At 38.4% G+C, this 72,089-nt stretch overlaps 1 protein-coding gene and 2 non-coding genes across 3 annotated transcripts; 2 read left to right on the top strand and 1 right to left on the bottom strand.

The window, feature by feature from the left end:
- Window positions 1-4,030: 4,030 nt before the first annotated feature.
- Window positions 4,031-4,137, bottom strand: LOC136207586 (small nucleolar RNA R71). Its single transcript, XR_010676720.1, has one exon. It is a non-coding gene; the product is annotated as a small nucleolar RNA R71 (small nucleolar RNA).
- A 28,867-nt stretch (window positions 4,138-33,004) lies between these two features.
- Window positions 33,005-35,112, top strand: LOC136206372 (pentatricopeptide repeat-containing protein At1g09190). Its single transcript, XM_065997397.1, has one exon. It carries the CDS (start codon window positions 33,031-33,033, stop codon window positions 34,495-34,497), a length of 1,467 nt encoding a protein of 488 aa, XP_065853469.1. The 5' UTR covers window positions 33,005-33,030; the 3' UTR covers window positions 34,498-35,112.
- Window positions 35,113-69,466: 34,354 nt separating this feature from the next.
- On the top strand, window positions 69,467-69,573 carry LOC136207627 (small nucleolar RNA R71). Its single transcript, XR_010676758.1, has one exon. It is a non-coding gene; the product is annotated as a small nucleolar RNA R71 (small nucleolar RNA).
- The last annotated feature ends 2,516 nt before the right edge of the window (window positions 69,574-72,089 follow it).

The raw sequence follows: 72,089 nt of genomic DNA on the forward strand, positions 1-72,089 counted from the left end.
TTAAACAGACACAAACGAATTAATAAATGTATATAAAGTCACGGACGAGACCACCCTTATCACGGGCGTGACTAGCGAATAAATTAACAAAAACCTAAGTTCATATTAATTCATCTTTATATATTTTAGTTTAGGTTTGGGAAAGGAAATTTTGTACTTTGAAATGCATTGAGACGAAAGAATTAAAAACATGCATGCTTACAACTGTCCCTAATGCTTCAATATAAAAATTTAATTACAAGATGGATATATCACTTTTACAGTAGCTAGTTTGATGTTTTGCGTATAAATTTACCTTGTAAGATTTATCTTTCGGTGTAACTAATTTAAAAATGATATGTGAAAATATGTTCTATTTTTTAAAAAGATTGTTTGAAGGATAAATTCAGTGAAATTTTGCTCGGGACTAGCAAAAGCTTAAGTGTATGAGACTTGATAAGCCCAAAATATACCTAAAATAACATCAATAATTACGCCAATTTCGTATTAAAATCATGTTAATTATATTCTGTTAGAATACTTTTACGTCTATATTTGTTCCTATTATGCAAGGTGCTAAATTATTTGGAAAAATCCAAATTGGAGTTAAAACGAGCAAAAACGAGAGAGAAATCACATTTACAAGTTAAAAGACGCGTACCATTCAGAGGCCGCACCGGAAGACTTGGGAATAATATTGGAATAGAGACAAAAGTCTCTGTCATGACCGAGATTCCTAATATCTCGGTCGCGACATGCGTTTTCCAGGCATAGAAACACGAATTCATGTTGTAATCTCCCTTGATCCAAAGGCGCGACCGAGATTTCCATAATCTCGACAGAAACAGCAAGTTTACAGAACACATTTTACATGTTTTCAATTCAAAACAATACGTCTATTCATTCGGATAGAAACGACTCTTCACCAGTGGGCACGACACTTCAACAAGACTCTTCATCAACTATAAATAGAAGATGCATTTCAGCATTCAAGGGAGTTAGATGATTAGAGATTTTTGTTTGCAATTTTGTAAAGCATACTTGTTATACACAAGTTGTTCAATTAGTTAGATACAAACACAAATATTATCGTTTAAAGTTCGAGTATTGTTCTAAGTCAAGTTTACATTTTGTAGAGGCAGACCAGTTTTTATTCCGAGGATTCAGCGAGAAGAACCAGTGTAGGACGCGCCCAGGGTCTGACAAGCCTACGAAGTTGAGGAAAGGATTGACAACCCGGAACTCAATCAGTTAAATGCTATCCAATCTTCTTCTTTTCTGTTAACTTGTGACGATTCATAACGAATTAATAAATTATCTTTTCAATGTAATTCATTTCTACTGTTGTTATTTTAAGTCTGATCTAGCGATATTCTTAATGTAATATATTTGGTGTTTTCATAAAAACCTTTTTACACAAATCTTATTTCCATGAAAACTTTGTTGTACACTTAATCAAATAAGGATTTATATTTGGTTATTTACGAGAACTCGATTGATCAAATATAAAACACCGAACTTGATTAAGGTTTTCAGTCTTAGACCGATCCAGGAAAGATTGTCTGCAATTCAAATTCTAGTAGTTGAATTGATCTATAAGTTGTTACACATTGATAATCTAATCAAAGTTATAAGTTGTTTTCTTGCTTTGTATAAACAAGTCTTGAATTTTACTTGTTCCTAAACATAATTTCTATAATTGTAATCTAAACTATTGACAAAATTGGATTCAGAATCCATAACCATTTAATCCATTTAAACCAATTAACGATTTTTCTATTAACCTCGATAAAATGAATGTAATCAAAATAATAAGTTTTTTATTTATCAAAATGGTCCTTGTGGGATTGATATCTTTTTACTACTATAAGCGAAAGACGTGCACTTACGGAAATCGCTCAACAACGTCGATAACGAGTGTCATTGTACTCCTAGACACTCGACACGTTAATTTTCACATCTGGTTCAGTATATTGCGCTTGATCCGGATGCAGTTGATCATGGATAAGTACTGAAATATTCCACATAAAGGATGGGTCGCCTTTAACCACCTCATCGACTAGAGAGTGAAAGTATCTCTGATCCTTCGTCTGATCATTACACTGTACATTGTCATCAGTGTTAGGCATGAAATTGACTACATTTAAAGGTGTTAATTATAATGAATTAAGGGTGTTTGTAGTGTTTTATTACATGGAAGAAGGCCTTATAGGTGTTTTTATGCAGATAAAGAAAGACTTAGCCGAATAGACTGGAAGCAGCCTGTTTGCACTACCAAGAGGAGATATTGACATTCTTTGATCCAGCGGTCAAACGCTGGAACCCCTGATGATGGACAGCGATTAGACGGGAGGCAGGTACGACAGTAGCTGCTGGAAGAAAGGCGGAGAAGTGCAGGCGAAAAGTAACAAGATGACAAGAAAGCTCGACCCTTGAGTGTTCAAGGGTCAAAATGATCTTCAACCACTTTTAGCAATTTTTAGATTTCTGAACTTTTGACTTTGTTTTGTAATATATTTCGTGCGGATACTTTTTTAGTACGGTTTTTTAGACTCGGACCTTTTCTTTAAATAGAGGTAGTAAGGAAGGAAAGGTATCGGGGATCTTTTGGAAGAAAGAATAAGATAGACTTTTTGGATAGATGGAGTTTGAGAGCTTTGAACTATCTGATTGCTCACTCGCCTGTATGAATGAGTAATCCTTTTGAATGGGCTCGGCCAGTAGGGGCCGGTAATGTAAGTTCTCTATCCTAGTAATGAATGAACGATGTTTATGCATGAAGTGTTTGTAGAGGTTATATATTTGATTGCGTATGCATGTATGCTTGTGTTAGATGAATGATAGGACACTGCTTTCATCTTCACTGAACTCTCTATCGAGCATCCAACCCCGAAGCAGAAATGTTAGGTGGTTTTATCAAGGGTTTTCTCTTTTGAAATGTTGCTTCAGTCTTAATGCAAGAAAGAACAAGCCTTTAGGACGCTATGGGTTTTAGTAAGTCTTAGAATCTTAAGAACACACGAGAGTTGACTTAAGTGAGAGTTAAAGCAGAAAACTTGGCTTCAGTTGCATTGTTCATGATTCAGTAGGGTAGAGCTTACGACAACCTGTTCCGCTGTGCATAACCTGTTCACCTTGTTATCATCTTCAACAACTCATTATTTTAACACGTAAAGTAATCTGTCTAATCCCCAGTTTTCACGACTGCCAACATCTGTCAATATAAAAGAATCACGCACTGCAAGCTCCCTGTTCACAAAGTATTTTTCATAAACTTTGGTCATCAATCCCTGTGGATACGATACTTGACTTATCACTTTATTACTTGTATCCAGTGCACTTGCTAGAGTCCATTCAGGAGACAACAAGTTCTTGGTGCCGTTGCTGGGGATTGAAAGCAACAAATGTTATACGAAATTTTCTGTGAAACAATGTGTTTTTAATCTGTTTGCTAAATAGTGCAGCCAGAAGGGGTCTTTATCGGTTTATGTGTAGAGCTGGAACTCCTGTTTTTCCTATCAATCTCGAGTTAGAGAGAACGTTGAGATGAAACAGAGCGGGAGCTAGACGTGCGAGACAAAGAGAACGACAAAGAGAGAGAAGAATGGTTGGAAGGGTACCACCCGAACAACCAGTCCAACCAAATCAAGAAGAAGAAGGGGAGAATAACAATCCTCCCATCATGAGGATCAGGGACTATTCGAGGCCAACTACTGAAGGGCACTCGTCGTGCATCGTGTTGCCCAACGAAGGGAACAACATGTTTGAGGTGAAAGCATCAATGATACAAATGTTGCAGGCAGCAGTACAGTTCAATGGATACCAGTCACAAGACCCAAATGGGCATATCCTGGAGTTTATCACACTATGCAACACTTTCAGATCAAACCGAGGCGTTTCCGATGATGTGATCAGGCTAAAGCTGTTCCCTTTTTCTCTGAAAGACAAAGCAAAGAACTGGTTGAAAAATTTGCAACAAGGGACGATCACCACTTGGGAAGAAATGGCCAGCGCATTTCTGATGAAATACTTTCCGCCGAGACAGGCCATTAAACTCAGAAATGAGGTATCCCATTTCGTGCAAGAAGAGGATGAATCTTTAGCCGAGGCATGGGAGAGGTACAAGGAATTATTAAGAAGGGTACCCAATCATGGCATACCCATGTGGATGCAGATGCAGAACTTTTACAATGGGGTAATCAACATTTATAAGATCCAGATCGAGTCCATTGCCAATGGAAACCCCGAAGATCTGGAACCATAAGCCTTGTACGACCTTATTGAGAGAGTAGTAAGCACGAGCTATAACTGGCACTCTGCCAGAAGTGAGGGAAAGAGAATGGGAAATGAAGATGTGGTGTCAAAATTGACAAGCTAGGTGGAACAACTTGCCAGGCAACTCGGCAAGATAAATGTATCCTCGATCCACAACGAACCACCGTTCAATGATATATGTGATTTTTGTGGAGGACTTCATTTTAACATCAACTGTCCCGGAGTCAAGCAAGGGAAGGGAGCACAAGCAGAATGCGATTATGCAGGTTATAATCAGAGGAATCCACCTAACCCATACTCTAACACATATAACCCAGCTATAAGAAATCATCTGAATTTCGGATGGACAGGCCAGACCAACCAGCAGGAGCAACCGAGGTATCAGGAACAACCAATATATCAACAACAGCAAGGAGGACACTACTAGAGGCAACCTCCGCAGCATTATAAACAACCTATGCCACCAAAAGAAGATGTAGAGCCAGACATGAAGACAATGATGATGCAGTTCATGAAACAGACACAGGCGTCAATTAAGAATATGGAAACACAAGTCCATCAATTAGTTGTATCTACGTCAAAAAGAAAGGGAATGATGCCAAGCAACACGGAGCCAAACCCGAAGGGCAACGTCATGGCTATCACTCTGAGATCTGGTAAGCAAACTCAACCAACTTTATCAACTGATGAAAATGTTGGGTGTGCAGGAACATCCAAAGAAACTAAAGGAGAGCAGGAACAATCTGTTCATAGTCAAGAAGAAGCCGCAGGAGAAAAATCCACTAGTGAGCAGGATTAGGAGGAACGCGGAAAGGTGTACAAGCCACCTCCGCCGTATGTTCCACCTGTGCCATATCCGACGCGGCTAATAAACAAAAAACTGGAAGAACAAAATTCTAAGGTGCTAGACACCTTGAGGAAGTTGCATATCAACATCCCTTTCGTGGAAGCACTTGCCCAGATGCCAACATACGTGAAATTCTTAAAAGACATCCTGTCAAACAAGAAAAAGCTGGAAAACATATCAATGATCCAACTCAACATGGATTGTTCTTCAATACTCCAAAACAAGCAGCAACTACCGAAAAAGCTAAAAGATCCAGGGAGTTTTTCTATTCCTTGTTCAATTGGAAGCTTAAATATTGAAAATGCACTATGTGACCTAGGAGCTAGCATAAACCTAATGCCATATTCTGTATATGCTAAACTAGGGTTAGAAGAGCCACAACCCACCAGAATGTCTATTCAATTGGCCGATCGATCAGTATGTTACCCTAGGGGAGTTGTGGAAGATGTGTTGGTCAAAGTAGGAAAATTCATATTGCCTGTTGATTTTATCATAATGGACATAGATGAAGACCTGCATGTTCCTATTATCTTAGGTCGACCGTTTTTAGCCACGGGTAAAGCATTGATAGATGTGGGAGAGGGACAACTGTTTTTAAGAATTAATGGGGAGGAGATCATTTTTAAAATGAATGAGGCAATGAGACGAGCTAACACTAGTGATGACACATGTTGTTTCTTAGATGAGTTCCAAAGTCTATCCCCTTTGCAGGAACAGGACACTCTAGAGACTCTATTGGGAGAAGAGGTGAACTTATGTGAAGGGATTGCATAATTGCCTTAAAGATGCATATGAACTACTTGATTAATCTCCCTTTACATGGAAAGATGTTTTGAATGAAGCAACACCACTTGTATCCCTATTTTTGGAAAGACTTTGAGCCTAAATGCAAGAACAAAATACATTACACTTTGTTCTATTTTTCTGAGTGTTGTCCAATTTTAGTTTGAAATTCTAGTACTTGCCATGTTATACATTTCGAGACCACATCTGATGAATTTGAGCATTAAAAATGATAAGGGCAGTAGGTTTTTTTTCTTAGCCATTTCAAATAAATTCGAACCCTTAGTCTTGCTCAAGACTAACAAAAATAATAGTATCCAACCCTTAGTTTAGCCACATTTGAGCCTTTTTCCCATTCTTGACACAGCCCTTGTTTGAGTCCTTTGGTCAGGGACATTTTAGCCATCAGAGTCTATATATTCTTTTACTTTATTCAATGATTAATTGCTGCTTTGAGCAATTTCCGTATTCGAAAACCACAAGTTCATCAAAGTATAAGGATTCAATTGAATAGTCCTTTAGTTATAATTTATGTGGGTGTGCTTCAAAAAAGTGTCTAAATAGACATTAGTCTGCAAAATAGCAGCTTTCTTGTTCTAGTTCAAAGGTTTTCTATATTAAAAAAATCAGAAAAAAAAGCCTCAGAAAAAAAGAAGAAAAAAAGTCAGAGGCATAAAAAAAAAGAAAAATAAAAAGAAAAAGAAACAAAGAAAAATTTGTTGTTAATTTTTCATTTGAGTCTGTTTATAGTTGTTTAAGTTCATCTTGAACATTCATTCTGAAGTTTGAGAATTGTAAGTCGTTTATAAATAATTGAGCCTTGATTTCCATTTGGCCATTTTCAGAGTAGAATGTACATTTTTACTACTCTCGGTTTCCCTTTCTTCCTCCTTTCCTTTCCAAACCTTACCCCTAGCCTATATTACACCCTGTTTTAAGTCCCTTTGATTTATTGACTTGAATTCATACTAAGTGGTGGAGATTTGATATATTGGCAAGCTTATGGTAATTTCATTCTAGATTGTGACTTGAGTGATTTCTTAAAACTAATTATAGCTTAAACACTTGAGTGCAATGAGTGACCTCTGTGAGGGTGCTGCTAATTTTAATTCATCTCTCATGTACATGGTCAAAAGCTTATTTGGTGAGATTTTTCAAGTAGTTACATTGTGTATTTAAACATGAATAAATTCTTGACTTGGAGAGTTAATGGCTGATAATCTTTGCATTATGAGGGGGGATCGGGAAAGGTTAGTAAACACGAAATCATTAGAGCTAAGAAATGTTGACATGATCTGGTATGCTTGAGGACAAGCATTGGGTAAGTGTGAGGTGTTTGATAAGTGTCTATTTTAGCGAATAAAAAAACCCACTTGTTATGCTATTTGTTAGCCGGTTTGATTGTTATCACGGGTTTTATTGCTTGTTTTGTGTATTATGCCTCTACAGGGACTTATTATAAAGAAAGGAGCTGAATTGGGGCTATTTGGAGCTAATTTGGCTAAAGATAAAATCTGGAGCTGTTTTAAAGACCTGAAGTCGAAGCTGGGAGTTAGTCTTGCCCAAGACTAAGAAGCAGGCGGTCAGAAATCTTTCCAAATATATCAAGTGCGAATCTATTTCATTCCATCACATTTTCAGATGTCTATTAAGGAGTTTTGAGCCTACAAATCAGGAAGGAAGAAGTTAATTAGTATTAGGAAGTTAGGATATTTATTTTTCATAATTAGTTAGGATTTATCCTAATTAGGGTTAGAGAACTCCTATAAATATGAGAGGATCTATCTCTAATGGGCATTCCGTTTTATAATCAGAATTCAATTTTCATTCCGTTTTTAGTTTTAGGTTTAGCTTTTATTTTGTTCTCTCTTTCCCAAGAGAGAAAACGTTATTCTTCCATGGCTATTCATAGCTAAATTTCCAATTTCGGTTAAGGGTTAATTCAAGGGTAGGTTTTCTCAAGTATTGTGAGATCGTTTTTCTTCTATAGTTCTTCTCTATTCATGTCATTTATTTATTCGCTGTGTTTAGGGATTTCATCCCAATTGTTAATTTACATTTGAGTAATAACGGCCGATTTTTCTTTGACTAAATTAACATACAACTATTTGATTAAACTAGGGAATCGAAGAGTCATTGTTTAGTTGAATCAAAGCAGGTAGTGATTGATAACATAAAATCGAATCTTGGAATGTATTCGGAGATAAAATCAAACTGACAATCTGAAATTCCTTTCTCCACGTGACATTAATACATCAGGATTCAATTTTATCACATCAAGTGAATAAATAATTAAGTTTCTGAATCGATGTCGCTGAGAATCGGTTGGCTTAGATTAGGTTCTTCTATTTCATAATGCTATTAACAGGTTGAATCTTAGCCGCTGAGGAAAGGTTGTTTGTTAATTAGGGATTGGCTATAGTCTTACTTAACCAATTCAATAATACGGAAGAATAATCCAAACTAATCTGATATTTGATTTAGAAGAATAATCTTTTCCGTTAATGATCAAGACTAATTGAATTCCTTGCCTGAGAATCCCTTAGCTGAAATCTTCTTTATTTATTATATTCAACTTCAATTTTGATTTTGTTATTTCTGTTAACTTAGTTCATCAATCTACTCAAATCCCCCTTTATTTAATTTTGTTATTGTCTTCTTGATTATTAATTTAGTTAAATCAGTACTAATCCTTTGGGTTTGACCTTTGCTTACCCTTGTGCAAGCCTAAGGGCTGTGAAGTTATATTTATCTTTGGTGGTTTCGACACCCATCAATTTAGCAGGCGAAGGGATTCGGCAATTTGCTCGATTGTGCATTGAGAGGTAGAGCCAACTAATTCTCGAGTGGTGGTCAGCTCAGTTTGGACTTGAATAAGTTGAGCTGACTTAGCTACATCAGAGTTTGCGGCAGTTAGAGCGTTGAGTTTACCTTCAAGTGTGTCTATATGTTGCACCATGTGCAAGTGAAGGTTTGCCATTTTGGTAGCGAACTCTTGCTTTGGCTGTTGAGCTACCATTTCAGTCAGCACACATAACAGCTCTTTGAGGCCTTTCAGTTCAGTGAGGAGTTGAGTGAGGGTGCTCAGTTGTGTAGGCTCTGCTGAACTGCACTCAGTGTCAGTTCCATGCGTACTCTGTATTTCTGCGATGAGTTCTTGGGCAGCTTGGAAGATTCATTTCCCAGTCTAGGAAGAAGTTAAGAACTGCAGAGGGTCATTTGTAGAAGTTTCAGGAACTGAGTTTTGGTTGGTGGCAGGAGGTTGTTCATCTGAATGTACCCCAGTAGTAGAGTTGTCTTTTGGATGAGGTGAGGGATGAACAATCTGAGTAGCAGATGGAGTGATTGGGTCAGCTGCAGGACTTGAAACATTTTCTAGCTATTCAAGGTGAGAGTTGAGTGGTGCCGTAGCATTATCTACCTGCTCAGTGTCAGTCAGGAGCTGATCATTGATTTGAGGAGGAGTCAGCTCGAGATTGTCCTGAGCAGGAGATGTCTCCGGTGCATGTTCCTTTTCTTGACCAGCGGGTTCATCGATCACTTGCTTTGAGGAGCTAGTAGCAGCGGCGTTGGTAGGCTCGGCATGTTCCTGACCACGAGGAACAGAGGCTTGTTTTTCCTTGACTGGTGAAGGCTTGGAAATGGGTTTGGAGAAAAAATTGAAGTCCAAGTCAGTCAGGCTTACGATGGGTTCATCGAGAGGTGAGTCATCCAGTATGTCAAACACTTGAGGTTTGTTCGCCTTCTTGTTATATCGTTTATCACTGCCGTCTTTAGAAGGGTTGGAGGATGGAAGTAGATCAGATGACTCAAGCTGAGTTTGTTCAGGTTCTGCAGTTGTGGTGTCAACAATGGACTCAACTCTGAGCTCAGTGGTTTGATTCTTTGAAGTGGATTTGGTTGACTCAGTGTGCTTTGTCTGCTCAGCAGAGACAGTTTGTTGTTGTTGTTTGGTTGCAGTTGGAGTTCTTTCAGCAGATTCCTGAGTTCGCAGAAAGAAGGAATCTTTCGAAATGGATACATCCAGAGGAATTGCATCCAATGGTGTAGCTCCAGAGACCCTCTTCCTCTTTAGGGGTGACTCAGTGTTCTCTTGTTCATTGTCAGCTTCTTGAACAATGGCAGGTCGTTTTTGGGCAGCTTTGCTAGGTTGAGGTTCCTTTTGGATGGACTCAGCAGGAGATTGGCCACCATAACAACTTTGAGGCGTTTGATAGTTTGGAGTTGGGGTGCCGCCTTTCTCTTCTTTCCCTTATCGGTTGGCTCAGCTTCCTCTTCAGTTTCAGTCACTGCATCCTTTCCTTTCTTTGACTTAAAGGGAAGACTATAAGCCAGTTTAGTGAGGTCCTCAATTGTGATTTCCGTACCCAAAATGCTTTCCTCATTCTTAAAGCTGATTCTGTAATCCCTAAGGATTTCGGTAATGAGCAACCCTAATTGAAGTGATCCAGTGTTTCATTGCATGGCCCCGATCAGGAACACAGGCATGTTCAAGGGTTGATAGTTGAGCATATGCCATAAGAGGATGTGGAGTTGACCTTGGGATAGATGTAGTTGGTCAGTAGGTAGTGGGCGTGCCTCTGATGCTGAGTAAGTGAGGTGCAAGAGACTTCCCCTACATGCCCTTCAGGTTTGAAAAAAGTGGAGGTGTACTTAACCTTCTTATAGTCATTTGTTCTTCTCAACTCAGCTCCCTCGTCCTTTAGGTCTAAAAGAATAGATAGATATGAACGGTCAATGATGATTTGCTTCTTGTTGACATAAGTGACCATGAAATCAATATCATCCGTGGCAACCAACAGATTGGAGTAGAACTCAGTGACAAGCCTTGGGTAGGTCAGCCCGTTTAGGGAGAATAGTTTGGTCCATCCGTTCTTCGATATCTAGTCACTGTAAGGTTTCACCATTTCCACGAAGCTCTTTGAGAACCATCGTGAAGCTACGACGTCTAAGCATTCAACATCGGAATATACGAATCGAAAGGTTCGTTCCTCAGTTTCCTCAGTTTCCGCAGTTTTCTTACCCTTGTCCTTCTTCTTTTTCTTAGAAGGAGTTGAGTGCTTAGTGTGAGGATCAACACCCAGAATGTTGACTTCCTCCATGGGTTGGTCATGCTGACCATGTCCAGTATTGGCCTCATCTTCTAGAGTTTCAACATATTATTGCTCAGGTGGGGAGCCTGGGTTGATGTCTGAGCGACGGTCCTCATATTGGTCATCGGAGAGGTTCTGGGAATCAGACAAGGTGTTCTTGAGAGTATCTTTGAGAAGGTTTGAATTCTAAAAGTTTAGAGAGAATGAAGGTTCGAGTGCGAATTTCAAGCGTAAAGAGTGAATGGTTAGAAAACGTTCACTATTTATAGGCGATTGATGATGACTTGATAGGTTGGATAGAACGGTGGGTATTTGAACCATCGAAAGTCGTTATTACTGACATTAATTTCGAGAAACGATGCGTGCTATTACTAATGATGACGCTTACGTCATCCTAGAGTCTATTTAATGCGCGTGCTAGTATTAATTCCACAACGGATCTTTTACTCAGCGCTAAGAATTCTAAGCGTTTATTGTTCTGAGTAATCATTGCTATGCAAGGGAATTATTCGTTTGCTTAGTAACTCAGCTTAAGATAACCACTCAGCGTGTATGTCTACTCAGCATGTAATAGACATTGATTTAGCATAAATCACTCAGCATTGTAATCAACTCAGCATGCATATATTACATATTATACTTGGAATTTATTGAAGAGGATTAAACATACCAATGGCTTCTCTAAGTATGTTGAATTGCTCACGAGCTAGTGGCTTTGTGAAGATATCAGCAAGCTGCTCATCCGTTGGGACATAAGTCAGCTTGATCTCTCCCTTGAGTACATAATCTCTGATGAAGTGATGTCTTATGCTGACGTGCTTCATCCTGCTGTGCTGGATTGGGTTCTTTGATAGGTTAATGGCACTCTTGTTGTCACATTTGACTTCGATTGTCTTAGTCTGAACGCCATAATCTTCTAGCTGTTGCTTAATCCAGAGGACTTCAGCAACACAGCTTCCAGCAGCAATGTACTCAGCTTCAGTGGTTGACAGGGCTACTGACGCCTGCTTCTTACTGAACTAGGACACAAGACATCTTCCTAGGAAGTGACAACCTCCTGATGTGCTTTTTCGTTCAAGTTTGTCTCGTCCGTAGTCAGCGTCAGTGTATCCAATGAGTGTGAAAACATGAGTATTGGGATACCATAAACCTGCATTCACTGAGCCTTGCAAATATCTAAGGATTCCTTTACAACTATGTAATGAGATTACTTAGGGTTAGATTGATATCTAGTACAATAACATACTGAGAACTGAATGTCCGGTCTACTAGGAGTTAAGTAGAGTAGAGAACCGATCATACCTCGGTACAATTTGCTGTCTACTGACTTACCATTCTCGTCAGTGCAGAGGACAGTGTCAGTGCCCATAGGGGTAGATATTGACTTGCAATTCTCAAGTTCATACTTCTTCAATATCTCCTTAGCATACTTAGTTTGACTAATGAAGATGCCATTTTTCCCTTGTTTGATTTGAAGTCCAAGGAAGAAGTTGAGTTCTCCCATCATTGACATTTCTGCATCTGCTTACTAAATTCCTTGCACATTGACTCATTAGTGGCACCAAAAATATTGTCATCAACATATATCTGAGCCAGTAGGGTATCTTTACCCTTCCTCTTAATGAATAAGGTTGTATCAGCTTTACCTCTGACATAATTTCTAGTCAGCAGGAAACTGGTCAGCCTCTCATACCAAGCACGTGGTGCTTGCTTGAGACCATACAGAGCCTTTTTGAGCTTATAAACGTGGTTTGGGAACTTAGGATCCTCAAACCCTGGAGGTTGATTAACATAGACTTCCTCGTTTATAACTCCATTAAGGAATGCACTCTTAACATCCATTTGAAATAATTTAAAGTTCATATAACTTGCATATGCACATAAAATTCTTATAGCCTCTAGCCTTGCCACTGGGGCGAAGGTCTCTCCGTAGTAAATACCTTCTTGCTGACTATAGCCCTGAGCTACAAGTCTTGCTTTGTTCCTGACCACGTTCCCTTATTCATCCAGCTTGTTACGGAAGACCCATCTTGTTCCTATGGTCTTCTGGCTTCTTGGATTTGGCACTAAGTCCCATACTTCATTTCTTCTGAATTGATCAAGTTCTTCTTGCATTGCACTCATCATGCTCAGCTTCAGCGAAGTTCTTTGGTTCCTGAACTGAGACGAATGCTACGTTGCTGAGGTATCTCCTGAGTTGATTTCTTGTCATCAGGGTGTTTTCAGCAGCATCAAGAATGGCACTCTCTGAGTGACCTCTTGGTATTCTGATTTCTTTTGGTAGAGTGATGTCTTGAGCTGGTTGTGTTTCAACAATCTCTGCAGGTATAGATTGGTCAGTGAAAACAATTTGAGTTTTGCTTTTAACTTTGGTCAGCCCTTGAGGTAGTGACTCAGCGGCTGTTTCTTGGTCAGCGGGTGCTGAGTATGGATCATCCTCAGTCAGCTGCTTGTCTTTTCCTGCAGGGTTAGTTTCATCGAACTCAACGTGTACTGACTCTTCTAAGACCTGAGTTCGTTTATTGAAAACTCTATATGCTTTGCTGTTTGTTGAGTAGCCTAAAAAGATAGCTTCATCAGCTTTAGAATCAAACTTAGCAAGGCTGTCTTTGGTATTTAGAATTAAACATTTACAACCGAAGGCACGAAAGTATCCAATGTTGGGCTTTCGTCCTTTCCAAAGTTCGTAGGGAGTCTTCTTTAATATGGGTCTAACTAGAGCCCTATTAAGTATGTAGCAAGCTGTGTTGACAACTTCTCCCCAAAAGTACTTTGGAAGCCTATGCTCACTCAACATTGTCCTGGCTATTTCAACCAAGGTTCTGTTTTTCCTTTCAACAACCCCATTTTGTTGAGGCGTTCTAGGAGCAGAAAAATTATGGTCAATGCCGTTGGCTTCATAGAATTCAACAAACTGTTGGTTTTTGAATTCTCCACCATTATCACTTCGGATGTGAGCTAACTTAAGGTCTTTATCATTTTCAAGTTTTCTTACTAGAGTTGAAAACTTCTCAAAGGTTTCATCCTTGCTACTCAGCAAGATGATCCAAGTGTACCGAGAAAAGTCATCTACAATGACCAAGGAAAATCTCCTACCACCCAAGCTCAGCGGCTGGACTGGTCCGAAGAGATCCAAGTGTAGCAACTCTAACGGACGCTTAGTTGAGACAATGTTTTTACTATGAAAAGATTGTTTGGTTTGTTTTCCAGCTTGACAAGCATTGCATAATTGATCTTTTTCGAACTAAGTTCTGGCAGTCCCTCAACTAATTGCTTTCTTGCTAATTTGGCCAGGAGGTCCATGCTTACATGACCAAGTCTCCTGTGCCATAGCTAGGAATTTTCTTCCTTTGACACTAAGCATACAGTTTTTGAAAATTTCTTTTCCAAATTCAGCATAAAGACATTATCAATACGAGGGGCAGTTAAAATCAACTCATTTGTTTTACCCTCGAATATTTTACATCCAGTGTCATCAAATATAACTTTTCTCCCATTATCACATAGCTGAGCTACGCTGAGTAAGTTATATTTGAGTCCGCTGACTAGGGAGACTGACTCAATAGTAGGATTACCACCAACGGTTCCTGACCCTAATATCTTACCCTTTTTGTTGTCTCCGAAACTTACGCTTCCACCTCGTTTACGCACAAATGTGATGAACTGAGTTTCATCACCAGTCATATATGCCTTGAGCATGCGCTGTCAATGTACCACATTTTTGACTTCTCAGCACACCTCAGGCTTACCTGCAATATAGCTAGTTATCTTTAGGTACCCAAGTCTTTTTGGGTCCTTGTTTGTTAGGCTCAGCAGGTGTGTCCATTTTTCCCAAAGAAGTCACAGCTGACCTTCCGTTTAGGATATCTCACTAACTGGTCAGCACCCAAGTGCTGAGCATGCCAGCACACCTTTGTGGTGTGTCCTTTCTTCCCACAGAAGTCACACTGGACATTCCGCTGAGGATTCCATCTCTGCTGACTAGTACTTCGGTACTGAGTGTTCAGAGGAATATTTCTTTTATTCGGAACCTTGAGTTGGTTTTGAATAGATGTGACGTCCTTTTTCAGTTTCTTAGAATCTGATTGGACCTCAGAGACAAACTTATGCATAGTTTCTACGTTGCTATGCAAAGTTGAGTTGTCTTGGAGAAGATATCGAAGGTCACTCAATTTGACCTCCTCAATCTCGTCACATCGCCTGCTGAGTGCTCTAACCTTCTTGTTACACTTTTTGACAAGTGTGTAGAGGTCACTCAGGGCATTAATCATTTCATTTCTGAGCAAGGGTAGTGATATTACCTTAGTTGAGTGTACCTCATCGTCAGATGCAATAGAGGGGTCAGCATGCTCAGAAATACAAGGCTCAGCAAGCTCATCAGCCATGAAGCAGATCTTTGCTGACTCAGTGGCATCAGCTTCTGATGATGATGACTCATCACTATCACTCCAAGTTGCCACCATAGCCTTCTTGTCGTTCTTCTTTTCCTTCCTCAAGGTAGGACAACTTGATTTGATATGGCCAGTTTGATGACATTCAAAGCATGTGATGAGCTTTGAGTTGTCCTTCTTGTACTTGCTGTCACTGGACTCAGCTTTGTACTTGTCAAACTTCTTGTAAGGCTTCTTGGAATATTTATCATTCTTTCTGAACAGCCTTTTCATCTTTCTAGTGAACATTGCCATTTCTTCATCGTCTGTTGAGCTCCCATCAGTGGAGTCAGCTTTCATGACAAGAGACTTTTGCTTCTTGTCTTCAGACTTCTCCTTCACCTCAAAGTTCTTCATTGAGATCTCATGTGTCAGCAGCGAGCCAATGAGTTCATCATACTTATAGGTGGTTAAGTCTTGAGCTTCCTCAACAGCAGTTTTCTTGGCTTGCCAGCTTTTAGGAAGACTCCTCAATATCTTCTTAACTTGCTCTTCCTCAGTAAAGATCTTGCCAAGTCTCTTGAGCTCGTTGATTATGTTTGTGAATCTTGAGTTTATGTCAGAGATTCCTTCATCATCATTCATTTCAAAGAGCTCGTACAACCTCATGTGTTGGTTCACCTTGAACTCCTTAACTTTGTTGGTTCCTTCGTAGGTGACCTCCAGTTTCTTCCAGATCTCATGCGCTGATTCACAACCTGAAATCTTGTTATACTCTGCAGCATCTAACGCACAGTGAAGCATGTTTATAGCCGAAGCATGATTTTGTAGCTTCTTGAGATCATCTTCTGTCCACTTAGTCTCATCTTTAACAACCGTTTGGCTGTTAATAGTTTCAACAGGAACAAATGGGCCTTGGACTATAGAAAGCCATGCACTCATATTTGTTTCCTGAATGAAATTTTTCATTCTGTTCTTCCAAAAGGTATAGTTAGACCCGAAGAACAGAGGAGGCCGAGTAATGGATAGTCCCTCAGGTAAAATCTGAGTTGTCTGATTTTCTGGGAGGAAACGAGTGCTGTTCTCAGCCATTGTGGGGATCAGCTCAAGATGGTTATATCTTGCTCAGTGAGCTTTTAGGCTCTGATACCACTTGTTGGTCCCGTATAATGTGACAAGGTTAGTTCCAAGGGGGGGGGGGAGGATAGGAACTATTTAAAATTTTGTCCGTTAAGGCTAACTTATTTTCTTAAGAAAAGGTTTACACAACGGCGCTAAGTAGTTTTAAGACACGAGCTTAGTCAACTTGTGACTAAGGCTGTTTCTTTCCTTGAGTCAGGAGATAGCACTTAGAGTATATTCCTGAACTCAGCTTCTTAGTGCACTCAACTCAGCGTGAGTTCGTTACTTAGTCAGTTTTATAGCAAGCAATATATAAAGGAGTTTAAGGGTTAGAAATATGTTACTCAACAGACATATCCTGGTTCGGCCTCTCCGCCTACGTCCAGTCCCCGGAACGTGTTCCGAGCTTTTTGAATTCTCTATTGAGCTCTTTAAAGGTAGAGCACGAAACCTTTTACAATAGAAGCTGAGTATACAAGAGTACCTTCCTTTATACCTCTACTCACTCCTATAACTACCGCTGAGTACTATAACCGAGTACTTAGCTTCTCCTTTCTATTCTTCTAGGAATGATAAAGTGTTTGTCCTAAACAACAATTGCTAAGACACTTTAGATGAATGAAATCACTCTAGACTTTTACACAAGGATTGGAAATTGGTGTAAGATTTTGCTTTGCTTTTCTCACAGAACTTCAAGTATGAATTTGGTCAGCGTTTCGACTAATTGAAGATCTGCATCGAATGAAGCAATTGAGAGGCCTATTTATAGTAACACTTGAGGCACCGGTAATTTCGAATTTCGAAATAACCGTTGAAGCCAAACGGCTTCCTGTCGCTTTCACTCAGTACGTGCTCAGCGTCCTCGGCCAATCAAATACTTGTATCTTCTGTCTTTTCCAGTGCTCAGCAGCTTTTCGTCAGATGAAACAGAATGTCTCCACATTTATGGCAAAGTCTCCCAGACAGCTTCCTGTGCTTTCTGAGCTTTACCCAAAATAGAACTACTTGGTCTCCAAGTTCATTATGTTCTGCCGCTGACCTGACAACCTTGTCGCTCAACTCAGCAGCTTCGTCTTGAAGCTATTTGATCGAAGGCTTCTCGATCCTTCTTGTTGCTGGGCTAACGCCTTACTTAGTACGACGGTGTTTTGAGTCTTCTTAGGCAGTGGGGCTTTGATTTGTTGACTTTAGGCTTGACTTCCTCTTTTGGGCCTTTGGGCCAATTATCTTAATGTCTTATAAATCAAATAACTCAACATTGAACAAACACATTAGTATGAATAAATCAAAGAATTTAAATTTAATGTGTTGGAATATTTTTATCATTTACATAAATAATTTTGTCAAATCAAAATCATGTGGAAAGGTGTTTCAACACACATCGCATCCCTCATCTTGCTCAGATTTATCTCATATTCAGCAATGGTTGGGGATTGTATTATCGTTCTCCATCTTCCATTCTTGAATTTACCAACATGTATCTTATCATTTCCCATTAGTCTGTAGACTTTATCTTCTACATCCTTATTTATATGCTAGGTGCATCACAAGTGTGCTGAAAGTGGAAAAACCTCTTCGATCGACTTCAACAACCCCAACTCCCAATCGCTTTCAATAACAGTCGGGTTAAGATCAAACCCTATCAAATTCCTCATCCTCTCTATGACCCAATGATAGCTCCGTTCAGTCTCATATTTAATTATCGCATACGTTATCTTAAAGTTATTATTGTATGGAGTCATCCCAACAATTTCAACAAATGGCATTTTGTACTTGTTAGTTTTGTACGTTGAATCGACATCGATATACCAGTAGTAGGTCCTGAATAAATCCACAGAGTCTGGATGTGCCATAAACACATGTGTTATCACACCAGACTCAAGATCAGCAAGGGTCCAATTAACATACATGTTCTCGACAGCAACATGGAGGAATTGACTATCCGGGTCTCTACCTTTGAACCCATCCTTCCTCAACTTATCCCTGTAATTATACACGTGTTTAATTGTCGGGTTGTCTGCTGGATTCTTTTCTTTATTTGCTGCCAATATAGCACACGGCTTTGCTTGAGTCGAACTCATATAACGCACAATTATTTTAGATGTGGTACTGAGTCCGCTTATCTGCCGACTTCCCTCTGCATAAATATGTAATGTATGATTGTGCATACCCGTTGAACCAACCTTAGCCTGTATCCCCCAACCAGAAAGGTCTGCATATTGAAAGGCTTTAATCTAAAATTTACAACGACACACTTTAGTTTTACTTCTTCTTCTTAAAGCCTCTTCAGTAATTTTGATAACTCCTCTATAGCGTTTTCACCCTGTAAACATCTCAACATCTTCTGCTTTTCCCTCCATGTTTGTGCGAAGATATTATTAGCTCAAACCCATTCTGAATAGCAACATTTTTTGCCCATTCAACAACATCAGAACATGAAGAGAAAACGGTGTCCGCTATGAAACGACGACTGTAATCAATCCCGTCGGTATACCAATCTTCTAACAGTTTTTGAATATATAAGAAATGCATAACAATTGTTAAAAAAAAGCCGTTAAAAATTACAAATGTAACATTTTAGTGTGTTTCGGCCCGCTTTAAGGGGGGCGGGCAAGTCACCTGTTTGACCCTAGGTCTGAACAGACACCGTACCCGTTCGGCCATATGGTCAAACGGGTGAGGTACCATGTTCGGTCCTAGGTTCCAACGGGTGGTGCACTCGCCCGTCCCACGGGAGAAACGGATGGCGCACCCATTTCACCCTACGGCCGAACGGAATGTTCATGCGTTCAGCCCGTGGGACGGGCGAGTGCGCCACTCGTTCAGGCAAAACTCATATAAAAAAAATTTAATCTACTTATTCCGCAAATTTAGTTAGTTGTAGGATCGAAACATTACCTCGTGTTTGAATTCGTCCACTTCCGGAATGCTCGTATCCATTCTTTTAGAATTCCAATTTCTTGCTCGGGTGAGAAAGGATTTTAGGTTTTTGAATAGAAAAATAAAAAGGGCGGAAATGTCCAAGAGGGGCAGTGATAAGTAATTTAGGGGTGGTATTTAGCAAAACCCTTAATGAATTATTCATAAGCAAAATTCATGAGCATAAGTAACAAAGTTGTTCGTGAGTTGTTCACGAATATGATATTGAGCTCGAGCTCGTCCATTTTCTAACGAGCCGAGTTTGAAATTATTTTCTTTAGGCGAATTTCGGTGGCCTGGGATGCAATTTGTATCTCCTCCATCTTCTACATGAAATTTTATTTAAGTCATTAATTGGATTTAATTAAAAAAACATGAAATTATATTTAACTAATTAATTGGATTTAATTAAAAATAATGTGACAAAAAAATCATTTATATACTATATAAAAAGATAATGAGCGTAAAAGAAAATTAATTTGTAAAATATACAAAAGTCATAGTTTCAAAAACATTTATATAGAAACATTTGCCGAGACTGGAAGTAAAATGCAAGCTAAACTTAGTGCTTGGAAAGCCAACTCCCTCTCTCTTGCTAGACGTATTACACTAGTCTAAATTGTTACTTCAACGGCTCCTAATTGTATTATGCAAACAAATATGTTGCCCAAAGGTGTCTTAAATAAGATGGACAAGCTAAAGCGGTTCATTTGGGTAGTTCTGCTCATGACAAGAAATTGCATTTAGTACAATGAGATTTTCTTTGTCAGCCCAAAGGGCAAAGTGGTGTCAAGCGTTAGGTCGGAGGATAGTAACAAAATTCTTTCGATGAAGCTACTCTGGTGCCTTTGGAAAGAACCGTAAGCATACTGGGTTTCTGTGCTTGTATCTAAATATCAATGTGATATTATCTTCAGAGGCTCTACAAAAATTGCAAGCAACCGTTCTTACCTCTGACGTAGCCGGTTTTCCAAGAGTTTGTGGTCGGGTTATCTTGGAGCATTAGGAATGGCCAATCAATGGCTTTTTAGGATGATCGGTGGCTGGACAATCTAAAATTAAGGGATGGAGCCCTTTCTCCTATTGACCCAGGTATATCTAACTGGAAAGTGGCAGATTTTATTGATAACACATGTCAATGGAAGTGGTTGATACTTGAGCAGTATCTTAGCGAGGCCATTCTCCTAAGACTCAGGTGCATCTTTGTTAAGATCTCAACTAACATCAGTGACATGCCCCTCTGGTCGAACTCCAAGTCCGACTCTTTCAATTACAAAGCAACGTATAATTTGCTTATGGATGGGAGAATTGAGGCGCATACTACTCCCGCTTTTGCTCAAGCCTAGAAGCTGAAAGCCCCCCAGCGTATAAGGCATTCGATTGGCTAGGCCTCCATATTAGGCTTCTAACAAAATTGGAGACTTCGGCATCTCGTGGACTTGGATACATGTACTAGGTGTAATTCAATGGCGAATAGCATCTGTCATGCCTTTAGAGGCTGTAAAACAAGCTCTGAAATGTGGAAAGAGCTTATTCGGTCGTGCCATTGGGGGGAATTTTTTGATGTCCCGATCTAACTGGTTCGAAAGTTGTTTCCTGAAGCCAAATGGGGCCCTTTGGGATTGACAATTGCAGTTCCTCTTTCTAACTACTATTTACGTGCTTTGGGAGTGGAGGAATAAGCATTTGTTCGAGCCTAACTTCACTCCCCTATATCCAAAAGCGAGCTTATTAGGCATCAGATCTGCGAGAATGAGGCATATTGAGGAGACCTCGCGCGCGAGTTTCGCCGGCCGGAAAAGGTTGACCAGTGGTTGGGATGGGAGAAGCCTTCTGTTGGGAGCTTCAAATTAAACATGGATGGCTCAGGTAGAACAAAATGGGGAGATTGATGTGGGCAAACTGATCAGGGATAGTAATAGGGGTTGGGTGAATGGTTTTGTTCACCATGTGGGACGCGGTAACTCCTTCGAAACGGAGCTGTGGGGTGTTGATGGGCCTCACGACGTTCGGTACCGCAAGGCTCACTAAGGGATAAGTGTACCCCATCGTTATCAAGTAATAAAATTCTGGAAAAGTCCAGGTATCGTCCATAGGATTTATTTCTGCAAGTATCAAGCTACTTGGTCTCAGGTGTTATCTAGGCTTTGAGGGTTTTGAGTTTGGTTTTGTTTAAGTTAATCTACTCCTAGTTGAATTATACTACTCCTAGCTAAGTTATTCTAATTCTAGCTAAGTTATTCTACGCCTAAATAAATTACTCTACCCCTAATTAAGCTAAACTACTCCTAAGTGATCTTTCACTAATGCAATTACCCGAAGGAACGCGGTGTGAACAATAATAATGAAGATAGATTATTAGGTCTATCGATTAAAAACCTAATCTAAGTCACTTGTATTCAAGGCGATTAACCCTACTTACCCTCCTGAAGTTCCTAGTGCGTGATTCCCTTGTAAGGCCGAAACTAGGTCTAAGGCTCAGCAATTTGGGCTTAATCAACTAAGAGGTCATCAATCTCCTAGGCTCTGACTAGGTCAGATTCAGCTCGCAATATGTGCCTACTAGATTTTGGGGCTTTTGAATGAGTTAAACCAATTGAAAAAAGCGTAAGACAAAGATTAAACAAATAATCATAGAACAAAATAAGAGCTAAAATATTATTAAAGGCAAAGAACAATGTCACAGGATACAATTAGCCTAGGATTCATAGACTATATCAAAGAGTACAAACAAGGAAAGATAAAAGGAGATACGAAAATCCCTTTCAGGGAACCTGTCTACTCTGCAGCCGGCTTCCTAGGTCTTAAAGACGGACCTTGAATATTCCTCGGTGAGCGGAGCTTCGAAGGTGCTTCAATGGAGGTTGAAGGAGATGGAGGCGGTGGAGAGGAATCTTCAAGGGTGAAGGCTAAGGTAAATTTACAATAATGAAAGATATCTAATTTACAATGAAAAAGTTCTATTTATAGACGTAGCTCGGGCCCTCTTTCTGGCCTATTTCGTGTCCTTATGCAGGTAGGAAGTCGTGGAACCGGTCGTGGAGTCGTGGGGGCAAAATTGGGATTTTTGACCAATTCCCGCAGGTCAGCTCGCCGAGCAGGGCGCGCTGGCCTATAAAGGCCAGCTCGCCCGAGCGCGCCCCTGAGGGCCTGCTCGGCGAGCTGGCCTACAAAGGCCAGCTCGCCGCGAGCTGGCCTAAAAAGGCCAGTCCGACGAGCGGTTTTGCCCTGCACACCTCTGCGCGGTTGCTCGATGTCCCATGATGTAACTTTCGCCCAAACTTATCCCTGAGCATGTATGAAAACTTCAAATAGCATTAGTCTCAAGGCTAAATTGACCCGCCAATCGCTCATTTTGAGCAAACGCTCCGTTTGGTGCGACTTTTGGCGGATCAATTAGCTATAAAAGATAACAGAATTATAACATACATGCCATTTTGGCCTTATTTGCCTAAAATGATCAGAAAACGAGCCTAAACAACGAAAAGTTAATAAAACATTTCCAATTTCTATCTAACTCACACAAAAGCATATAAATGCGAGAATTGCTCGCTTATTCACGAAATAATGCTAAAACCCGTCCTAAAACCGTACCCAAAGATAGGGGTTTTTGACCCCTATCAAACCTCCTCGCACTTAAAACTTTACTTGTCCCCAAGTAAACTAAAAAACTAAACCCGCAATCACAAGCAAGCTAGAAAACCTCCTGGTTTGACTAGGTGCTTGACACAATTTCAAGCATCTGTAATTACATGCATTCGGAAATAAAAAGTAGAGACACGATATCCAAAAGCCGCATTTCAATTATCACAGGTCATATGTTTAAGAAAAAGGACACATGTTCAATTAAACGAGCTTAAGGGGATAGCTAAGTAAAACACCTCACCATAGGTAGTTCACTCAATTCACACAATTTTGGTGGCTAAAGTGTTTACTCTCGGCTTATGTTCTTGCTTAGGATTACGTTGATTTTGCACGTTCATCTGAGTTCCTCTACTATGCTATATGACTCTGATGATATCAAAAACAGCCTCGAATTGGGGTTGTAATGTGGTTAGAGGGTTAAAGGTACAACAAGGGTTAGGCGTTCTAGCGCTAGAAAGACAAAGTTTAAAATGGCTTTAGCGAATTGTGAAGTGATTGAGCTTTTTATTTACATATATATTTTTTCTGAGACGTTCTAATTTTAGAATTGGGGAATAGAGTTCTCCCTCTTTTGTTCGTCTCTTTTTCTTTTCCTTTACTGTTTTTTTTTCTTTTGGGTAGTGATGCTCAGTCACTTCTTAGCCTTTTGGCTTGCTACTATGGTGCCATAAAAAAGGATAAAGCGCTAGAAGAAAATAAAGGCTTGATACGGGCTTTGTAAAAACTCGAGTCAGGCAACAAACCAAGTGATGGTTTGCGAAAATATGGGTTAGAACGAAAGAAAAATCTATAAACTACAAAAAAATACAGGCTTAAAGGGGCTTCCTAGAGTAGATGAAAAAGAGAAAATAAGGTAAAGAAAAGGTTAATTCTAATGAGGCTGATTCATCGTTTAACATCTCAAATCAACGCATGTAGGTTCAACTCAGTATTAGGTGCAAAATCTGTAATCTTTCCACAAGTCAAAGCATTCACACAAAAATGTTAAGAAAAAGAGCTTTTTGATGTTCGCTCTTGGGCTCAAATTCAACTCACAGTTCTTGGGTTTCAATTTTGTGCTTACTAGTTCTCCCCAAACTCAAGTTTAATAACACATGCCTTCAATTCTTAAGTTATCTACCTAAGTAATGATTTTGGCATTTCTTCAAAAGTAGGGTCTAAATGCAAACTTTAGCTCATGCTTTTATAGATACAGGGATTGTGTCCTACACCTAAACTAGTTGTCATGCAATCTTAGATTCGGTTCTCAGACCTTAAAGACAAATAACGAAGTTTAGATTCGAAGGAGGTTCACGGTTTTAGGTCCTAAACATGCGAAAACATAAATAAAACCCGAAAACGCTAAACTAAACTAGACACGACGCAACAAAAATTTTAAAAATATACAATTTTTGTAAGTTTGTCTACCCCTCCTCCTCACACTTAAATCATGCAATAAGTTCCAACATTGCATATAAAACACTAAAACGCATGTGAAAGAAGTTAGGGTGGAGAAGACAACTTACTGATTGGCCGGGGGTTCTGTAGTTGTCTGCAGGGGCAGAACTTGCACGTCCGAATTATCTTTGCCAAGATAAATCTTAAGGCGGTGCCCATTTACTTTTTGGGTGATACCATCCTTCCCCTCGATTTCAACCATTCCGGAGGGGTGCGCGTTGATAACTGAGAACGGCCCATACCATCTACTTTTGAGCTTGCCAGGGACGAATCTCAATCGGGAGTTGTATAAGAGTACTTGATCGCCTATTTGAAAGGTTTTCTTTTGTACTTTTCTATCATGCACCCTTTTGGTCCGCTCTTTGTATAGCTTGGCGTTCTCATAGGAATTGTACCGGAGCTCATCCAGTTCGTGCAGCTGAGTTAACCGTAGTTCACCTGAAAGCTTAGGGTCAAAATTTAGATATTTCAGTGCCCATTATGCCTTATGTTCTAATTCAACATGTAGGTGACAAGATTTTCCGAAAACTAAACGATAGGGGGACATTCCTATGGGAGTCTTAAAAGTTGTCCGGTATGCCCAAAGAGCATCATCCAGCTTAAGGCTCCAGTTTTTTCTAGCATTCCCTACTGTTTTCTCAAGAATACGTTTCAGCTCTCTATTCGACACTTCTACCTGACCACTCGTTTGAGGGTGGTAGGGTGTTGCAACCCTATGAGCTACGCCATACTTTTGGAGCAACATGTCAAATTGTCTATTGCAGAAATGGGACCCCCCATCACTGATGATGGCCCGGGGGGTGCCGAATCTGGTAAAAATATTCTTTTTCACAAATTTCATCACCATTCGAGCATCATTTGTGGGTAGAGCTTTTGCTTCTACCCATTTGGAAACATAGTCAACCGCCACAAGAATGTATTGGTTGTTGTGTGACATGGGGAAGGGTCCCATAAAATCTATGCTCCAAACATCAAATAGCTCACACACGAGTATGCCTTGTTGAATTATCTCATTCCTCCTAGAGATATTCCCTACTCTCTGACATGCATCACAATATTTAATATAGTTACTAACATCATTATGCATTTGTGGCCACCAAAATCCACTTTGGAGGATTTTTGCCACTATCCTATCTAGCCCGAAGTGGCCACCTGGTTCCCTAGAATGACACATATTAATCACTGAATCTACCTCCTCTTCAGGTATACATCTCCTAATTATGCCATCAGTGCAGAATCGAAACATATATGGTTCTTCCCAAAAATATTGTTTGTTCTCAAACATAAACTTACGTTTTTTGCTTGCATCTAAATTAGGAGGAAGAATGTTACCGACTTTGTAGTTCGCGATATCTGCAAACCAGGGGAGAGTTTGTACCGAATATAATGTTTCGTCCGGAAATACCTCCTTGATTGTCTCATGTTCTAAGGATTGCTGATCTGACTCTAACCTGGATAGGTGGTCTGTTATCACGTTTTCCACCCCTTTCTTGTCTCTGATCTCGATGTCAAATTCTTAGAGTAGTAAGATCCAACGGATCAGCCTAGGTTTTGCATCTTGCTTGCTCATCAAATATCTTAAAGCTGCATGGTCAGTAAAAACAATTACCTTAGATAGCACCAAATAAGATCTAAATTTGTCAAAGGCAAAAACCACGGCTAGCAATTCCTTTTCAGTTATTGAATAATTATGCTGTGCATCATTTAAGGTTTTGCTAGCATAGAAGAATGGGCGAAAAAGTCTATCTACCCTCTGCCCAAGACAGGCTCCTACAGCTAAATCGCTGGCATCGCACATCAATTCAAAGGGAAGGGACCAATCCGGACTTACCATAATAGGTGCTTCGATTAATTTCTTTTTCAATAATTTAAATGCAGACATACATTCTTCATTGAAATTAAAATCAGCATCTTTCAGTAATAATTGAGTGAGGGGTTTAGTGATTTTTGAAAAATCCTTTATGAATCGTCTATAAAACCCCGCATGTCCTAAAAAGCTCCTAACCAATTTTACACTGGTAGGAGGAGGCAGTTTTTCAATCACCTCAATTTTTGCCGGATCGACCTCGATCCCCTTTCCCGACACCTTGTGTCCTAATACTATGCAGTTTTGGACCATAAACTGGCACTTTTCCCAATTGAGTGCCAAGTTCTTGTCTTCACAACGTTCTAAGACTCGGTCCAGGTTTTCAAGACATTGATCAAAAGTAGGTCCTACAACATTAAAATCATCCATGAAAATTTCTAGGAACTCTTCGACTATGTCAGAAAACATAGCCATCATACAGTGTTGGAATGTGGCAGGGGCATTACATAATCCAAAAGGCATCTGCCTATATGCGAAAGTTCCATAGGGACAAGTGAATGTGGTTTTCTCTTGGTCCAAAGGGTCCACATGAATTTGCATATAACCGGATAGCCCATCTAAAGTATAAAAAAATTCGTGTCCTGCCAATCGTTCCAACATTTGATCAATAAATGGCAAGGGAAAGTGGTCTTTACGGGTGGCCTCGTTCAATTTCCTATAATCTATGCATACACGCCAACCCGTAACCTTTCTAGTTGGGATTAATTTCCCTTTTTCATTTTCCATTACCGTTGTTCCCCCTTTTTTGGGCACGCATTGCACCGGGCTTACCCATTGGCTGTCAGAAATTGGAAAGATGATACCTGCGTCGAGGAGTTTTATAACCTCGGCTTTTACCACCTCTTTCATGTTAGGATTGAGCCGTCGTTGAGGTTGGGCAGATGGCTTAATCTCTTCCTCAAGGAAAATCCTATGCGTGCAGATTTTGGGGTTGATGCCTTTGATGTCGTGGATTGACCATCCAAAGGCCCCTTTATATCCCTTCAGCACCTCCACCAATCTTTCCTCCTGTTCAACTGTCAATAAAGAAGAAATAATAACGGGTAAATATGTGGGAGGCCGAAGAAAAACGTATTTTAAGTTGTTGGGTAAGGGCTTAAGCTCTAATTCTGGAGGTTCCTCCAGTGAGGTCTTAGGCTTAGGTTTGATCTCATGGTCAAGGTCCTCTTTTCTACCTTTTACCCAATAACATTTTTCAGGTGGGAGGTCTTCGAACGGTTCATGCAAGGTTTCGCATTCCTCACCACCTAAATCGAGTTCTAAAGAGGCATTTCTAAGGCTATGGTTAATTTCCTCAACACATTCGTCTATTAATGCATCCACAAAATTACAACTTTTGGAACGCTCTTGGGGAAATTTCATAGACTCGTAAACATTAAATGTTACCTCTTCGTCTTGCACCCTTAGGACCAATTTACCTCCATGAACATCTATCAGTGTCCTACCGGTTGCAAGGAACGGTCTTCCAAGGAGAATGGGGACGGAGTCATCTTCTTCCATGTCGAGGACTACGAAATCAACCGGGAAGATCAGTTTATCCACCTTCACCAACACATCTTCAACTATGCCCCGGGGTCGTGCGATTGACCTGTCTGCCAGCTGTAATGTCATGTTTGTTGGTTTGGGTTCTCCGAGTCCCAATTTCCTGAAAATAGATAAAGGCATTAAGTTAATACTTGCTCCCAAATCGCACAATGCCCTATCTATATGCATGTTGCCTATCCTACACGGGATGGTGAAGCTCCCTTGATCTTTAAGCTTGGGGGGTAATTTATGAGTGATTATGGTCGAACATTGTTCTGTTAAGGCCACTATCTCATTTTCCCCAAACTTTTTCTTTTTCGACAACATGTCTTTAAGAAATTTTGCATAGTTTGGCATTTCCTCTAGTGCTTCCATTAATGGAATATTGACTTCTAATCTACTAAGGATCTCCGAAAATCTAGCAAATTTCTTGTCTGGGTTGGCCTTTTTCTGTTTCTGGGGAAATGGCAGCTTTGGTACATAAGGCCTAACTAATTTTTCTACAGCTACTCCAGGAGTTGAAGTTTCAGACACGGGACCGGGGTTGCTTACCGCTTCCGGTTCCTTACTTACCTGAGGTGGTGGTTGTGTTTGTGATTGGGGTGGCACGAGTGTGTCCACTTCCTTGCCACTCCTCAAGGCGATGGCTTGCACCGTTTCCTCTTGAGAGAAGAACGCCTCTTGGTATTCCCTTTCCTCTTGTCTGATCGCGATGAGTTGGTTGCTCAGGGCTCTACATGCCTCCTTGTTGGCTGCAAGTCGGACGGATATCTCTCTTAAGAGAGCCATTATTCCTTCCGAGCGCTCTGCTTGCCTGTCATAAAAATCAGAACTAGAAGGGGAATATGGAAGGTTATCTATGGGTGTCACGTATGGCCCTAGTGGATATTGTGTGTGCTCCCAATCATAGAAATTATAAGTTGGGGGTTCAGAATTATACCTTTGACGATTACCCGAATAACTTACATTCTCACCTCTAGGTATATGGTGGTTGATATGGCATACCTCACCGGGGTGACTCTGGCCACATCCTGCACAAAATGGTATTCCTGTTTGGTTGTTGCGACCAAAGGAGGCCACAAGGAAATCCATTTTCTTGTTGAGGTCAGTCATGGACGGTTTTGGAGTTCTGTTGTCCACAATTGCTGAAGGAAAGATTTTACAAGTATATAAGAAAAATGATATATGTATAAGTGAGTATAATTGTAAACAAGTATAAATGATATGAACAAGTATATGTATAAGTATAGAAGATATTTATAAACAATATAAACAAAGATATTCACAAACGAATGCCTAAACTAACAAATCGACCTTTGGTTCGATATTGCAAAAGAAATAAATCACTGGCAACGGCGCCAAAAACTTGATGCGCCTCACGGCGTTCGGTACCGCAAGGCTCACTAAGGGATAAGTGTACCCCGTCGTTATCAAGTAATAAAATTCTGGAAAAGTCCAGGTATCATCCACAGGATTTATTTCTGCAAGTATCAAGCTACTTGGTCTCAGGTGTTATCTAGGCTTTGGGGGTTTTGGGTTTGGTTTTGTTTAAGTTAATCTACTCCTAGTTGAATTATACTACTCCTAGCTAAGTTATTCTAATTCTAGCTAAGTTATTCTACGCCTAATTAAATTACTCTACCCCTAATTAAGCTAAACTACTCCTAGGTGATCTTTCACTAATGCAATTACCCGAAGGAACGCGGTGTGAACAATAATAATGAAGATAGATTATTAGGTCTATCGATTAAAAACCTAATCTAAGTCACTTGTATTCAAGGCGATTAACCCTACTTACCCTCCTGAAGTTCCTAGTGCGTGATTACCTTGTAAGGCCGAAACTAGGTCTAAGGCTCAGCAATTTGGGCTTAATCAACTAAGAGGTCGTCAATCTCCTAGGCTCTGACTAGGTCAGATTCAGCTCGCAATATGTGCCTACTAGATTTTGGGGCTTTTGAATGAGTTAAACCAATTGAATAAAGCGTAAGACGAAGATTAAACAAATAATCATAGAACAAAATAAGAGCTAAAATATTATTAAAGGCGAAGAACAATGTCACATGATACAATTAGCCTAGGATTCATAGACTGTATCAAAGAGTACAAACAAGGAAAGATAAAAGGAGATACGAAAATCCCTTTCAGGGAACCTGTCTACTCTGCAGCCGGCTTCCTAGGTCTTAAGGACGGACCTTGAATATTCCTCGGTGAGCGGAGCTTCGAAGGTGCTTCAATGGAGGCTGAAGGAGATGGAGGAGGTGGAGAGGAATCTTCAAGGGTGAAGGCTAAGGTAAATTTACAATAATGAAAGATATTTAATTTACAATGAAAAAGTTCTATTTATAGACGTAGCTCAGGCCCTCTTTCTGACCTATTTCGTGTCCTTATGCAGGTAGGAAGTCGTGAGACCGGTCGTGGAGTCGTGGGGGCAAAATTGGGATTTTTGACCAATTCCCGCAGGTCAGCTCGCCGAGCAGGGCGCGCTGCTCGGCGAGCTGGCCCCCAGCTCGCCCGAGCGGGCCCCTGACTGCCAGCTCGCCCGAGCAGGCCCTTGAGGGCCTTCTCGGTGAGCTGGCCTAAAAAGGCCAGTCCGACGAGCGGTTTTGCCCTGCACGCCTCCGCGCGGTTGCTCGATGTCCCATGATGTAACTTTCGCCCAAACTTATCGATGCGCATGTACGAAAACTCCAAATAGCATTAGTCTCAAGGCTAAATTGACCCGCCAATCGCTCATTTTGAGCAAACGCTCCGTTTGGTGCGACTTTTGGCGGATCAATTAGCTATAAAAGATAACGGAATTATAATATACATGCCATTTTTGCCTTATTTGCCTAAAATGATCAGAAAGCGAGCCTAAACAACGAAAAGTTAATAAAACATTTCCAATTTATATCTAACTCACACAAAAGCATATAAATGCGAGAATTGCTCGCTTATTCACGAAATAACGCTAAAAACCGTCCTAAAACCGTACCCAAAGATGATAGTGGAATCCGATTGTTGGGAAGTAGTCAATTTCATTTGCCCTCTTCATCATCCATCGTGCTCTCTCATCCGCAACATCCAAACCATATTGGATCTCTTCGATGATGCCAAAGTGGTGCATGTGTTCAGAGAAAGGAATCGGTGCGTGGATGCCCTTGCATCGCTTGCCTTCAATTTTGCCAACGGATTAATGATCCTCAACGAAACACCAATTGGTATCCAAGACATTCTCCATAAAAATTATTCGGGAACGTGCTTCCCTATGTGGATTGCTATCTAGTGTAGTCTCTTTATTCATTTAGACAAATCTGTGTTAGTTGGGATTTCATTTTTTAACTTATTTCCGTTTCTGCTATTCGACATCTTTTCTGCTTTCTGTTTTTATGCTTTCTTTGTATATAAAAAAAAGTTACTTTACTTAATAGTTACCGTAAAATCCACCATTTTATATTAAAATTTTAATGGGAGGGAATTCAAGGTTGGTCATCAGCCGAACTTAAGATTATTTTGAAAGTTATCCTTCATAAAGAAAAACCTTATTTAACTTTATAAATTCTCCAATTTTTTTTTTTTTTTTGAATAAAAGTATGGTGATACCCAATATTTTTTTTTTTTTGATAAAATGTCATATATCATTCCATTAACTTAATAATACAAATACAGCACGAAAAAAAGAGGAATAAAACCTCCATCCCATACAGGCAAAGACCCACAAAGGGAAGAGAAGACTACAACGAGCAATACATAGACTACAAAGAGCACTAAAAGACTACAAAGAGCACTAAAAACCAGAAAAAATACAAATACAGCAAACATAGAAGTCATATCCTTCTCAGATACCCAATATTATTAAAAGCAAAATAAAAATTCTCCACTTTCATGGAAACAAGGATTGATTCTTTTTTATCCAATAACTTAAATCTCTCACTTCATCCTTCATCTTCTATAATTAAATTTTTTACTCAACTCCATATCAATAATCTATTTCACGTTCAGAATATTAGGAGATTGGGATATAAATATTACATAGCTCTCGAAATATAGTAAAATATATCTATCGTTTTAGACTATATCACTATTAATATTATGATTTTAAACTTTGTCTCATGTCATGAAAAAATTTAAACTTTATATTATAATAAAATTGAAATGTAAATTGTAAAAAATTAATTTAATAGTGCATACAAACAAATTAATGGTTACTTTATTAAAAAAAAAAAAACCATAAAAACATCTAAAAAAATATAAATGAAATAATTACTTTGACAAGTTGAACTACATTATAAATATCTTTCACACATGAAATCATAGATTATTATCAAATGTTTATTTTAGGTCATCATTTCATTATTTTTTAAGGGTTAAGGTGTAAAAATACTTCTAACATTTTGGACCAGGAGTAATTTTATTCCTAACGTCTAAAATGATGCAATTTTATCCCTACCGTTTATAACCAAGAACAATTTTACTCCTAACGTTGATAATTTGGATCAATTTCGGACACTATTATAAAATACATATATTTTTCTTACCAAAAAAATAAAATAAAATACATATATTTTTGTTTCTTATTTTGCACCAATTGCATATCACTTCGTTCTAAAAAAATGATTTCATGTTTTTTATAATTTAATAATAAAATTTGAGATCAATATTTATAAATTCGATGATTTTTTTGATTTTTTTTTGTCTAATTTGTACAAAAGACAGTATATTTTTTTATTTTTTTATATCCCATCTCCATCATATATTTGTGATTTGTTACTGATAAAATGACGTATGTGTGAAGTGTCGATGACAAGATTCATGACCGAGAAAACAGTCTGATGAATTATTTCTCAAATTGACCCAAATTATCAACGTTATGAGTAAAATTTTTCTTGGCTTCCAATGTTAGGGATAAAATTGCACCATTTTAGACGTTATGGGTAAAATTCTTCCTGACCCAAAATGTTAGGGGTATTTTTACACCTTAACCCTTCTTTCAACTATTTTTTTATTTGAATTTAATATTAATATAATATAAAAATTTAAGAATTTTTATGTAATGAAATGAAGTTTAGTAGCCATAATTTTGGAAGCATTATAGTTTAGGGGGATGAATGTATTTTACCATCTTCAAATTAGCTCAGACTTTTTAAATTACAGTTATTTGCAACTCCCGCCAAACTACAGGGAAGAGCCATGAGCAGAAATTGCAGACAGATTGAGCGAAAAATCTTGCGCCTTCTTCACGGCCACGACACTCGAACCCAACTGCCCCAAATCCATGCCCATTTCCTTCGCCAAGGCCTTCATCAATTGAACCAAATCCTCGCTCATTTCGTTTCCATTTGTGGATCTCAACAAAAAATGGACTATGCGTACCGCGTCTTTTCTCAATGCCAAAACCCCAACATATACCTCTTTAATTCCATGATTAAAGGTTACTCTCTATGCGGACCTTTCGAGGAGTCTCTGAATTTCTTTTCCTCCATGAAAAAACGATGGATTTGGCCTGACGAGTACACTTTCGCACCTCTACTCAAGGCGTGTTCTAATCTCTGCGATCTTAAACTCGGCCGGTGTATTCATAAGAACATTATAATTGTTGGGTTTGGGCGTTTTAACTCAATTAGAATTGGGGTTATTGAATTGTATACGACTGGTGGAATAATGGAAGATGCTAACAAGGTGTTCGACGAAATGTCTGAGAGAGATGTTATTGTTTGGAATTTAATGATTAATGGGTATTGTAAAAGAGGAGATGTTGATATTGGTTTGAATTTGTTTAGGCAAATGGGGGAACGAAGTATTGTTTCCTGGAATACCATGATTTCTTGCTTGTCACAAAGTGGGAGAGACACTGAAGCTTTGGGGCTTTTTCTCGAATTGCAGGATCAAGGTTTCACGCCGGATGAAGCAACTCTTGTCACAATGCTGCCTCTATGTTCTCGTTTAGGCGACGTCGGTACGGGGAAATTGATTCAATCTTATGCTGAATCAAGTGGATTGTATCAAGATTTTGTATCTGTAGGCAATGCTTTACTTGATTTTTACAGTAAATGTGGGATATTAGATACTGCTAGAAGTGTATTTAACAAGATGCCTCGAAAAAACCTCGTTTCGTGGAATGCAATGATCTCAGCTATGGCTTTTAATGGAAAGGGTGAACTTGGGATAGATTTGTTTGAGAAAATGATCAATGAAGGCATAAGCCCTAATGATGCAACATTCACAGGGGTTTTATCATGTTGCAGTCACGCCGGGTTAGTCGAAAAAGCACGGAACTTGTTTGCTTCAATGGCTGTAGATCATAAAATTGAGCCTAAACTTGAGCACTATGGATGTATGGTTGATGTACTCGGACGTTGTGGATGTGTAAAGGAAGCGTATGATCTAATAAGGCGCATGCCTGGGGAGCCGAATGCTTCTTTATGGGGAGCTTTGCTTAGTGCTTGTCGCACTCATGGCGAAACGGAGCTTGCTGAGGTAGCAGTGAGTGAGCTTGTTAAGCTTGAACCTTTTAATTCTGGGACATATGTGTTGTTATCAAATGCATATGCAGAAGAAGGGAGATGGGATAAAGTTGAGGAAGTAAGGGAAATAATGAAAGAGAGGAGTGTCAAGAAAACACCAGGGCAGAGTGCAGTTGGATTTTATGCTGGATAAGAAAAGGCGGCTCGCTGCATTACGTGTCCCCGCTTAAGTGAGGGTCCAGGGAGGGGTCCACCACAAGGGTGTACTGGGGGCAAGCCTTCTCCTGCTAATTTTTTGGTAAGAGGCCGTTCCTAAGATTCGAACCCATGACCTCACAACGTTTACCGTTGCGTCAAGCTATGAAGCACGGAAACGTTCTTGAACTAACGTTTCAACAAGATGTGGGAAACGGAAACGTCCGGAAACGGAAACAATACGTTTCCACACGTTTCTGTAATTACTGGAAAATTGAAACGCGTTTCCAGAATTTATTGTTTAAACTCAAATCTTTTGTACCTGTTGCGATTCTGAATCTGATTCAATAATTCGATTATGAAGAGGAAAACTGAACCTGGTTTGGTTTGGGTTGTTTCCTGTGTCTACATGCAAACTTCTCCTTCTTTTGAGTATGTCAATTTCTTCTTCTTCGAGTATGATGTTTTTCTGCAAACTCTTTGAGAAATCAGAAGACCAAGACTCAAATAGAAATTTTACTTCTTGTTGGTTTTTTTTTTTTGTTTCCTGGAGAATATGTGGTGTGGTGTAGTGGGATGCTTCTGGAATGTTGCGTTGGCTCTTATGTTGCTGTTGGGCTCTTTATTCTTTTTGTATGACTCTATTTTTTTTCTATTCTTTTAATATAAAGATCATAATGTAAAACTTTTTTATACTTTATCCATAATTATTTTATATATTTATAATTTATTATTATTTTTATGTTTATTATATTTTTTAGTATTTATAAATATGCCCCTGTATTTTTAATATTTACACGTTTCCCCCGCGTTTCCGTTTCCTATGTTTTTTAGAAATTACGTTTCCCGTTTCCGTATCCGTTTCCGTTTCCGTTTCCGTTTCCGTGCATCATAGGCGTCAAGGCTCGCCCTCGATTTTATGGTGGATGTGATTGAATAATTGTTCTTCTTCCTTATTGAATCCTGCAATTTCAAGAGTGATGGATCTCATTTCTGCATATATGGATGGTAAGTGATTTCTGTAATCATGTATTCAATATAGAAAAAAGACATTTTGATGTCCATCTTTCCAATTTTTGTTGATTAATCCTCATCTTCTAGTTTGATAAATCGACCCCTAGTGATTAGGTATATAGACTTTTCGAATACCACGTAGATATTATCTGTTTGGACCAACATTTTGGCATCACAACTTTAAAAACGTGTTTATATGTATTAGAAACAATCTTTATTAATAAGGGTTTTGCTGGATAGGGCCACTCCTGGCTCAAATAATCTTACTCTGACGCCACCCACGATGGACCAAGTCGTTATAAATCCATTAGCTTTCGTTTGGTTCGTCCTCGAACCACACATCATATATGGAGAGTCGGTTTTGATACCAATTGTAACAATCTGGTCCAATAAAATGTAGATATTGTCCGTTTTGAACCAGATCCAACACCTTGGGGCTCACGCCTTTAAAACGGGATTGCATGTATTAGAAACATTCTTTACTAATTCAACCTATGTCACTCTCTCTCAATTTTCCATGTGAGATTCAGTTCATTCCTTCCATCGTTTTCATCTCTAGGACCGCTCCTTGATTAGGCTTTTCTACCCCGACGTCACCCACTTCGATCCAGGTCGTTACATCAGGAGAGCCAACTTTGAACATAAAATTTCGTTAACAGCGTGTTATTCATTTATTTAATTTTGGATTATGCATTTTAACAATTCAAAAACAACTTTTTATATGTCTAACCCGACTATACTCTAAAAAATATATTTTCCAGGCGTAGATTTTCAATTGAATTAGATATTTACCTCTAACTAATTTAACAAGCTAGGCTCAACATCTACGATTATAATTGATCGAGAGCTCAGAATGTCAAATTGAAAGATCAATGATTCAATCAACAAATATTTAAAAGACCATAAGCTTATTAATGTTTTTTCTTATGTTAATAAAAAAAATCACATCCTAATCATCAGAAAAGAGCTTGAAATTACATATCTTAATTATGTTAATGAAAAAAAAAAAACTCATCTTTGGTTAATGATGTTTGAAATTGCACGATCTAATAAATGTTTGACTAAAACTGTAAGGTCTATTTAATCCAGTTCACCATATTCTCGGATTAGAAGGTGGCTAAGTGGAAGGCCCTAAGCAGACGCCTAGGCCGGTTTCCCCCCTAGAGCCTCTCATGTGGTGTTTAGATAGCACGTCCATCTATCATAGTCAAGTCCTAGACAAATAACAAGCTTCCAAATTCAATTGGATTAGCATGCTTAACTCAAGATAGAAAAGCATCCAAGATACATACACTCAATTAGCATTGTTTCGTCTCCCTTATTTAAACTCATATGTAAGCATCTCGCTCGTCTTCTGTGTGACGATTTGTCCATGACATCCTTCCCAGTCAGTTTATGTAACATCCTCGTGCATGAAGGGTACTCTTTCTCTTCTTTATTTAGCCCGCAGTTGTTTACATACTCATCATCGTCTCAATCACATCTAGAGAACTTCGCTTGCATTTCCTAAAAAAAAAGGCAAAGTCGGGTCGAAGGTCTTATTGTCTAGCAATATGTAGGAATTCATGTAAAAAACCTTTGCCCGTGGAGTGCGAGCATTTTTGCTCGTCCATTCTACTGGGACACGCCAACATGGTATAGAGCACTTCATGAACTTTTTACTTTGGCTTCCAACATATTCGTCTTTATCTTAATTTCTTTCAAAATGACCTACTTGCACAATCCTTAATCTGCTTTGCAGCGTGGTAAAAAATATATAGTAAACAATGCATCTAGCACACTATTCGCTCTGATACTATTTATCATGGGGTTAGACTTTTCGCGAGGCAACATCCATGCAACACCTCATGTCTCTCACATGTCCCAAGGTTAAGCGTTTTTCATCTGATGCTCACCGATTTTGTCTTCCCATAGACTCGTTAAGGAACGGCACAACTCCCGACCAATGTGGTGCTTAGATAGCACGCCACACATATCATAGCTTATGTACTCAACTGGATCAACATACTTAACTCAAGAAAAATACGTATCCATGACATGTACTCTCAACTAGTATTGTCGATCTCCTTGTCACGACTATGGGTCTTGACTCTATGCTTGGATGCATTTTGTTCAAGTCACATAGTTAACTATGAACTAACACAAATTTGGTAATCCAAAATTGTTTTATAAAGTCTTATGACTAGTTAGACTCTTGAAGTTATTTAAATGATATTATTAATTCTTTAAGTCCTATGTATCATAGGAAGAGAACATTTAGGGAGTGTTTGGTTACTTCTTTTTATGTTCACTTTTGCCTTCTAATTTCAAAATTGAGAGTTTTAGGTGTTTAGTTAGTAAACTCATGTTTATCTTTTAGTCTAAAAAGTAATTTTTTATAAAAGCAGGAATCCATGCTTTTTGGAAAAACAGTTTTTTTCAACAGTAAACTGCAACAGCAAATAGTATGTAAAAAAACGGATCCTTAGATAAATTACAACACACGTGAGTTTAGTTTAAAAAAATCAATACATCTAAGTAAATTTAAAGAATGAATAAATAATTACACTAAATTATTCCAAAGCTAAGTGATTAGATTGACAGATAATTTATTTATTATTTCTTTATCTTTATGAAGTAGCACCACATAACATGTGTCTCCAACCCATAGTGGGATTAATATTTAATCCATTTTGCCCCCACTTTCATTAAATTACAGATTAAATAGTCTTTTATATGATTGAAAAAATCCAGCATCTTCCTTTGGCTGGGAACTTTGAGATTTATTATAATTATTTCATTGATTATATGTTAAGTTAAGAACCAACAAATAAAAAATTAAGATTAAACCCATCCTCATATTTTAAACTACTACTATATTAATCTTGATTCGGGACTCCCCGACCAAAGTTATCTCATCGGGCAAATATACCATTCTAAAATTAGATAAAATAAAAATAATCTCTAGGTTCTAAAATGGAAAGTATTCGCATAGTTTAAAATAATATAACTAAAGGTAATTTAAAAATAAATTTGCATACCTAATTTTCGTAATTTATTTTTAAGTAACCTATTAAAATGAATGGATACTGTATATACTAAATAGTTAAATTTGTTAATAACAATGATAATTTAATTTATTAAAAAACAATTATATTATTATTTAATCCATATTTTAATTTGGACCGATTTTATAATTAATTACTTAATTCGGCTTAAATTATGTAATTGACAAGATTTGGTCCAAATAATTTTACCAATTATTCTGACATGAATTTATAATTATTTTATTACTTATTTTTTCCGTCAAAAATTATGTAAAATATGAAGTTTCAGACCGATTTGGTATTTTGTCAATTATTCTGGTTGAATTGAATAATTTTCCAATTGTTCTACCTGAAATGTGTAATTGTCAACTTAAATCAAAGAGTTACAGCAGGAAGTGGTGGGCATAAAATTAGTGGAGTGGAATGTGGGTTACTAGAGAGAAAGCAGTTGGGAACTTCCTTATTGGGTAGTTATGGAACTTTCTTACCGAGCAGTTAAGAACTTTCTTATTTGGCAGTTATGGAGCAACATTAGTGAATCCGGGATCTTCCTTACGGAAAGTTGGAACTTACTTGCTAAAAATGGAAAACACATGAAATCAAGGAATATCCAACAATTGGAAGTGGATTAAAATCAGGAGTAGTGGGGATGGAGCAGTTATATACTCTTAAAAGTTAGTATTAAAAATACTTTAGATAAATCTGTAATCTTAGTTAATTTACTATTTCATTCATCTTTCAATTGTAAGTTCTAGCTTTTTAGTTGTTTCAATTACTCAATTTCAAGCTTACTCAATTCAATTCAAATCTATTTACATTTTTTGGCAATATTTACAGTTTAGTTAAGATCAGTCTTCTAGATTCAACTACGAACTTTAAGTCTTTTTCATATCATTTAAGCTTTTCATACAATCATCTAATTAGAAGTTAGATTTGACACACATTTTGTAATTTTTCTATAAAATTACTGACAAGCTCGCACAGGAATCAACAAAGGCGTTAAACAATCATCATTAATGGAATATTTATAATTTTAAATTAATATAATATCCTTTGTTAGTGTTTATGCATAATTAATAAGTTAATGAGTATATTGAAAATATTATTGTATTAAAAATATTATAAATTAGTAATTAAATTTTATAAAATAAAATTTAGTTATAATTTGAGATGGATTAAAATAGTAAAATAATTTATCAATTTGTGATAAAATAGACTAATATATTCTGCATTAAAATATAGATATCCAAATAGGTAAATGAGTTCAATGGTTTCCTCTTATAGCGTGAAACACGTTGATGTTAATTGCATCAGAAGAACAAACCTTTATTGCGTATCACCGACAATGAATCAACTGCATTGAGACACATTGGGCACAAAACGGGCTTTCTAAAGATGTTCCCATTTTGGTGGTTGTTCAACATCGACTTTTTCTATGATTGATGGAGCCATTCATAGCTGTAATTACTACAACCCGAAAGCGGTAACTATAGTTAACAACGTTTACTGAGTGCTAACAAGGTGCTGTTTTTGCCCTTTCGCCCGAGAGTACCCTCCGGATTTCTATTGGGAACTGAAGTCAATGCTTGCACTCCTACAGAACTCGTACAGATACCTTGTGACAACTTCTTCGTCTTCTTCGTGCTGTCTGAATGGAGGAAGTAAGCAACCATTAGCAACAAAGCGGAAAGACTGACCGACTGCATCGCATTCACAAGCAAGTCGAACGAACTGTTTACTACATTAACAAGCAATTACTCTCCAAACGAGGTTAGATTGAGATCTTTACCGCCGATCGATATCCCGATAAAGTAAATAAATAGAAAGGGGATAAGCTTGTGAAGAAGCAAGCTTATCCCCCCCAAAAAAACCAATCCTATAGCGCTAGCGCTTCGCGTTCTTTATATTCCATCCTATTTCATTTCGGGATAGGCGGCTAATACTAATCTAATAAGTGAAGTAGTCGTGGTCTGACCAATTGGCTCGGACACCAGACCGCTCGTGCCCGCTCATTCTGTCTCTCCCTAAATGGAATGGCTCTCTTAGTTAGGCTGCGCCCCGACCCGAATCCCCACGTCCTCAAATTAATATAATATCCTTTGTTAGTGTTTATGCATAATTAATAAGTTAAGGAGTATATTGAAAATATTATTGTATTAAAAATATTATAAATTAGTAATTAAATTTTATAAAATAAAATTTAGTTATAATTTGATATGGATTAAAATAGTAAAATAATTTATCAATTTGTGATAAATAGACTAATATATTCTGCATTAAAATCTAGATATCCAAATAGGTAAATGAGTTCAATGGTTTCCTCTTATAGCGTGAAACACGTTGGTGTTAATTGCATCAGAAGAACAAACCTTTATTGCGTATTACCAACAACGAATCAACTGCATTGAGACACATTGGGAAGGGATACGATGATCCACAAACTAAGAATGAGTGAAGAGGATAAGGAGGGAGAGAGGACGGCGATGACGACATACAACGAGAGGAGAGGGAGAGAGCTTTTCTAATTCGCATATCAATTCTAGTAGTGGGATCCATAATTTTGAGGTTCTTTTGGACTACATTCATTCCAATCCATGGAGTACATTAAGAGAGTCATGCATTGACGCTACAAAGTACATGTTAACCTTTACTGATAATTATTTTAGAAAAATTTGAATTTTCTTTCTTATTGTAAGAATTATGTGTTTGAAAGATTCAAAATGTATCATTATTGAGAAACAAATTGAAAGACAAATCAAATGTCTCGGGACTAATAACTGTTGAAACACCTATCCACATGATTTTGATTTGACAAAATTATTTAAGTTAATCCCATGATTAAACAATTAAATTTAAGTGCTTTGATTTAATTGTACTAATATGTTTGTTCAATGTTGAGTAAGTTAACTAACGAGAACAGGAACTGAAAGTCTATAAAAGAAAGACAGAACAAAGTCAGCATAAGCAAGTCACACAGCAGAAGCTGAGTGGAATGCAACTCAGCTTTGCTAAAGAAATGTCTTCTTCAGAAAAGCTTGAAGGCGAAACCGCTGAGTCAATCTGAGTAATAATCAAGTCAGCGTCAAGGATCCGTCAACTTGGAAAACAAGGTCTGACAAATTTCTGAAACAAATCAGAAGCCTCAGAAATCTGTTTTAAAGACCTTCGCGAGACGCATGGACCATCAGACTTTTGGCTAGAAGACAAACCTGGCGCAAGAAGACAAACCTGGCGTAAGAAGACGAATCTGGCAAACCTGGCTCCTCCTAAAAACAGAAGAGAGGATTGGCCTGCAGTTCTGAAAGCTGACCAAGCAATGACGAAGAAGACCGTTTTCCCACAACGGCTATGTCGGAATTCAAATCACTGAAGCCACAAGATTGCTATAAAAAGGCCAAATCATCACTTGGATCCAAGACACATACGACAATATACAGACAGAAAAAAAAAATCTTCACGAAGTGAAAATCCAAAATAGAAGCTGTCTGAAAAGAAAAAGCAAGCTCTTACACCAAACTTCAATCATTGTGTAAAAGTCTAGAGTGATTTTATTCATCTAAAGTGTTCTTCATTTAGTGAGAACAATCCTTGTATCATTTGTAAGAGGTTAGAGAATCTGAGTACTCGGTTATAGTACTCAGTGGTAGAGAGAAGCTAAATACTCGGTTATAATATTCAGTGGTAGATAGGATTGAGTAGACGAATAGAGGACGGTACTCTTGCATACTCATTTGCTATTGTAAAAGGTTTGTGCTCTACCTTTAAAGAGCTCAGTATAGGATTGAAAAAGCTCGGAAGGATTCTGGGGACTGGACGTAGGCGGAGAGGCCGAACCAGGATAAGTCTGCTGAGTAACTTCTAACCCTTTCTCTTGATATATAAATGTATATGTTGCTTGCTTAAAATTACTCAGTAAATAATTTGTACAAGCTGAAGCTGAGTAATCTGAGTGCTGAGTTGGAAACTGACTTAAGTGTTACTTCCCAACTCACAACTGAAACAACTCTAGTCAGTATCTGATTAAAGCTATCTCACATCACACTCAGCCTTGCTGACCTGAAACTAAGTTAAATTATCAAACATTCAATTAAGTCAGCATTATTAAGCGAAAAAGTTATATTAGTTCCTAACCCCCCCCCCTTGGAACTAATCCTATCACGTTACACGGGACCAACAAGTGGTATCAGAGCCTAACAGCTCACTATTCAAGATAAAAACTATCTTGAGCTGATCCCTGTAATGGCTGAGAACAACACTTGTTTCTTTCTAGGAAATCAAACAACCCAGATACTCCTTGAGGGATTATCCATTAGTCGGCCTCCTATGTTCTTTGGATCCAATTATACATTTTGGAAGAACAGGATGAAAAACTTCATTCAGGCAACAAATATGAGTGCATGCCTAGCTATAGTCCAAGGCCCGTTTGTTCCTTATAAAACCATTGACGGTGTAAAAACTGTCAAAAGCGAGGCTAAGTGGTCAGAAGATGACCTTAAAAAATTACAAAATAATGCTTCGGCTATAAACATGCTTCACTGTGCTTTAGATGTGCAGAGTACAATAAGATTTCATATTGTGAGTCAGCACAAGAAATCTGGAAGAAGCTAGAGGTGACCTATGAAGGAACCAGCAAGGTGAAAGAGTCCAAAGTGAATCAACATATGCAGCTATATGAGCTGTTCGAGATTGATGATAATGAAGACATCTCTGAGATGAATGCAAGATTCACTAACATTATTAATGAGCTTAAAAGACTCGGCAAGAACTTCACTGAAGAAGAACAAGTGAAGAAGATTCTAAGAAGTCTCCCCAAGAGCTGGTAAGCAAAGAAGACAGTTGTTGAAGAAGCTCAGGACCTGACCACGTACAAGTATAATGAGCTCATCGGATATCTGCTGACCCATGAGATCTCCATGAAGAATTTTGAGGACAAAGAAAAAACTGAGGACAAGAAGCAAAAATCTCTTGTCATGAAAGCTGACTCAACCGAAGCTGACTCATCAGATGATGAGAAGATGGCCATGTTTACCAGGAAGATAAAGAAGCTGTTTAGGAAAAATGACAAGTACAGCAAAAGGCCATTCAAAAGAAGTGATAAATACAAAGATGAGTCTAGCGATAACAGACACAAGAAGGACAGCTCAAAGCCCGTTACTTGCTTTGAATGCCATCAAGCTGGGCACATCAAATCAAGCTATCCTACCTTGAAGAAATACAAGAAGGGAAGTAGAAAGGCAATGGTGGCCACATGGAGTGACAGTGATGAGTCAACCTCGTCAGAAGCTGATGCCACCGAGTTAGCTAATATCTGTTTCATGGCTGACGAATATGCTGACCACTGTCTCTCTGAGCAAGTTGACCTCTCTGATGGATCTGATCATGAGGAACATACAACTGAGGTAATGTCTCTACCCTTTCTCGGAAATGAAATGATTAATGCCCTGAGTGATCTCTATACACTGATCAAAAAGTGTAACAAGAAAATACGAGCACTCAGAAGGCAGTGTGATGATATTGAAGAGGTTAAACTCAGTGACCTCTGACATCTTCTCCTGGACAATACCAGGCAAGATGAAAACTTGAAAATCATGCATGGGTTTGTCTTTGAAGTCCAATCAGACTCTAAAAAGCTAAGAAAGGACATCACATCCATACAGAACCAGCTGAGTTCATCGGCTAAGAAAAGGTTCAGACTGAGTATTCGGGTACTAGTCAGCAAAGACGGTACACTCAGCAGAATAGTCAGTGTGACTGTTGTGGAAAGAAAGGACACACTATAAGAGTGTGTTGGTATGCTCAGCACCATCGTGCTGACCAAAGATGGAAATATCCCCAAAGGGAAGTTTATTGTGACTTCTGTGGAAAAGATGGCCACACTATAAATGTATGCCGTCACAAAATTAAATATGATGCATCACCTATTGACTCTAACAAATGAGGACCCAAAAAGACTTGGGTACCTAAAGATAACTAATAACATTACAGGTGAGCCTGAGGTGTGCTGAGAAGTCAAAGCTATGGTACATTGACAGCGCATGCTCAAGGCATATGACTGGTGATGAAACTCAGTTCATCACACTTGTGCATAAATGAGGAGGAAATGTAAGTTTTGGAGACAACAAAAAGGGTAAGATAGTAGGGTCAGGTACTATTGGTGGTAATCCTACTATTGAGTCAGTCTCCCTAGTCAGGGGTCTTAAATATAACCTACTAAGTGTAGCTCAGCTGTGTGACAGCGATAGAAATGTTGTATTTGATGCCACTGAGTGTAAAATACTCGAGGGAAAAATGAATGAGTTGATTTTAACCGTCCCTCGTGTTGACAACGTTTTCATGCTAAACTTAGAAAAGAAGTTTTCAAAGAATATATGCTTAGTGTCAAAGGAAGATAATTCCTGGCTATGGCATAAGAGACTTGGCCATGTAAGCATGGACCTCCTTGCCAAATTAGCAAGAAAGAAATTAGTTAAGGGATTGCCCAAACTCAGGTTTGAGAAGGATCAATTGTGTAATGCTTGTCAGCAAGGTAAACAAACTAAAAAATCTTTTCAAAGTAAAAATGTAGTCTCAACCAAATGTCCATTAGAGTTGCTACACTTGGATCTTTTCGGACCAGTCCAGCCGCTGAGCTTGGGTGGTAAGAGATTTTCCTTAGTCATTATAGATGACTTTTCTCGGTGTACTTAGGTCATCCTGCTGAGTAGCAAGGATGAAGCTTTTGAGATGTTCTCAACATTGGTTAAAAAACTTGAAAATGATAAAGACCTAAAACTAGCTCACATCCGAAGTGATAATGGCGGAGAATTCAAAAATCAACAATTTGATGAATTCTGTGAAGTCAGTAACATTGACCAAAATTTTTCTGCTCCCAGAACTCCTCAACAAAATGGGGTAGTTGAAAGGAAGAACAGAACCTTAGTTGAAATAGCTAGAACAATGCTGAGTGAGAATAGGCTTCCAAAGTATTTCTAGGGTGAAGCTGTCAACACAGCTTGTTACATACTCAATAGGGCTTTAGTCAGACCTATACTTAAGAAAACCCCTTATGAACTTTGGAAAGGACGAAAACCCAACATTGGATATTTTCGTGCCTTTGGTTACAAATGTTTTATTCTGAATATTAAAGACAACCTTGCTAAGTTTGATTCAAAAGCTGATGAAGCTATCTTCTTAGGGTACTCAACAAACAGCAAAGCATATAGGGTGTTCAATAAACGAACTCAGGTCTTAGAAGAGTCTGTACATGTTGAGTTCGATGAAACTGACCCTACAGGAAAAACAAGTCAGCCTACCGAAGATGACCCATGCTCAGCTTCCGCTGACCAAAATGGAGCCACTGAGTCATGATAGGGGTCAAAAACCCCTATCTTTGGGTACGGTTTTAGGACGGTTTTTAGTATTATTTCATGAATAAGCGAGCAATTCTCGAATTTATATGCCTTTGTGTGAGTTACTTAGGAATTGGAAATGTTTTATTAACTTTTTGTTGTTTAGGCTCGTTTTCTGATCATTTTAGGCAAATAAGGCCAAAATGGCATGTATGTTATAATTCCGTTATCTTTTATAGCTAATTGATCCGCCAAAAGTCGCACCAAACGAAGCGTTTGCTTAAAATGAGCGATTGGCGGGTCAATTTAGCCTCGAGACTAATGTTATTTGGAGTTTTCGTGCATGCGCAGGGATACATTCGGGCGAAAATTACATCGTGGAACATCGAGCAACCGTGCGGAAGCGTGCAGGGCAAAACGGCTCGTCGAACTGGCCTTTTTAGGCCAGGTCGCCGCCAGCTCGCGACGGGCTGGCCTTTGGGCCAGCTCGGGCGACTTGGCTATGCCAGCTCGCCGAGCAGGCCTCCAGGGGCCTGCTCGGGTGAGCTGGCCATTATAGGCGAGCTCGCCGAGCAGGCCTCCAGAGGCCTGCTCGGGCGAGCTGGGGGCCAGCTCGCCGAGCAGCGCGCCCTGCTCGGCGAGCTGACCTTCGGGAATTGGTCAAAAATGTCAGTTTTGAGCCCACGACTCCACGACCGGTCCCACGACTTCCCACCTGCACAATGACACGAAATAGGTCAAGAAGAGGGCCCGAGCTACAACTATAAATAGAACTTTTCCATTGTAAATTAGATATCTTTCATTATTGTAATTTACTTTAGCTTTCCCCTTGAAATTCCTCTCCATCTCCTCCATCTTCTTCAACCTCCATTGAAGCTCCTTCAAAGCTGTTCTCCGAGGAATATTCAAGGTCCGTCCTTAAGACCTAGGAAGCCGACTGCAGAGTAGACAGGTTCCCTGAAAGGGATTTTCGTATCTCCTTTTATCTTTCCTTGTTTGTACTCTTTGATACAGTCTATGAATCCTAGGCTAATTGTATCCTGTGACATTGTTCTTCGCCTTTAATAATATTTTAGCTCTTGTTTTGTTCTATGATTATTTGTTTAATCTTTGTCTTACGCTTTATTCAATTGGTTTAACTCATTCAAAAGCCCCAAAATCGAGTAGGCACATATTGTGAGCTGAATCTGACCTAGTCAGAGCCTAGGAGATTGACGACCTCTTAGTTGATTAAGCCCAAATTGCTGAGCCTTAGACCTAGTTTCGGCCTTACAAGGGAATCACGCACTAGGAACTTCAGGAGGGTAAGTAGGGTTAATCGCCTTGAATACAAGTGACTTAGATTAGGTTTTTAATCAATATACCTAATAACCTAACTTCATTATTATCGTTCATACCATGTTCCTTCGGGTAATTGCATTAGTGAAAGATCACCTAGGAGTAGTATAACTTAATTAGGAGTAGTTTAACTTAATTAGGCGTAGAATAACTTAGTTATAATTAGTATAATCTAGCTAGGAGTAGTATAATTCAACCTAGGAGTAGATTAACTTAAACAAACAAACTCAAAACCCACAAAGCCTAGATAACACCTGAGACCAAGTAGTTCGATACTTGTGGTAAATAAATCCTGTGAATTCGATACCTGGACTTTCCAGATTTATTACTTGATAACGACGGGGTACACTTATCCCTTAGTGAGTCTCCTTTACGGGAGGCGCATCAAGTTTTTGGCGCCATTGCTGGGGATTTATTTCTTCTGCAATATCGAACCAAAGGTCGATTTGTTAGTTTAGGCATTCATTGTGAATACCCTTGTTTATATTGTTTATATCGTTTATACTTGTTTATACATATACCTGTTTATACATATACTTGTTTATATACAATTCGTTTGTAAATATTCTTTGTCTATATCGTTCATACTTATACTTGTTCATATTCATACTTATATATGCAAATACTTGTTTATTCGTTTATACCTCAGTATATATGACCTTTCTATACTTGTTTATATCTACCGTGTTTTCTCATAACATGCGTAGTTGTTCATATCTATTCTTATTTATACTTGTTTATACAAACGTATATTTGTACTTGTTAAATTCATCTATACTTGTCTGTCTGTGCTTGTTTATACCTTTTATACTTGTTCATTCTTATATTTATATTTGTTCATATTCTGATTCATACTTATACATACTTGTTTATCTCTACTAGTTTGTACCATGTACACCAATCTATATCTGTCAATATAAACCAATAAGAATACTTGTATAAAACTATGCGACCTGGTATGATGTGTATACTTTTCTCTCATAGGAAAAATTTCTGCTTTCATTTATTTCTTGTATTTATTTCTTCTCAGCATATGCCTGCAAGATCGGTGAGAATACCGTGTGTCCCTCTTAACCCTGAACTTGAACGTACTCTTCGCAGGAGCAAACAGATTGGAAAACTGAAGCAAGACGAGATCATCGAGCCTATCAAAATGACTGACAATGAACGAAACACTGAACGGAACACTGAGAACACCGGACCAGAAACTGACACTCGTCTGATGAGTGAGATCCTGGCACCACACCGACACCAGCATCTGTCCGGCATTGCCGCTCCAAATATTCCGGCCAACACATACGAAATCAAGTCGGGCATAATTCACTTGATTCAACAGACTGGATTGTTTGGAGGGGAGGCACATGAGAGCCCGAATGATCATCTGGATCGCTTTCTAATGTGTGCAGACACTGCGAGAACAAATGGGGTTCCCCAAGATGCTGCTAGGCTGAAGTTGTTCCCATTTTCTCTAACTGGGCAAGCTTTGGAATGGCTAAGAACATTGGAGCCCGGATCAATCACGACTTGGGCAGGATTGGAGAAGGAATTCTTGTCCTACTACTTTCCTCCCTCGAAGACAGCAATGCTCAGGGGTGAGATCACATCCTTCCACCAACCCGAGCACAAAGCGCTCCACACATCTTGGACCCGATTCAGAAAAATGCTGCGCATGTGCCCTCATCATGACATACCCAAGCATCAATTGGTGAGCGTCTTCTATCACGGATTGACACCCACTAACAGGGCTATCATGGACTCCGCAACGGGTGGAGATTTGTTTAGGAAGACAGCAACAGAGGCGTATGACATGATTAATGAGCTGGCTAGGAAGAGTGTGCAGTGGCAAGAGGAGAAACTTGCTGGCCCCACAAGGCAGCGGGTGTTTCCTGTGGAAGAACAAGAACAAAATCCGGGTGTTGCGGATTTGAGTAGGAAGATGGACGTCCTGTTGGCAAAATTCAGCCAACCTCCCACATGTGTGCACTGTGGCGGCGACCACCATGGAAAGGACTGTTAGGCAGGGAGCCCTTTCGATGGAGATGGGGTGGAGATGGTCAATTATGTTGGGGGGCAACCGAGGTACAACCAGAACTATAACAACTACAACCCCAACAACCACAACTCCTACTACAACAACAATAACTATAGGAGGCCTCAGCACCCGAACCTATCCTACGGAAATTCAAATCAGAATGTGCTTCGACCTCCCAGCGGTTTTGTTCAGGAACATAGAGAGCAGGGGCTTGGCATGCCCCCATATCAACAGCAAAATCAAGGGCCAATGCAACCTCCTAAGGAATCTGACGAGGTGGTTACTCTCTTGAAGGAGATCTCGGCTAGGCTTGCCAACAATGAAGCTTTCTGCAAGGATCTGAGTAATTAGGTAGCCCAGATCAATAGGGATAGGCCACAGGGTTCTCTCCCGATCACAACGGAGAAGAATCCAAAGATCCTGAGAAAGGATTGAGTAAGGGGGAGAAATCGAGTTCTCCCCGGTTTAAATTCAAAGCTTGAACAATTATTTCTGCAATTTTCTTTTCGTTTTGTTTTTGTTAAATTTGGTTGTTAGTTTTTAATTCATATTTTTTATTACATTATCAAGTTTTTCACCCCATACTCTCTTTAAAAAAAATTTGGAAAAATCGCCCAGCACCCCAGCTCGGGCGAGCTGGGCACTGACGCCCTGCTCGCCGAGCTGGTCGGACGAGCCAGCCAGCTCGGCCGACACGGGCTGTTCGGGATTTTTAATCCCGAACTAAAAAAAAATTTAATAAAAGAAGATGAGGATAGGGGATGACTCATCATCCCCTTCCTTCCTTTCTATCTTTCTTTCTTTTCTTCTTTCTTTCCTTCTCTCTTTTTCCTTTTTCTTTCACAACCTAACTCCCCAAATCCACCATACTAACCCGAATTCAACAAATAAGGTATGGATTCTTACCTATTTTTGATTTCTAACATGTTTCTAGGCTTAGATTTTAGTTTAGGGTGTTAATTTTTGAGATTTGGGATAAACCTAAGTTTTGGGGATTTTATCTTTTTTCTCAAATAATCTCTTATTTGCTTTTAATTCTTGACATTCTTGCAATATATGTTAACATTATGATCAATATGTACTTTGGGTATGATTGTAGTTCTTAATTTATGAATATTTGGAGAAATTGCTCAATTTGGGTAAAATCTCCATTTTTAGCTTAAAGTTCAACTATTCAGTTTATAGTTGAAAACTTGCCAATGGAGTTCTATATCACATTCTTAGCGCATTTTGGTCACTGGGCATCCTTGATTTTGCACGAATTTGGAATTACGGGTAAAATACTTAGAGACTGAAAGCTCATGGTTTTGGTCCCTAAGTTTCTAAGCTATGGTTTATGCCTAATTGTTGGTTGTTTGGGGGTTTATGTTTATGTTTGTGAAGAAATTCTAACTAGTCCGTTTGGTATATCTCTCAGGTACTATGGGCAGGAAAGGCAAGGCCAAGATCACGGTTAACAATGAAGCTGACTCTGACATCGAATTCAGCGATGCCCTCCAAGCTAAGTATAATCCCACTTTTGGACTAGTTGATGAACGTGAGGGGTTGTTGTACGCTCGGTTCTCTAAGCAGGACCTTGCCACTCGAATCATTGTTGATCAGTCATACCTAGCATCTATAGGTTTGGAAAAGGATTTCAATGAAATCCTAAAATTCCAAGGCTGGTATAAACTGGCCACAAAAGGGACCCTAGTGTATTATAACTTTACTATGGAATTTCTAACCACCTTGAAAAAAGAACCGCCCATAGGACCGGGAAAGTATTCTTTCAGACTGAACGGTAGACCTTATCGTCTCAGTGACACTGTGATAGCGGCCTTAATGGGAGTCTACAACCACCCAGAGGCAGTCTCGGGTTTTGAGGAACCCGTGACACCAGATGACGCTTGGCTCCAATTAACAGGCTCATCAGATTATGACTCCCGCACTGCTAGCCCGGTCGCTCTCTTAGACCCATTGCTAAACCTTATACACAAGTTTGTGGCTCACAACTTGCTAGGCAAAAATGAGAGCAATAAGGTCTCGAGCACGGAATTGCTCATATTATGGTGTGTAGCTAATCATAAACCCGTTGATAATGTCAAAGCCATCTTTGAAGGCTTTCAAAGCCAAACAAGTAGAAAACGCGGATCACTTGGTCTTGGACATTTGGTAACCAACTTCCTTGATAACCAATTCAAAAATTTGGAAATCAACGAAGATGGTTTCCACCCCACCTTGCTTAACTCCACATTTTTGGGAAGGTCTACTTTTCATGCAGTTTTAAATAGGAACCCATCTGGAGGAGCAAGCTCAAGCGGGAGAGCAAGAAAACGGGCAAGAAACCCACCACGACAAAGAGAGAGAGAGAGAGCACGACGAACCTGAGGAAGAAGAAGCTGCAGCAGCAGATGACCAAACGGAACACCAAGAGCCGGGGACGGAGGCCCAATTCCAAGCCATCAATACCATGATGGCAGAGATGAGAGACCTTAACCTTTGGACCTTCAAAACTGTTCAACAAATGGACCAACGGTTCACTAACTTCGAGCAGAACATGGACCGGAGGCTCACAGACCTTGAATATGTAGTGGCAGACTATTGTGAGCACTACAACATGCCGTGGCCACCCCCCCCCCCCCCCCCGACCGATTAGTAAGTTATCTTCTCCACCCTAACTTTTTGCACTTGTACTTTGTGGTTTGTGATGCAATGTTGGAACTTATTGCACATTTTTAGTGTGAGGAGGAGGGGTAGACAAACTTACAAAAATTGTATAATTTTTAAATTCTTGTTGCGTCGTGTCTAGTTTAGTTTTGCGTTTTTCGGGTTTTATTTATGTTTTGCATGTTTAGGACCTAAAACCGTGAACCTCCTTCGAATCTAAACTTCGTTATTTGTCCTTGAGGGCTGAGAACCGAATCTAAGATTGCATGACAACTAGTTTAGGTGTAGGACACAATCCTTGTATCTGTAAAAGCATGAGCTAAAGTTTGCATTTAGACCATACTTTTGAAGAAATGCTAAAATCATTACTTAGGTAGATAACTTAAGAATTGAAGGCATGTGATGTTAAACTTGAGTTTGGGGAGAACTAGTAAACACAAAATTGAAACCCAAAGAATTGTGAGTTGAATTTGAGCCCAAGAGCGAACATCAAAAAGCTCTTTTTCTTGACATTTTTGTGTGAATGCTTTGACTTGTGGAAAGATTACAGATTTTGCACCTAATACTGTGTTGAACCTACATGCAATGATTTGAGATGGTAGACGATGAAATCAGCTTCATTAGAATTAACCCTTTTCTTGACCTTATTTTCTCTTTTTCATCCACTCTAGGAAGCCCCTTTGAGCCTATATTTTTGTAGTTTGTAGATTTTTCTTTCGTCCTAACCCAATTTTTGCAAACCATCACTTGGTTTGTTACTTAACCCAGTTTTTGCAAAGCTCGCATTGAGCCTTTGTTTTCTTCTAGCGCTTTATCTTTGTTTATGGCATCATAGTAGCAAGCCAAAAGGCTAAGAAGTGAATGAGCATCACTATCCAAAAAAAAAGAGAAAAGAGAAAAAGAAAAAGAAAAACAGAAAAAGAAAAGAAAAGAAACGAATAAAAAGGGAAAACTTCATCCCACAGTTCCTAAAATCAAAACGTCTCAAGAAAAAAAAATATAATAAATAGAAAGCTCAGTCACTTCATATTTGCTAAAGCCATTTTAACTTTGTTTTTCTAGCGCTAGAACTATTGACCCTTGTTGTACCTTTAACCCTCTAACCACATTACAACCCCAATTCGAGGCTGTTTTTGATATCATCGGAGTCATATAGCATAGTAGAGGAACTCGGATGAACCTGCAAAGTCAACGTAATCCTAAGCAAGAACATAAGCCGAGAGTAAACACTTTAGCCACCAAAATTTTGTGAAATGAGTGAACTACCTATGGTGAGGTGTTTTACTTAGCGATCCCCTTAAGCTCGTTTAATTGAACATGTGTCCTTTTTCTTAAAACATATGACCTATGATAATTGAAATGCGGCTTTTGGATATCGTGTCTCTACTTTGTATTTCCGAATGCATGTAATTACAGATGCTCGAAATTGTGTCAAGCACCTAGCCAAACCAAGAGGTTTTCTAGCTTGCTTGTGATTACGGGTTTAGTTTTTAGTTTACTTGGGGACAAGTAAAGTTTTCAGTGCGAGGAGGTTTGATAGGGGTCAAAAACCCTATCTTTGGGTACGGTTTTAGGACGGTTTTTAGTATTATTTCATGAATAAGCGAGCAATTCTCGCATTTATATGCCTTTGTGTGAGTTACTTAGGAATTGGAAATGTTTTATTAACTTTTTGTTGTTTAGGCTCGTTTTCTGATCATTTTAGGCAAATAATGCCAAAATGGCATGTATGTTATAATTCTGTTATCTTTTATAGCTAATTGATCCGCCAAAAGTCGCACTAAACGAAGCGTTTGCTTAAAATGAGCGATTGGCGGGTCAATTTAGCCTCGAGACTAATGTTATTTGGAGTTTTCGTGCACGCGCAGGGATAAATTCGGGCGAAAATTACATCGTGGAACATCGAGCAACCGTGCGGAAGCGTGCAGGGCAAAACGGCTCGTCGAAATGGCCTTTTAGGCCAGCTCGCCGAGCAGCGCGCCCTGCTCGGCGAGCTGACCTTCGGGAATTGGTCAAAAATGTCAGTTTTGAGCCCACGACTCCACGACCGGTCCCACGACTTCCCAACTGCACAATGACACGAAATAGGTCAAAAAGAGGGCCCGAGCTACAACTATAAATAGAACTTTTCCATTGTAAATTAGATATCTTTCATTATTGTAATTTACTTTAGCTTTTCCCTTGAAATTCCTCTCCATCTCCTCCATCTTCTTCAACCTCCATTGAAGCTCCTTCAAAGCTGTTCTCCGAGGAATATTCAAGGTCCGTCCTTAAGACCTAGGAAGCCGACTGCAGAGTAGACAGGTTCCCTGAAAGGGATTTTCGTATCTCCTTTTATCTTTCCTTGTTTGTACTCTTTGATACAGTCTATGAATCCTAGGCTAATTGTATCCTGTGACATTGTTCTTCGCCTTTAATAATATTTTAGCTCTTGTTTTGTTCTATGATTATTTGTTTAATCTTTGTCTTACGCTTTATTCAATTGGTTTAACTCATTCAAAAGCCCCAAAATCGAGTAGGCACATATTGTGAGCTGAATCTGACCTAGTCAGAGCCTAGGAGATTGACGACCTCTTAGTTGATTAAGCCCAAATTGCTGAGCCTTAGACCTAGTTCCGGCCTTACAAGGGAATCACGCACTAGGAACTTCAGGAGGGTAAGTAGGGTTAATCGCCTTGAATACAAGTGACTTAGATTAGGTTTTTAATCAATAGACCTAATAACCTAACTTCATTATTATCGTTCATACCATGTTCCTTCGGGTAATTGCATTAGTGAAAGATCACCTAGGAGTAGTATAACTTAATTAGGAGTAGTTTAACTTAATTAGGCGTAGAATAACTTAGTTATAATTAGTATAATCTAGCTAGGAGTAGTATAATTCAACCTAGGAGTAGATTAACTTAAACAAACAAACTCAAAACCCACAAAGCCTAGATAACACCTGAGACCAAGTAGTTTGATACTTGTGGTAAATAAATCCTGTGGATTCGATACCTGGACTTTCCAGATTTATTACTTGATAACGACGGGGTACACTTATCCCTTAGTGAGTCTCCTTTACGGGAGGCGCATCAAGTTTTTAGCGCCGTTGTTGTTGTTGAAGAAGCACCTGCTGAACGACCTAGGAGGGATAAGAAAAGGAAAGCTGACACATCCTCAACCCCACTAGCCAAAGATATTAACAAGGCTGTAAAGAAGATCAGAGTGGTGGTTGGTGAAAAGAAAGCTGCACATGCTGAGTCAATGCAAAAGAAACCAGAGTCAGCTGAGAAAAAGAAGAAGAGAGCTGACCTTGAGGAAGAAAGTGAGGAGACTCTCGAGCAACCCCTAAAGAGGAAAAAGACCTTTGGGATGACACCTTTGGAAGCTGCCCCCCTTGATTTCGTCATCACCAAGGATTCTCACTTCCTGCGAGCTCAGGAGATCGACCTAGAAAAGACACCTTGTGATCAAGAGGAAGAACAAGGTTGCACTGATGAACAGCCTGAAGCTGATCAGATGCATGCTGCTGAGAAAAGTAACACAGCTACTACTGAGCAAGCTGATAAGCAAGGAGCTGAGTCTCTAGTGAAGGACAAGGTTATGGAGAACCTTTATGCTGATTTTGGAATCAACTCCTCTTCTGAGTCACCAGAATCTATTGCTGCTGACCCTTCCCCTCAAACCAAAGATCACAAAGACAGTAAGGAAAAGCGGTTCAAGCGGAAGGCACAGAAGCCTACACTTATTGACATCTTAAATGAATCTCCGCTGAGGGATCCCATCACTGACTTGACTGGGCTCCAATTCCAATTCTTCACCGACATCACTGAACCCACTCCTAGTCAAGTGAAGAAAAAGCAAGCCTCTGTTTCTCAAGCTGGGGAACAAGCCGACCCAAAAGTCACCACGGGCCAAGCTTCTGCCGATACCTCTGCTCCACCTTCCACTGAGCAAGTGCTCGAAGTTCCTGCTGCTCAACACAATGAGTTAGCAAAGGAAACTCCTCCTGCTAAAGACAGTTCTGAGTTGCCTCAACCTCAAGTTTCAACTCAACTCCAGACTGACCCTGAGCAGGTAATTAATACTGCTGAGCAACCACTTCCATCTTCTACTGAGCAGTTAGTAAGCCAGTCAGCTCCTACTGCTGGCCTCAATAACAAAAGTGCAGCTACTGACCATGCTAGCACTTCTACTTCTGGGTAGCACCAAAGTACTCCACCACGTGCTGCTAACCAGAAAAGGGCCCCTGAGACTACGCAGAACCAATCTGAAGATGATTCTTACAACTTTCTCAATGCCTCTAAGTCAGGTCGGCGAATCATCAACTCAGCCCATATGCTTCTCCAAGCAATAGATCAGTCTCACGCTGATGCTGTTGGGTCCACTCCTGCTGAGCCAACTCAACTGTCCTCCATCACGCAACTCTTGACCAAACTCAAAGGTCTTAAGGAGCTGATGAGTGTTATGACTTCTTTGGTCTCTCAGCAGCCCAAGCAAGAATTTATGGTCAAGCTGGCGGAACTTCAGCTAATGATGGTAAATCATATGGACTCCATCGAAGGGAAAATCAATGCCCTATTTGCTATGAACTCATCATCCGCAACTTCTGCTGAAGTCACTCAGCATTTCACCCAGCTAACCGGAGCTCATGAACTTATCTCCTCCACTTCTCAATGCTCCATAGAACAAATTGGTGAGGCTATATGCCTACTCAACCTGAGTAAAGAAGAAATGGACACTGACCAAGTAAAGACTAATGACATTCTACACTGCACCCGATCAACACTTGTGCATGTTCGGCACATCAATGCTCAGCGTCATTCGTACGACTCTTCGATGCTCAGGATGTACTATCAATCATATGTACGGATGACCGACTCCATTACGTGGATTGGGAAATCACTTGAGTTTTTACTCAGTATGCTCAGCGCTCACATTAAACTCCTCGCATCCAGTATGGCAGATGGCATGCAGGTCTTTACGGGTCTTAAAGAAAGTACGAGTCAAATGCAATAGTATTCCACCATACTGACTCATGCTGTTCAAAAGGGGCAATTATATGCTCCTTCCCTTCAGCCTGGTGATGCTGGAAAAACGGGGGAGAAAGATAAGCAGCCAGTTGACGGAACTCAACGTCAAACTCAACAGAAGCCTTCTGGCTCAACTTCTGCTGTCCCGGGCAACCAAACTCAACAACAAAGAACAACCAAGCCGAGCCAAACCAAAACCAAGTCTAACCAAGTTCAAGCCAACATCAAGAAATAGAACTAGCAATAGTCTTAGCTTGTAACTTGTATTTTTATATGGCATGATTCTTGTTGAACTGAGTATATCTATATACAAGCATTTATTCTACAAACTGTCTTTATATATGTAATGCTTATATGATGTGTTTATGTGTTGATCTTTCTCATGTGACTACTCATTGAACAACAACAAATTAAAACTTGTGAACATAGAAATTAAACAAGTACAATATACTCAATATACCCCAACTCTGATACCTGAACTTAACTAAGTATCAAAACTGAGTAATGACAAATTGTTCCAAGTATTGACCCTCTTCTGAAGCTGACCTTAGACTCACTTTGATTAAATCTTAGAAGGTTTAGAGTTGAACTAAATCAGTAGATCCAACCCTTACGGGGGAGTAATTTCAGAAGAATAGAAAATGTCAACTATCATGGAGAGCTCAACACTAAGTTTCTCACTAAATACTTTTGCCAACATCAAAATGGGGGAGTTTGTTGAAACACCTTTCCAAATGATTTTGATTTGACAAAATTATTTAAGTTAATCCCATGATTAAACAATTAAATTTAAGTGCTTTGATTTCATTGTACTAATGTGTTTGTTCAATGTTGAGTAAGTTAACTAACGAGAACAGGAACTGAAAGTCTATAAAAGAAAGACAGAACAAAGTCAGTATAAGCAAGTCACACAGCAGAAGCTGAGTGGAATGCAACTCAGCTTTGCGAAAGAAATGTCTTCTTCAGAAAAGCTTGAAGGCGAAGCCGCTGAGTCAAGCTGGTAATAATCAAGTCAGCGTCAAGGATCCGTCAACTTGGAAGACAAGGTCTGACAAATTTCTGAAACAAATCAGAAGCCTCGGAAATCTGTTTTAAAGATGTTGAGCGATTTCCGCAAGTGCACGGTATACGCTTGTAGTAATAAAAGATATCGATCCCATAGGGAACGTTTTTTAACAAAAACTTATTTTGAATAGGTTAAATATACTTTTAAGATTTATAATAAGGAAAATCGTTAAATCGGATTTGGTTTTGAAATTGCTAGAATGAGAATTAGATTAGAGTATGAAGACGTTAGAAAATATTCTGATTTAAGAATGAATTTGCAAGACATGAACGTTTAGTACTTTTTAGAAAAGTAAACAAATATATTTGTTTGCATGAAGCAAAAAAAAACAACTTTAAACTTTGTATAAATTATGACGATGAAATAAATGACGGAACCTCTAATTTTTAGGCTTTGAACTGTAGTCAATCCTCCTACGGTCGGGTTAGATCGCTACCTTAACCAAATTAAAACTCTTTCGAGATAGAAATTTGTCTAAGTTGTTCAACAAAGTTTCCTTGTAAAGATTTTGAATTAAACTACGTTTTAATGAAAACACCAGCAGTCCACTTCGGATTCTTTACCAAAGTGTTGCATAAAAATCTATCGAATAGAACGGACTTTATTAGATGAAATATAAATTGATATAATTTTACAGAGAACAAGGAGCATGAAAACATTCTACGACTTGCAAGTGAACGGGTTGTCAATCCTTTCCTTGGGTTTCGTTAGAGTTTGTCAAACTCAGGGCAGATCCTCTACTCAATCTTCTCGTTGAATCTTCGTAATAGAGACTGGTCTATCTACTACCAAAATGTAAACTAAATTTGAACAATGTCTAAACGCTACTGTGTTTGTTATTATTAAATAAACAATGTGTGTACATCATATTGCTTTGAACAGAAATGAAATCTAAATTCTGAATCACTTGACTCGGAATTTCTGCATAAATTCTATACTAATCTCTTTCTTCTATCTATCCTCTTCTCTTCATCAACTCTTTATTTATAGATATTGAAGAGTCTTGATTGAAGTGTCGTGTCCGTTGTGAAGGATCGTATCCGTTGTGAAAGGACGTCTTTATCCACCCGAACGAATGTTTTCGTCGAAAACGAAAGTGTGCAATTGGCTTATACAGATTTTCTGCTCTTACCGAGAATATTTAATTCTCGGCCGAGAATGGGGGAGCATCATTTTGGTCTTTGAACGAATGGAAGGAGTTTCTGAAGAACGCGTGTCGCGATCGAGAATTGTGGATTCTCGATCGCGGCTTTCATAAAATTCTCTACCGAGAATTTGTTTCCTCAACCGAGAATTTGACTTTTCTTCAACCGAGAATTTGACTTTTCTTCTGTTTCTGACCTCGTCTTTGTCCTCGTTTTGGTGTAATTTGATCTTCGTCGTTTTTAACTCCTTTTGTAGGGTTTTTATTCTGTTTTTGAGCTCTTTTCGTTCCTATTTGGATTTTACCAAATATTTAGGTACCTTGTAAGAAAGAAACATATTCAAGAGTAAAAGCATTCTAAACAGATATAAACAGCACAAATTCGTAGCAATATTGATGTAATTATTGATGATATTTTAGGTATATTTTGGGCTTAACAAATCTCCACACTTAATCTTTTGCTAGTCCCGAGCAAAATTTCACTGAATTTATTCTTTAATTAACCTCTTTATAAAAATAAAACATACATCTTGGTATTACCTTTTAAATTAGTTAAGCCGAAAAGACTAACTTCGCATGGCAAATTCATACGCAAAATATCAAACTAGCATAGTATAATAGGCGATATATCATTCGTCTTGTATTTTTAATTTTGAATTGAAGTATTCGGGACGATATAAGCACGCATGTTATTGAGTCGTTCAAAGCACAAAATTTCCTTTCCCAAACCTAAACTAATATATGAGATATATTAAATTTAAATAAGTACTTAGGATTAATTTATTAACTTGGTTACGCCCGAGATAAGGGTGGTCTTGATCGTAACCTTATACGTATTTTTATTGTTTTGTGTTTGCTTAAGAGGTACCGACCATGCCATGGGTGGACGCAATCGTTACTTTAAACTTAAACACGCTTACTATATATTTTTAAACGTTCCTTTCATACCTCGATTGTGATAAGGGTGGTCGCAACCGTGGCCAAAAGTAAACGGTACTTAATTTTCTTCCCTTTCATACCTCGATTGTGATAAGGTTGGTCTCAATCGTGGCCAAAAGTTAAGAATTCAACTAATTGATTAATTAATATGAAATATAAAATTTGAAATTGTAACTTGGGAAAAAGAAAGATAGCACATTCATCCTATATTGAGTTAAAATTCAACATGTATTATGGCTAAAGTTTCCTTAAAAACTTCAATTGGTGTTAATGTAAGACGAAATCAAACCGAGCTAAATATGTTAGTTCAATTTAATGCCTATAAACCTAATTGAAAATTTAAAATAAGATTTATTGTATCATGAATTGCATGATATAAAATAGAGATTGAAATAAAGAATTTATTTACTTAAATACATTCACTCGAGACGTTTTAAAAAAATCGTATCAGAGATTTGTGAAAAATTTGAAAAACTATGCCCTTATAGAAATATTATTTCTAACGATAATGATAACCTAAAAATAAAAATCATATTAACTTATGATTAATTTATAAACATATGAAAATGTAAGAAAAATAGTGTGAAAATAAAATGTGTTGCAATATATATGTTGCATTTGCATAAAAATTATTCGTTGCATTTGTTATTTGTGCTAAAAACGAAAATGATATATGTATATCTCCTCCCACACTTAAATTGGACCATGTCCTCATTGGTGCATAAATGGACATAACATAAAAGAAGCACGAAATAAAGCATACGAAAGAAAGATAGAAATTTAGCAAATGAAACATTCAACATAAAATTAAAAATTGTACCAAACAGCATAAATAAAATTGTACCAAACTGAAATTTAAAAATAACATAGCAAGATAAAAATAAAAGGAACAACCTAGGCATTAGGCGGGGAATCCGGAGGTGTAGGTGAAGTCTCCACATTTCGGCGTCGGAAAAATGAAAGCATCTGAGACCGAGTAGACCTATGCTCACGCCTCAAAAGATTGAGGTTGTCATTCATCACCATGTTATTTTCTACCAAATCATCAATTCGTAAATTCATTTGGTGATTGTTGGAATTGATTTGATTCAAAATCCGCCTAAGATCAACCGGATCATCATCTTGAGGTGCTTGGGGTTGTGGTTGAGCTTGTGGCGCATCCTCCTCTCCTTCCGCCTCGCCTCCACCTTCGGTACCTACAAATTGAGAACCTGAAGCGCCTACACCCATAGTGCCACGAAGATGGGCAATATGGGAAGCATATGAAATAAAGATGGGAGGACCCGTAGGAAGCAATAAGTGAGCCCGCTCAAGAGCCGAGATGTCCAAGAGTGGAATATACCCGCGGTAGGTGGACATGTCATAATCGGCCAATTCACCCCGTGCTCCCAACACAATAGCGGTGATAAAATTACAGAGAGGGATTTGAATGGTAGTAGCCCTCGAAGCACTGCATAAATTATCAAACAGAATACCAATGCTATCAACCCGCAAGCCCTTAAACAAACTATCCAAAACAAACAAATCCCGAACCTGAATCTTCGAACTCTCAACACGACCAAACAAAGAGAAACTTAAAAATTTATGAAAGAAGAACACACAATTGTCCTTAATCAACTTGCTTGAGGTGTTTTTCGAATTGAAATAGTCTTGATCCGAAAGAGTTTGCCAAATAGCATCATTATCAAAATCCTTAGGCTTATCATAAAAATCAGAAGTAGGGAAACCAAACATGTTTCCCATTGCTTCATAATCAATGGTGTAAGTCACACCATTGTTCCTAAAAGAAATTGATGTCTTCTTCTTGTTCATAGTCAAGGTGACCAAAAACTCCACCACATACTCATTTATACGGGGAAAACGCATAAAAACGAATTCTTGCCACCCCAAAGCCTCAATAAAAGCATCAATTCTAGCGGAGAAATTCAATGCTCTTACCGAATCGAAGTCTAGGAAGTGCATGTCCACAAATTGGCGATCGGCTTGTGAAAAGTGAGTGAAACGAGCGGCTTCCTCCTCCGAAGCGATATCGAAATAAGCCCCGCATCGAACCCGTAGGCGATTAGCTTCCGTAATAGTGGGCTTGTGACCAACACGCTTAGTTCTAGGCATGTTAATGGTGTTTTAGGGTTTTGAGAAGAAGAAAAGAAAAGATAAATTGAGAGAAAGAGCAAAGCTTGAAGATAAGTTGGGAGTTGGAATGGGAGGTGATTGAAGTGAAAAGAGTATAGAAATGGTAATGAATAAATTGGGATGAGTAAAAGTTGTTTTATGGGGAAGAGTTTGGAGTAGCGGATTGGGTAAAAAGAGAGATGATGTGAGGTTTGTGTAAGAGGTAGGTTTATATAGGGTGAAAATAGGTAGATGTAGAGATAGAATAGGAATAGGAATAGGCTTGAAAATAGGGCAAAAATCGGAATGAATCTCACTGCAGGTCGCGTGTCGCGACCGAGAATGGCCGAGCCGCCGTCGCGGCACGCGAATTTCAGAGAAAAATTTGCTCTGAATTTCGGCCGTTTTTGCTGGTCATACCGAGAATTATAAATTCTCGGTAGAGAATTGGTCAAAAACGGCTTTTTATGTGCCTTTTGACTTGGTTTGTGCAATTTTGTTGATTAATTGGGTACTGAACTTAATATAAATTGTCCCTGCACTTAAAAACTAAAATAAATGATATTAATTGCAAGGAAAACCAAAGGTTTAGCCTTAATAATTTGAATTAAAGGGAAATAAATGGTATATGAAGAATTAATGAAACTTAAATGCTCATTTATGCATACAAGTTAAAAGAATCATATTAAGTGCATATTAAGTTCATATGAATACATATTAAATACATGAAATTATTCAATTGAAAGAATTGAAAAAAAACCTAATGTATTAAATTCAATGAACTAAGTTTGTGAAATTGGATTATGCGTTTGAATAATAAATCATAATAGATTAATCTAAACATTTAATTATCGTTATTTTACCAATAAGTTCAACTATCAGAAAATAAATGAACTAAGATGAATAGAAAAGTTAATTTATTTCTTACCAAAAAAAAAAAAAAAAGAAAAGTTAATTTATTAACAAAACACATATGTACAAAATAGAAAAGTAAAGAATTCAATTACAACAAAAATAAGAAAAATATGTACAAAATAAAATTGAAAAACCTAAACTATTCTATATATTCATCCCTATCAAGCGGGATTCTTCTAGCCCTATAGCGATCAATTTGCAACTGCACGAAAGCCTGACATTCCGGTGCAGAAAGAAAATGAGGGCCTGCTCGAAATACACGTTTCACAAGTCCTTCGTACTCGAGAAACTCATAATCGAGAGTCGGGAAACTCTCATCCTCGCTCCAAGGAATATCGATAGTACCCTTGGTACCGAGAATTATCCCACAAATAATATTCCCGAATCCAATCTTTTTATCCGTGGATCGAGATGCAGCAACAAGACCTTTCATCAGAATTTTGGAAGAATCTACTGTATTGCCTTGGAACACATCCCCAAGGACATACAAATCAGTGTCACGGACCACACTACTGAATGTGCGACCAAACAAATTGTGACACAAAAATTTGTGCAAATACAGTATGGAACTGGAGTGAAAAGACTGATTGTAGGCGAGTTTAGAATTGAATCGCCAGAATCTAGTGAGCATTCTCCAAATATCAGTGGATGTCATGTCTTTTCCAGTATGACGTTTGATTGTATCCCTCGGGGGAAAACCAAACCAAGCATGCAACTCGGGATAGCCGAAAGTGAAGATTTCGCCATCTCGATGAAAACTGAGACGTACCCGTCGTTTATTGATGAAACGAACGATACAAAAGAATTTGAGTATCCAGTCGCCTATTATAGGAAATCGCATTTTGGTGAATTTTGTCCACCCTAAGCGTTCCAAATAGCGGCTCATGTCATCGCTAATTCCAAGCTGAGCATTAAGAAAGTCATCCATATACAACATTCCAGTGAAGAATTTGTAACGGAGCCTCCAGTAACGCCTACCTTCATCGTGATTGAAGATAGGAAATGACGCCTCATATCGTTTAGATAAGTCTGGGCATTTGTTGCTTGAAGTAGCATTGTTCTTTGAAGGTTTGTTTTTGGTAGGCATAGTGTAGAACTAAAGATACAAGGTTTCTGTAACTTAGGAAAAATGGTGTTTGAAGAAAATCAGAAATTTGATCTGACAAAGATGAAAAGATTTGTAACAGAACCAAGATCCTCAAGGACTTATTTATAAGATTTTAGGATGAAATGAGGTGTTGTTTTGATGGGAAAAGGCATAAAATTATACCTTTCTGAATTGAAGAAACTTAAGTTTTCGTTTATGAAAGGGTTTGTCTGCAGGTTGAAGATGATTCAGGCCTGATATTGCAGAAATAACGCGTGTCGCGACCGAGAATTCCAAATTCTCGGTCGCGACACACTGATTTCCTTGCGGAGATCAGGCGTCGAAACCTATATCCCGATTCTCGGTAGAGAATTTAATATTCTCGGTAAGTTCAGAAAAACCTAACCTATTTGGACAATTGTGAAAAAGAGGATTCTCGGCTGAGAATTCCAAATTCTCGGCAGAGAATTGCCTGAAACTTCAATTTCGGTCTAATTGCCTAAAATCATGAAATAAACATATTTTATGCATCTAAATCATAATATAAAATCATCTAATCATAAAAATGGCATGTGTAAAAATAAAATAAAATAAATAAATAAAAATGAACAAAAATCTAAAAGAAATAAAACAAAATAAACTGTGTTAGAAAAGCTAAACGATTTAAACGTCAGATAATAATGTTACGAACTTAATTCCTATGTGTGAAATATTTTTGTAATAAATTTTACATCGATTACCATTAACTTTGAAACAAACTCTGTTAGGGCCTTCCAGTTCTAAAGAACCATAATCGAATGTTTTGACGACTAAATACGGTCCTATCCATCTGGACTTAAGTTTTCCTGGAAATAAACGAAGTCGTGAATTAAATAACAGCACCTTATCCCCAACATTAAAGTGTTTGACTTTAATCTTGGCATCGTGCCATTTTTTCACTTTTTCTTTATAAATCTTTGCATTTTCATAAGATAGATGGCGTAACTCATCTAATTCATTTAAATCAAGCAAACGTTTCTTACCTGCTTGTCGTAAATCAAAGTTAAGTTCCCCAATAGCCCAATAGGCTTTATGTTCTAATTCGACTGGCAAATGACATGCCTTCCCATACACTAAGTGGTATGGAGTCATTCCTATTGGTGTTTTAAATGCAGTACGGTATGCCCATAACGCATTATTGAGTTTACAAGACCAATCTTTTCTTGAAGATGAAACTGTTTTCTCTAGAATCCATTTGAGTTCTCTATTAGATATCTCCGCCTGACCATTTGACTGAGGATGGTATGGCGTAGACACGCGGTGGCGTACTCCATATTTTTTCATAAGCGTATCAAAACTTCGGTTTATAAAATGGGTACCGCCATCACTAACGATGACTCTTGGACAACCAAATCTACAAAATATATCGTCAAGAAAATTAACAACTACTTTAGAATCGTTTGTCGGGGTTGCAATTGCTTCAACCCACTTTGAAACATAATCTACGGCGACTAATATGTAAGTTTTACCAAAAGAAGGGGGAAAAGGTCCCATGAAATCTATTCCCCACATGTCGAAGACTTCAACTTCTAGCATGGTTGTGAGGGGCATCTCATCTTTCCTTCCTAAACTTCCAGTTCTTTGGCACTTATCACAACGAGTAATAAATGAACGGACGTCTTTAAACATCGTAGGCCAAAAGAAACCACATTCAAATATTCTAGCTACTGTCTTGCTAACTCCATTATGTCCTCCATAAGAGCTAGAATGGCATTCCGACATTATGGATTCATATTCATTTTCACCAACGCATCTCCTAATTATCCCGTCACCGCAAGTTTTGAACAAAAAGGGATCTTCCCAAAAATATTGTTTAATGTCAAAGAAAAATTTCTTCTTTTGTTGGAAAGATAATCCTTCCGGAGCAATATTGGCTGCAAGATAATTAGCAATATCTGCATACCATGGCGACATGACACTTTTTATTTGATAGAGATGTTCATCAGGGAAATCATCTCGTATACCGATAGTTTCACCTATAGGACCGTTTTCATCTTCAAGTCTCGATAGATGATCGGCGACAAGGTTTTCTACTCCCTTTTTGTCTTTAATTTCTATATCAAATTCTTGTAACAATAAAACCCATCTAATGAGATGTGGTTTTGCATCTTTTTTAGCAAATAAATACCTTAAAGCTGCATGGTCAGTATATATAATAACTTTCGAACCTAACAAGTATGACCTAAACTTATTGCATGCAAAGACTACAGCTAACATTTCTTTCTCTGTTGTGGTGTAGTTTAATTGTGCATCGGATAGTGTGTGACTTGCATAATAAATGACATGAAGTTTCTTATCCTTCCTTTGACCTAAAACACATCCGACAGCTAAATCACTTGCATCACACATAATTTCAAAGGGTAAATCCCAATCGGGTTTAGCAATAATAGGTGTACTGACTAAAGCTGTTTTCAATGTTTCGAAAGCTTTAACGTAATCTTCATTAAAATCAAAAGTTGAATCTTTCATGAGTAAATTAGTGAGTGGTTTGGAAATTATAGAAAAATTCTTAATAAATCTTCTGTAAAAATTGGCATGTCCTAAAAATGACCTTACCCCCTTAACAGTAGTTGGAGGGGGTAATTTTTCTATTACTGAAGTTTTTGCTCTATCCACTTCTAATCCTTTTTCAGATATTTTGTGACCTAAAACAATTCCTTCGTTAACCATGAAATGACATTTTTCCCAGTTTAATACCAAATTTGTTTCTTCACACCAAGACAAAACTTTATCCAAGTTTTTTAGGCATGAATCAAAAGAATCTCCATAAACTGAAAAATCATCCATAAAAACTTCTGTGATATCTTCAATGAAATCATTAAAAATCGCAGTCATACAACGTTGAAATGTTGCAGGTGCGTTACATAGACCAAAGGGCATTCTCCTATATGCAAATGTTCTGTAAGGACATGTGAAGGTCGTTTTATCTTGGTCATCCGGGTAAATATATATTTGAAAGAATCCGGAGTAACCATCTAGAAAATAGTAGAAAGCATGACCAGCTATCCTTTCGATCATTTGATCAATGAAAGGAAGAGGAAAATGATCTTTCCTAGTTGCTTTATTAAGGTTCCTATAATCTATACAAACTCTCCAACCAGTGGTGGTTCGTGTAGATATTAATTCACCTTCTTCATTCCTTACAACTGTTATGCCTCCCTTTTTAGGTACACAATGGATTGGACTAACCCATTCACTATCCGAAATAGGATAAATGATTCCATTGTCCAGAAGTTTAGTAATCTCATTTTTGACTACTTCTTTCATATTCGGATTTAGGCGTCTTTGCCTATCCGCTTTAGGTGGCTTATCTTCTTCTAAGTGAATTCTGTGCATTACAATGCTCGGATTAATACCTTTTAAGTCTGAAATTTGCCAACCCATACTTCCTATCCTATTTCTAACAACTTCTTTCAATTTCTCTTCTTGAACCTGTGTTAACTTGTTAGAGATAATTATAGGTAGAGAATCGCCTTCGCCTAAGAAAGCGTACCTCAAATGACTTGGTAATTCTTTAAGTTCTAATTTAGGTGGAACTATAATCAAAGGCGGAACCGGTCCATCTTCTCGAATCAAAGGTTCTGGGTCCTTATCTTCTAGTTCCTCACTCATTATAGGTTCTATTATTTCTTCTTTTTGAACAATGTCATTGACACATTCTTCAATTAAATCAAGTTTCATACAAGCGAAATCTTCCATAGGATATTTCATAGCTTGGTTCATATCGAACTCAATCTTATCATCTCCTATGCGTAAAACTACTTTCCCTTCCGACACATCAACTAGAGCACGTCCCGTGTTCATGAACGGTCTACCAAAGATTAGCAGACAATTAACGTCATAAGCAAAATCTAAAATAACGAAATCGGTAGAAAAAATAAATTTGTCAACTTTAACTAAAACATCCTCAATTATACCATATGGTCTTTTAGTGGTTTGATCCGCTAATTGCAAAACCATATTGGTACGTTTGATATCTTCTTCTAAGCCTAACTTATTAAAAATAGATAATGGCATCAAGTTAATGCTTGCTCCTAAACCACAAAGACAACTTGGGAATTCAATGTCTCCCAATTTACACGGAATGGTAAAACATCCGGGATCTTTGAGTTTGGTGGGCAAATTACTTGACACAATTGAACTGCAATCTTCAGTTAGTGAAATGGATGAAATTCCTTCCCAACTGATTTTCTTTGAAATTAAATCTTTGAGGAATTTACCATAGTTGGGAATTTGCGTAATCGCATCCATAAACGTCAAATTAATATGCAAATTTTTAAGTTTGTCTAAAAATGTTAAAAGTTGTTTGTCATAGTCCTTATTGCGGACTTTGTGTGGAAAAGGTGGTTTGGGTACAAAAGTTTTTGTACTAGAGTCAATTGGTGCATCTTTTTGATTTAATGTATCTTCTTTGGGCTTTGGTAAATCAGTTCCAGGTAAAGTCGAATTTCCGGGCATTTCCAGGCCTAAGTAATTTTTCCCTGAGCGAAGAGTGATAGCCTTAACATGCTCTTTCGGATTTTCTTCCGTATGGCTTGGAAGACTTCCCTCTTTGCGAGACGGAATTGATTTAGCGAGTTGTCCAATTTGAACCTCCAAATTATGGATGCTAGATGATTGGTTTTTAATAAGCTGATCGAATTTATTCTCGATCCGTTTAAAACCATCGTCGTGATTACTTATTTTTCCGTTTATAGCATCAATAAATTTGTCGATTTTAGAAGATAAAGTGCTAATCATATCTCTTGATTGATTTTGATAATTAGCAGTACGATTTTGATTAGCATTAGCATTATTATTATTATCTCTCCAGTTAAAGTTAGGATGATTTCTCCATCCAGGATTATAGGTGTTGGAATAAGGGTTATTGGTTTGGTTTTGCCCTTGGACAAAATTTACCTGTTCAATTTCGCTCATACCTTCATAATCCACATCCGTTTGGATTGGCTTACCATTAGGATCACACGGTGCCATAAACCTATCAATTTTATGCGATAAGGCAGAAAACTGGGCTTGCAACATCGCAACTGGATCAAGATTCACTATACCTTTAACCGATGACGTTGTTGAGGATGATGGTTTCGCTACCGGTATGTGTCCACATTCCGCGGGCCACATACTGCTGTTGATTGCCATTTCCTCCAAAAGTTCTCTTGCTTGGGCAGATGTTTTCTTCATGAATAACCCTCCAGACATAACATCCAATGAACCTCTAGTTGTAGGATTTAGTCCATTATAAAATGTTTGCATTAAAAGTTCAGCGGGCAATTGGTGGTGTGGGCACAAACGTTGAAGTTCTTTAAAACGTTCCCAAGCCTCATAAAGAGTTTCATTATCATTTTGAGAAAAAGATGTTAACTCTTTTATGACTCTTGCGGTTTTTGCTAAAGGAAATTTTTTTGATAAAAATGCTTGGGCTAATTGCTCCCAAGTCTCAAATGATGCGGCTGGCATAGAAGTTAACCACTCTTTGGCTCGATCCTTCAAAGTAAAAGGAAAAAGGCGAAGTTTGATTGCTTCTGCAGTCACGTCAGTAATTTTAAAAGTGTCACAAATTTCTAAGAAATTTGTCAAATGGGTATTAGGATTTTCGTTAGGTAACCCGTAAACTGTTACGTTATTTTGCAACATATTAAGCAATGCTGGCTTAATTTCAAAATGGTGTGCATTAATTTGGGGTCTAACTATACTATTTGTTACACCGGCCACTCCTGGCCTAGCGTAATCCATGAGTGTAGCCATAATTTCTGGCTCGGTAACTCTGGTTTTTATTGGGGTCTTGTTTTTGTTTTTGTTTTTGTTGTCTCTCTTGTTCTTTTTAAGAGTCCTTTCAATTTCTGGGTCAATAGGATCTAGTGACGTGCCTGAACTTCGAAAACTGCGCATGAACCTGAAATTTTGCACGAACCGAAACTACCTACAAAACAGAATTTGAAAAATAAATATATTAGTAATTTGAAATAAATAAAATATAAAAGTTTGAATACGTATAAATAAACCTAGATTCGAAATAAAATACGAAAAATCTAAATTTTTTGTCAAAAATTTTGGCGTTCCCCGACAACGGCGCCAAAAACTTGTTGAGCGATTTCCGCTAGTGCATGGTATACGCTTGTAGTAATAAAAGATATCGATCCCACAGGGAACGTTTTTTAACAAAAACTTATTTTGAATAGGTTAAATATACTTTTAAGATTTATAATAAGGAAAATCGTTAAATCGGATTTGCTTTTGAAATTGCTAGAATGAGAATTAGATTAGAGTATGAAGACGTTAGAAAATATTCTGATTTAAGAATGAATTTGCAAGACAGGAACGTTTAGCACTTTTTAGAAAAGTAAACAAATATATTCGTTTGCATGAAGCAAAGAAAACAACTTTAAACTTTGTATAAATTATGACGATGAAATAAATGACGGAACCTCTAATTTTTAGTCTTTGAACTGTAGTCAATCCTCCTACGGTCGGGTTAGATCGCTACCTTAACCAAATTAAAACTCTTTCAAGATAGAAATTTGTCTAAGTTGTTCAACAAAGTTTCCTTGTAAAGATTTTGAATTAAACTACGTTTTAATGAAAACACCAGCAGTCCACTTCGGATTCTTTACCAAAGTGTTGCATAAAAATCTATCGAATAGAACAGACTTTATTAGATGAAATATAAATTGATACAAGTTTACAGAGAACAAGGAGCATGAAAACATTCTACGACTTTCAAGTGAACGGGTTGTCAATCCTTTCCTTGGGTTTCGTTAGAGTTTGTCAGACTCAGGGCGGATCCTCTACTCAATCTTCTCGTTGAATCTTCGTAATAGAGACTGGTCTATCTACTACCAAAATGTAAACTAAATTTGAACAATGTCTAAACGCTACTGTGTTTGTTATTATTAAATAAACAATGTGTGTACATCATATTGCTTTGAACAGAAATGAAATCTAAATTCTGAATCACTTGACTCGGAATTTCTGCATAATTCTATACTAATCTCTTTCTTCTATCTATCCTCTTCTCTTCATCAACTCTTTATTTATAGATGTTGAAGAGTCTTGATTGAAGTGTCGTGTCCGCTGTGAAGGATCGTATCCGTTGTGAAAGGACGTCTTTATCCACCCGAACGAACGTGTTTCGTCGAAAACGAAAGTGTGCAATTGGCTTATACAGATTTTCTGCTCTTACCGAGAATATTTAATTCTCGGCCGAGAATGGGGGAGCATCATTTTGGTCTTCGAACGAAGGGAAGGAGTTTCTGAAGAACGCGTGTCGCGACCGAGAATTGTGGATTCTCGGTCGCGGCTTTCATAAAATTCTCTACCGAGAATTTGTTTCCTCAACTGAGAATTTGACTTTTCTTCAACCGAGAATTTGACTTTTCTTCTGTTTCTGACCTCGTCTTTGTCCTCGTTTTGGTGTAATTTGATCTTCGTCGTTTTTAACTCCTTTTGTAGGGTTTTTATTCTGTTTTTGAGCTCTTTTCGTTCCTATTTGGATTTTACCAAATATTTAGGTACCTTGTAAGAAAGAAACATATTCGAGAGTAAAAGCATTCTAAACAGATATAAACAACACAAATTCGTAGCAATATTGATGTAATTATTGATGATATTTTAGGTATATTTTGGGCTTAACAAAAGACCTTTGTGAGACGCATGGACCATCTGACTTTTGGCTAGAAGACAAACCTGGCACAAGAAGACAAACATGGCGCAAGAAGATGAATATGGCAAACCTGGCTCCTCCTAAAAACAGAAGACAGGATTAGCCTGCAGTTCTGAAAGCTGACCAAGCAATGACGAAGAAGACCGTTTTCCCACAACAGCTATGTCGGAATTCAAATCATTGAAGCCATAAGATTGCTATAAAAAGGCCAAATCATCACTTGTATCCAAGA

The sequence above is a fragment of the Euphorbia lathyris genome, chromosome 9, assembly GCF_963576675.1.
Source record: "Euphorbia lathyris chromosome 9, ddEupLath1.1, whole genome shotgun sequence".
In the NCBI taxonomy this organism is placed as follows: Eukaryota; Viridiplantae; Streptophyta; class Magnoliopsida; order Malpighiales; family Euphorbiaceae; genus Euphorbia; species Euphorbia lathyris.

What these genes read in the sequence shown, in the direction of transcription:
- LOC136206372 (XM_065997397.1), top strand. Translation starts at nt 33,031, where the DNA reads ATGAGCAGAAATTGCAGACAGATTGAGCGAAAAATCTTGCGCCTTCTT.